The 72089-nt window shown below is 42.2% G+C and overlaps 2 protein-coding genes across 3 annotated transcripts; one reads left to right on the forward strand and one right to left on the reverse strand.

Moving 5' to 3' along the window:
* The first annotated feature begins 27835 nt into the window (after positions 1-27835).
* LOC100500458 (yippee family putative zinc-binding protein) lies at positions 27836-32926 on the forward strand. Of its 2 annotated transcripts, none has more exons than XM_041008740.1 (3): positions 27836-27889; positions 28269-28399; positions 32362-32831. In XM_041008740.1, the coding sequence occupies exons 2-3, from the start codon at positions 28307-28309 to the stop codon at positions 32587-32589; spliced, it is 321 nt and encodes a 106-aa protein (XP_040864674.1). In that variant the 5' UTR covers positions 27836-27889; positions 28269-28306; the 3' UTR covers positions 32590-32831. The 2 variants fall into 2 exon arrangements, with proteins under 2 accessions (XP_040864674.1, NP_001238416.1); NM_001251487.2 differs by lacking the exon at positions 27836-27889 and adding an exon at positions 27960-28122 and having other exon boundaries at positions 32362-32926.
* Positions 32927-33276: 350 nt separating this feature from the next.
* LOC106795994 (pentatricopeptide repeat-containing protein At2g13600) lies at positions 33277-35957 on the reverse strand. The gene has a single exon (XM_014766995.3). It carries the CDS (start codon positions 35822-35824, stop codon positions 33287-33289), a length of 2538 nt encoding a protein of 845 aa, XP_014622481.1. The 5' UTR covers positions 35825-35957; the 3' UTR covers positions 33277-33286.
* Positions 35958-72089: the final 36132 nt, after the last annotated feature.

A 72089-nucleotide genomic window follows, 5' to 3' on the forward strand; every position in this document is an offset into this window, starting at 1 on the left:
TAGTGTCTTATCTTTACTTCCCTTTTATCTCCAATAAAAGACAAGTAAAGAGGGGCAATTGTCATACCCTAATTTCGTCCAGGGACCATCCGTTTGTTGGGATGCGACCCTCGTTTGACCACTTCGAAGTACTTGGCACCCATCGTTAGGCAATTCGTGAAGTTCCGTGACATGCCGGAAGTCAAAAGAAAGCATTGTTGCACAATCCGTGAAGTTCCGTGACATGCCGAAAGTCAAAAGGAAGTGTTAATGCGCAATCCGTAAAGTTCTGTAACATCCCAGAAGCCAAAGAAGGGATGATTACGTAATCTGTAAGGTTTCATGACATTACGGAAAGAAAACAAGTATCGTTACGTAATTCTTAAAGTTCCATAACGTTACGGAAAAAGAATCAACAAAAAAGACAAGGGGGTGTATTTAGTAAACAGGGGGTGCAAATAGCAACCAGACCCACTTGGGCCTTCCAAGAAGTTCTCCAGAAGGCGGTGCCTTCTAGAGGAAGCAACCTAGCTCACCTAGGCGATCTGGGTGGCAAGGTCCTCCCTCATTTTCCTATAAATAGGGGAAGGAGGGAAGAACAAAAATGTTTAACCCTCCTGGTATCTAAGAATCACTTAAAATTAGTGAGAAAAATTGCTTCCGTGAAGAAAATCCAAGCCGAGGCGCTTCCGTAACGCTTCCAAGACGTTTCCGTGGGTGATTTCGCGAAGATTTTCCGTCGTTCTTCGTCGCTCTTCGTTCGTTCTTCGTTGTTCTTCGGTCTTTAACCGGTAAGTTCCCGAAATCAAACTTTTCAATTCATTCTATGTACCCTTGGTGGTCCCCACTTGTTTCGCGAGCTTTTATTTTCATTCCATTTACTTTCAATACCCCCTTTTGACGTGCTTTAGTCATTTATTTAAGTCATTTTTTCGCCTAATAAAAAATAAAATAAATTTCCACCGATCATTCGTATTGTTACATCTTTTAATTTCTGTTAAAATGAAATCCGACCGTTTGGTCATGCTGTAACCACGTTTAAAAACCAAAAAAGAGGTAAAATAATAATATAATAAAAAAATATCTTTTAGTAAAATAATCAAAAAAAATCAATCAGACGTTTTTTTTTTGGGATTTTCCTTTCTTAATCAAATTGACTAATAACCAAAGTGAAACTAAGGCTAAAATCAAATTCATAAATCAAGCTTTGTCATCACCTAAAAAAGCCATTCTTAAGGTCCAACGCCTTAAAATGGTCTTTTCCGCTTTCATTGGTTAAACGTCGATTTCTAAAAAAGCCTAAAATCAACACGTAGCTTTATTACCCCTTTTCAAAAATAACAAGAGATCATTAATGGTCCAATGCCTTAATGTTTTCTCTCCTTTCAAAAAGAATTGAAAGATTGTTTAATGGTCCAACTCCTTAAATGACCTTTCATTCAATAAAAACATATTTTGCAAAAAAAGGATAAAAATAAATTAACCACCGTTTGGTTCACAAAGAACTACGTAGGTCTGATTTTCTTATCACAATTGAGGAATACGTAGGAGCAAGGGAAACACCCTCGTCGACCACAAAAAGATAAAAAATATAAAAGGCATAAAAAGACATAAGAACGTAAAAAAGGGGAAGATAACACAAATTGAAGTCATGTTTTCACATTTGATTAAAGGTTGTCGTCCCTTGTGATGGACGTGTGGGGTGCTAATACCTTCCCCATACGTAAATACAACTCCCGAACCTTTCACTTAAAATTCGTAGACCACGTCTTTTCCGGTTTTTCCGACGTTTTCCTCAAATAAACGTTGGTGACGACTCCGCGCGTATTCCTTTCTTGGAAGACGCACCCGCGAGTCACGCGTCGCCCTCCCACCGAAGGGTAGGTTGCGACAATCCCTTTTGATATTATATATGTATTAATCTTTTGTACTCATTATTGGTAATTTCGTTCTACTCTTAATGTTTGATTTTATTTGACCACTAGTGCCATGAAATTGGATTTTAAGTGAGACTGGAAAGTAATCTTAGAATTTGAACCAAATGATTTTACTCGCTACGTTACGTTGCAAGCAATAGAGCATAACATTTTGATTGCAAAAAGCACGAGAATATAATTGTAATGCTAGGATATTTACTGTATATGCGAGAGATCGATATTTAGTAAATGTTCTTAGGTTCCAAGTGCGAGGAATCGACTTGGGATAATTATGTGTGCATCAGTAATGTTAGAAAATGATTTATACATGTTAATCTTATTAAGATACTAAGGGTATGAACGATGAAATCCAATCCTATGTCTTCTAAAGTTAATTCAAGTCGTTATTATTATTTCCGTAATTTATGTATTTCTGACGCACTAAATTCCGTATTTTCTTCTACTTAAAAGATACAACTCACTTTCAAGAAAAGATTTTCATAACCAAATGATGAAATCCAATCCTATGTCTTCTTAAGTTATTTCCGTATATCCGTTATTTTTACTTTTCTTTTACTTTAAGTTGTCTTTAGTTAATCAAACCAAAACCAATGACATTCAATTAAATTTGTACATAACTATTAAACTGATAACCTTTATTCGAATGAATTAAGTAAACTCAAGTTCTTGTGGAGACGAACACTTTTATAAATGTGAAACCTACAACGACAATTGGTACGCTTGACAAAAGTCCTAACAGTAATCGATTACAATAAACTGTTTGAAGCTTAAAGAGTTAAGTCTCGTATAGATTTAATTGATTATAGTAGTGTTTTAATCGATTACACTGTTGTTTGAGACAATGATTGATTTAGTCAGGTGTCTTTGCTTTAATTGATTACCAACTAGACTAATCGATAACTTCTCTCTCGTTCAAGTATTCAGAGGTGAACAAGAACACTTTAATCGATTACTTAGGTCATCTAATTGATTACATTGTTCTTGAGTTGTTTTCCAGATGATGGATGAACATTTTAATCGATTACTTAGATAATCTAATCGATTACTTTGCTAAAATAATCGATTACCTTATAGATTTAATCGATTACAAATGACTATAATTGTTTTCTCTATAAATAACTAGCTTTTGTGCACATCTATATGTCATGAGATCATTAGAGAATACTCAATAAATCTCAAAAATAACATCTTAGCCTTAGATGAGCAAGATTTCGTGCTTTTATTAGTGAATAAGTGAAGAGAAGAAAAGTGCTTTATAGTAACTCACAACTTCTTAATCGTTTGGTTATGAAGATCTTTTCTTGAAAGTGAGTTGTGTCTTTTGAGTAGAAGAAGATCATTGTCTCAATCCAGCAAGGTTTTTGTGGAAAGATTGGTTAGGTTGTATCTCTCCTACTTGGTTTTTCTTTGTATGGTTTTTACACGGTCTTTGTTTTTATGCGTGAATTGCTTACAACATGCTAGAATAGGTTTTCTAGTTTGGGCTAAGATAGGTTCTCTTAGGCTTTATTCACAAAGGACCCTAGTGTTGGTGCCTTAGTCTCTTTTTTCCGGGTGGAATTGTAGATTGGTTGTGATTGCTTGTAAGATTCTTATGCATAGTGAAAATCTAATTCAGGTTGTGGATTAGATAACTGGATTAGCTTCTCTAGAAATAGATGATGAACCAGTATAAAAGATCATGTCATTCTTCTCTTATTCTAATCCTTTTCTCTGATTCAAGGTTTAATCAACTCATTCAGGTTTTAATCAAGTCTTTGAGTATTAAACAAGTTTTTCACAAATATTCAAGTTTTATGATTGTAAAAGAAAAGATGTTAATGAAGGATCATGTTTAAGAAAGGATTGATTAAGTATTGATTACGTTCGATTTATATCTATTTTATGATACGATCCACGCAAAAAGTTTTTTTATAACTCTTTTTTAAAGTATATTTTGTTTTGAAAACCAATTCACCCCCCCCTCCTCATGGTTTATTGAGTTCCATCATCTTTTTCATGAGATACCTACAAGATCTAATGACTAATGCATGTTCTAAAATTGTGATGATTCTCAGCTGATGAAATTACTGAAATGTGTGTCTGTATTTTATTATTATGATTATTGAATGATAAGATTGGCGAAGTGTGAACTCCAACAATTATATATGTGGCATGCAAATTTATTATCAATTATATATACATATATTTGCATATTTTCATTTTTTTTGTCCACACTGTGGTTTGGGTCTAGGGGTGTTCAACCTGTAACAAATTTTTTGTTATGTTTACTTAGATGGCTATAATTACAACCATTATGTTGTCCGTTTGTTTGTGTGACAAGAGGTTTCTAGTGCTTAAGGGATCTCGACTGGTTCCCTTAGAGTAGTACGTAGGCGTGAGCCTTGTCTCTTTTTCTTGTTTGCTTGTTTGTATGCATTTGTTGATGTATGTGTGTCGCAACCTACCCTTCGGCGGGAGGGCGACGCGTGACTCGCGGGATGCGTGTTCCACGAAAGGAATACGCGCGGAGTCGCCACCAACGTTTATTTGAGGAAAACGTCGGAAAAACCGGAAAAGACGTGATCTACGAATTTTAAGTGAAAGGTTCGGGAGTTGTATTTACGCACGGGGAAGGTATTAGCACCCCACACGTCCGTCCAAGGGACGGCAGCCTTTAATCGAATGTGCAAACATGACTTTGATTTTTACGTTCCCTTTTATGTCTTTATATCCTTTTTATATTTTTCTTTTTTGTGGTCGACAAGGGTGTTTCCCTTTGCTCCTACGTATTCCTCAATTTGGATGAGAAATCAGACCTACGTAGTTCTTTCTTATCAAGTGATTCTTTTTACTTTAAGTGGTGATCATTTTAAGGCGTTGGACCTTAAAAATGATCCATTTTACTTAGTAAGAAATTGAAATGACAAACTTCAAAACCTATTTTTGTGGACGAGCTTGACTAGGCGAGTTGATTTTAGCCTTAGTTTCACTTTAGTTATTATCAATTCGATTAAGAATGAGAAATCCCAAAGAGAAAACGTCCGATTGATTTTTCGCTTTATTTTACTAAAAGATTTTTTTATTATTATATTATTTTTTACCTCTTTTTGATTTCCAACGTGGTTACGGCACGACCGAACGGTCGGAATTCATTTTAACCGAAGTTAATGGATAATACAATTCAAACGTTCGGTGGAAATTTATTTTATTTTTAAGTTAAGCGAGAAATGACTTAAGTAAAATGGCTTAAGCACGTCAAAGGGGGTATAAAAAGTAAACAAAACGAGAATAAAAATGCACGAAACACAATGTGGACCACTACGGGTACATAGAATGAATCGAAAAGCTTGGTTCGAGGTACTTACCCGTTGAAGATCGAAGAACGATGAAGAACGAATGAAGAACGTCGAAGAACGGTGAAACCTTGCGAAATTCTTCACGGAAAACGTTACGGAAACGTTTCGGAAGCGCCTCGGCTTAGATTTTCTTCACGGAAACAATTTTTCCAAGCAAATTCGAAAGAGAGAGAAGTGCCTAAGGGGCTGAACCCTTTTCTTCTTCACTTCCTCCCCTATTTATAGCAAAATAGGGGAGGTGGTTGCCGCCCAGCTCGCCCAGGCGAGCCAGGTTGCTTCCTCCAGAAGCAACAGCCTTCTGGAGGAATATTCTGGAGGGCCCAAGTGGGCCTGGGTGCTATTTGCACCCCCATTTTTACTAAGTACACCCCCTCTGCTGTTTTTTGGTGATTCTTTTTTCGTAAAGTTACGGAAACTTACGAATTTCGTAACGATACTTGTTTTCTTTCCGTAATGTTACGGAACCTTGCGGATTACATAATCATCCCCTTTTTGACTTACGGAATGTTACGGAACCTCACTTAATTATGCAACGATGCTTCCATTTGATTTCCGGTGTGTCATGGAAACTTACGGATTGTGCATCAATATTTTTTGGTTTTTCGGCATGTCCTGGAATTTCACAAATTGCCTAATGATGGGTGCCAAGCACCTCACAAGGACCAAAGAAAGTCGCATGTCATCAAGCAAAGGTCCCCGGACGAAATTAGGGTATGACAGTTGCCCCTCTTTACTTGTCTTTTATTGGAGATAAAAGGAAGTAAAGATAAGACACTAATTTCGTTCCTCTCGATTTGACGAGAGTCGCGGGTGACCATAAAATCTCCACATGCAAATGACTTGTTGTTCCCAGAATTTCACAAATTGCCTAATGATGGGTGCCAAGCACCTCACAAGGACCAAAGAAAGGTCGCATGTCATCAAGCAAAGGTCCCGGACGAAATTAGGGTATGACACTAATTTCGCTCCTCTCGGTTGACGAGAGTCGCGGGTGACCATGACTTGTCGTTCCTAGAATTTCACAAATTGCCTAATGATGGGTGCCAAGCACCTCACAAGGACCAAAGAAAGGTCGCATGTCATCAAGCAAAGGTCCCGGACGAAAATAGGTATGACACTAATTTCGCTCCTCTCGGTTGACGAGAGTCGCGGGTGACCATGAAATTTCCGCATGTAAATGACTTGTTGTTCCCGGAGGAACAAAAGGTGCAGAAGACTATGTCAGCCTCTGCATGCTATCAAGCTTCTGTCTTACAGATAGCAAAAGAATGTTATACGGATAACACTCGGTATTCCGCGTTCATCGGGCCGCCGCCTCTGATGACAAAGGGTGCGGATAACCGTAAGGTATTCCGCGTATCATCGGGCCCGCCGCCTCTGGATGAACAAGGGTGCAGAATGACCAAATTTGGTCTCTGCTTGTCATCGGGCCCGCCGCCTCTGGATGACAAAAGGGTGCGGATAACCTAAGGTATCTCCGCGTATCATCGGGCCCGCCGCCTCTGGATGAACAAGGGTGCGATAACCGAATTTTCCGCGTGTCATCGGGCCCGCCGCCTCTGGATGATACAAGGGTGCAGAATGACCAAATTTGGTCTCTGCTTGTCATCGGGCCCGCCGCCTCTGGATGACAAAAGGGTGCGGATAACCGTAAGGTATCTCCGCGTATCATCGGGCCCGCCGCCTCTGGATGATACAAGGGTGCAGAATGACCAAACTTGGTCTCTGCTTGTCATCGGGCCCGCGCCTCTGGATGACAAAAGGGTGCGGATAACCGTAAGGTATCTCCGCGTTCATCGGCCCGCGCCTCTGGATGATACAAGGGTGCAGAATGACCAAACTTGGTCTCTGCTTGTCATCGGGCCCGCTGCCTCTGGATGACAAAAGGGTGCGGATAACCGTAAGGTATCTCCGCGTATCATCGGGCCCGCCGCCTCTGGATGATACAAGGGTGCACGTCACATGACCTCAGGGTCAGTATGACAAGATTATGGGGCGGCCGACAAAAGCAAGGCTCTTGCTCCTACGTATCCTCCAATGAGGAACTCAGACCTACGTAGTTCTGGATAACTTGTGAGACTTGAAAAAGTCTCGGTGTTTTCTTCACTAAAAATGCAAACATGCTTTAGTAAAGAGACAAATATTCCAACTGATTAGAGCACATATGCTTTTTTGAGTGAAAAACAATGCGTCTACCGGGAAGGAGAGTCTGTGATGAAATCCCCATAACCATAAATGAGATTTGGATGTTAGCATTTCGTTTCTAAATGACCATTTAGAGGAAACACTGGGTCACAAAAATAGAAGAAAATCACTCAAAGTGTATCAATCTCGCACAGGTAAGTGTTTCATCCTAATTCCGAACCATAGATATGTCATGACTTGACTTTGCAAATTATTTCCTATCAAATCAAAAATTACATGCGTGATCATGGATCAATAGGACTTCCCTTGGGAATGGGTTCTTTTGGTGGTTTTTTCGGCTTTTGTGTGTTTTTGGCTTTTGATTTTTTGGCTTTTTCTTTTTCTGTTTTTTGTTTAGTGCGGGGCGGAAAAAGTCGCTAGCGCACGGATTTGGTTGGTAATCAAAGGGAGAAGACCATTTTAGGTCGTGGTTTCCTTTCCTTCTTTTTGTTCATTTGGTGACAATTCTGTATTGTTCAGATATTGTCCGGTCCAAAGACCTCTCTGCACATTTCTTCTGTTTTCTTTGACCAGGAGCTTTCTTCTTTCTTTTCTTTTTACTTTCTCCCATTCTTTGATTGGGAATTTCTTTCTTTTCTTTTTCTTTCTCCCCTCTTTGATTGGGAATTTTCTTCTTTTTTTTTTTTTCTCTTTATTGGAATTTCCTTCTTCCTTTTTTTCTCTTTGATTGGAAATTTCCTTCTTTTTTCTTTGATTGGAAATTTCCCTTCTTTCTTTTTGCTTCCGAGGGTAAGGATTGACATTCTCACCCTGGGTCAAGGTTTATGGTGAGTTAGGATTTTGGCTCAAGGCTTGTAGAATGGCTAGACATGATACATGTCAGGGTTTGGTTTGGTTCAAGGATAAAAGGGATGCCCACATTATTTCCATGACACAAATGCAAAATGATGATTGGAAATTTTATGCAAAACTGGTCATGCATGCACCTATGTGGACACTCAAGTGTCAAATTTTTATGGTCATGTGATGCTAGGGCTCAGGATTCATTTCCTCTATTTTAGTCAACCCAATGTTTCCAAAATATGTTCTTTTATCAATTTGTGCATTCATCCGAGTCCATTTGGGCGTCCGGGAAAATTTCACAGCATTCACCCTTCAGGTGTATACACATTTTTTTCAAAAACTGGTTATGATCAGTGAATTTTTTCAAAGAAAAGTTGGAAATCATCTCTTTTCAAAAGCATGTGGTTTTTAGCTAGACAACTTATTTTCTCTTTTTCCACCTTTTTCCTTACTTGCTTTCTTCTTTTCCTTTTTGTTCTCTTTTCCATTTCATTCATTTCATTTTTTCTTTTCTATTTTTATTTTTATCATGATTTTTTTTTGTTTATTTTACACATATATTTTTTGGACCGATGTTCCTAAACGAAGAACTCTACACGGTTCCAGAATTTCAAACATCATCAATAGTAATGATATATAAACACTAACGCAACAATCTAAACAAAAATGTATGCGTTGTACAAATGACAATCGAAACAACAAAAACAAACATTAGTCTCTCAAGTCAAAACAATAACATAGAATAAAAGAAATATGAAAGAAAACATGAATCTGGGGATCTCCCAGTCACGTATCTCCACTCCCTCCCAAGAAGTCAAGCAAATCGGCCATCTCCTCATCCTCGTGGGCCTCTTCTCCATCGCCGGGAGCTTCTGGGGGTGCCTCTCCTGCTTGGGCCTCGGGCCAATCTCCGGGCCATGCAACCTCTGCCCTGAACTGGTCTGGAGTAGGGCATGAAAAAGAAGCGAAGCCCTGGCTCTGCATGCTAAGGCTCATCTGGTATAGACAATCATGGGTCCGTACATGTGCTCGGTGGTTGGCCGCCTGCTGGCGAACCAAATGCCGTAAATACTGCTCCATGTCAAATGCCCCAGCCTGGCCAGCCTGATGAGGTGGTGGTGGCGCGCCTGCGGCCTGTGGAGCATCACCTTGAGCCTGTCTCTGGGTACAGTACTTCTCAATAAAAGCCTGGGTGATGGGCGGCCGAATCACCTTGGTAGGTGCAACGGGGACTCCGAACGACTGGCAGAGTCCTGTGATCAGTGCGGGGAATCCCAGGGCCCTGTTGGACTTATCTGGGTCCAAAGGGTGCCTAGTGGGCGCCATACCTGCAAAAATATAGATGGCATCAGCGATCAACTGAGCCACATGGATGCTCATCCGTGTCAGGATGGCGTACACCAGCTGACACTTCGGCATGGGAAGGTCGGAATTATGATCGGTGGGCAGGACGTTGCTGAGGAGCAACGTCATCCATATCTGGGTCAGGGTGGTCATGTTGGTGCGCATGATTCGCACTCGCCTCCCTGCAGCAGTCCGGGCAAAATCCTGCCCCGGTATACATAGCAGCTGGGCGATGGCCTCCTCATCGAACCCATCAGACCGGTTCCTCCTCTGGCCATACTCACATTCCTGGCCCTCTTCCAACACCAACGGATATCCTAGGAGTTGGCTGATAGCGTCGGCATCAAACGGGATCCATTGACCCCTTACCCAGGATCTCATGTCACGCACACCCTCCTCAGTTGGCCAAGCATTGGCATAAAACTCAAGGACTATTTCTGGATCAAACTTGGCCATGGGAGTAACCAGTGATGCCCACCGCCGGCGCCCTATTTCCTCCCTGGAAATCAGTATATTCGTCGTCCCCTGAGCTGGGACGCGTCGCTCCCCGGAGAAACGACCCATCCCTTGATGACCTCGAAGCGCTGCTGGTGTACCAGCGCTCCTAAAGCGGTGACTGTCATACTCCGGAGCGGAACTAGTTCCTTCGGCTGCCTTGTCCTTCCTGGACCTCTTTGAGGCAAGCTTCCTTGGGGCCATTTCCTGCGAAGGCAAACATTTGGAAAGTTAGTTTTACCAGTGGGACACTACTCTTAAAACAAAAATGGCATACAACCTCTTCCCATAAACATCAATGTAAATTTAGAGCAAGGTTATGCGCATATTTCCTTACGAACGTTCGCTTGCACAAGACATTCTTTTAACTAAGAAAAATGCACCCATATACAATCAAGGCAGCTTCGTTACCTAGATTATTTACATGTACTTCCAAGGTGTATTTGTTACTTACATCACACACATCTCCTTGGCTAAATTTACATACATGCATACTCAAAGCATTTTGGGGTACCAAAAATTGCACATGTGCACATCTTGGTATTTCTAATACCTATACATACACAAACTTCATGATGAATATTGACTATCTACACAATAAAGTGCTACATTTCATGCTCTTTTCAAGTTTTTGCTACCTAAAGCCGCATGCAAATTCAAGTATATTTTCCTTTGCTGACTAAAATTGTATTAAAAGGTATATATTCTTTTTGTAATGTATTTTCTTTACATAACATGCAACATATTTATATATATTTTTTTGTGAGACATTTTGACTACCAAAAATTATATGTACATACATCCAAGTATTTTGCTATCATACCCAAAGTGTAAATTGCCAAAGGTATTTTGCTACCTATTCTAAACCAACACATTCATGACGAGCAAAATTCCTAAACATCTAGGCGTAGGGAAATTATTGTAGCATGGCCCATAGCTGATTGCTGGCCAAAAAGGGTAACTTTACCCAATATGCACCTCCTCTTGTGTTCTTTTTGCATAAAATTTTAGTTCCTAGGCCTAGGATATATGCGGGGCAATTACTCTAGCCTTTTTCAGGAATGAATACATATTCAAAAAAAAAGAAAATGTGTACAAACCAAAATGCCCCATGGGTTGTTTCCTTACAAAAGTCACTCGCTAATGCCATTGAGGCATTTCACCGAACACTTGGTGGGCGCGCGTTTAGGCGTCAATAGCAAGAGAACGGGGACAATGTGGCATGTCCCATTGTTCCAAAATGCATTATAGGCCTAGGGCCATCCCATACACACCCCTAATTCAACCTAATCAAGCAAGAAAACAAACCAAAATTGCCCTATATATTTGAGCATACTCCCACAATTTAGAGCACCAAAAGGAGATCAAAATACACCAATGAAAAGCTAGAAAGCTTAGGGATGGAACACTTACTTGTTCGTACTTTCCCATCTTTTTTAGGAATCAAAAAATGCGGAAAAGGATTCTGGATACCGAGCGACGGCCAGAAATCCAGCGTCAAATTGCTTCTTCACTTCTTCTTTTATCTTCAAGGATGTTTCGGGCTTCATCCTCCTCAGTTTCTGTTTTACCGGGGAACACTCGGGATTTAGAGGTAATCGGTGCTGTACAATGTCAGAACTCAAACCGGGCATATCTTGGTATGACCAAGAAAAGATGTCTTGGTAGTCTTTTAGCAGGATTATTAATTCTTCACGGATAGGTGCGGTAATACATGTACCTATCTTTACTTCCCTCTTTCCACTGCCAATTCCTAAGTCTACTAGCTCTGTTTCTTCTTGATGAGGCCCCGTTTCTTGGTCCTCATGGGCGACCATTCTTTCTAGTTCTGGGGGAAGTCCCACATCCTCATTTCCTTCATCTTTCGTTTGATTCATTTCTCGCTCGAAGTCGATAGGCGGGTCCCAGGTATTAGTACCTTCGGGGGACTCGTCATCGGATCTGCCGTTTCAGAAAAAGAAGTAAACATGCAAATGAATGAGAATGGGTAGAGACCAAGAACAGATGAAGAAAGATCCTTGTATTATAAATTCATAAACTAAAGACACAAAAGCCTTAACAAAAGGAAAAACTCTAAAGCCTAGGCCCAACTATAGAGCTTTTAAAACCGTAAAGGTTTACATTATGCTCGTTGCGTAAATGCCGGGGCGTTCCTCCACTCGCCAATTTCCCAGCTGGAAATCAGGAGGGCATGGTCGTACCAAATCCAAAGTACTCGGAATATCATCCTCGCATATCGCGAACGCTTGACCTTTGTCTCCCAGACCCGCGCTTATAAAGCTTCTACTTATGTGGCAGGGTGGGCTTCCTTCACTTTCTTGTCTCCAACGCGAGCTTTGACCACTGTTCTTCCTCCCCGCGATGCTTCTTTTCATGTCCGCCTGAGTGGGCTTATAGCCTAAACCATACTTCCCACGATTTCCTTGGGTATTTATCAGGCTAGTTATGCTGCCGTTGTTTTTGCCTAAACCCATCCCGGGTTCATAACCGTTCCCCAACACAACTCGGGCCATCATTACCGCTGCATCGGACAGACAAGGCTACCCAAAGAGGGAGTCCACGGAGGAAATGCTGACCACCTCAAAAGACTGGAAAGCAGTTTCTAACGATTCTTCTGCGGCTTCCACATAAGGCATGGAGGATGGGCAGCTTACCAAGATATCTTCCTCGCCTGACACGATGACCAAGTGCCCCTCCACTACGAATTTCAGCTTTTGGTGGAGTGTAGAAGGCACAACTCCCACTGAGTGGATCCACGGGCGCCCCAACAGGCAGCTGTAGGGGGGGTTAATATCCATTATTTGGAAGGTGACTTGACAGGTGTGAGGGCCTATTTGTACTGGGAGATCGATCTCTCCCCTAACCTCTCGGCGAGTGCCGTCGAAGGCCCGAACCACCATTGAACTTGGTTTTAAATGGGAAGCATTGAATGGTAACTTCTCCAAAGTGCTCTTAGGCATCACGTTTAAACTGGAACCATTATCGATGAGCACCTTGGCTACGATACGGTCCATACACTTGACTGATACGTGTAAAGCCTTATTATGCCCTCTCCCCTCGGCGGGGATTTCTTCTTCGGCGAAGGCAAGATAGTTGTTGGCAGTGATATTGTTGACCAGCCCTCCGAAACCTTCTACCGAGATATCTTGGGCCACGTGAGCCTCGTTCAGCACTTTTACTAGCAGAGCCCGATGAGGCTCGGAGCTCATAAGTAACTCCAACAGCGAGACCCTAGCCAGGGTTTTGTTGAGCTGTTCGATAACCTTGAATTCGCTCTGCTGAATTATCCGAAGGAACTCGCTGGCTTCCTCTAGCGACACCTCCTTTCTACCATCCTTTTTCTCCGGGGGCCCCTTTGCTGGAATATCTTTATTCGAAGCGTGGGGTGCTTCGCCATCTTGTTCCTCCACCACTTTTCCTTTTCCCTTGACGTCGGCGGGTTGGACTGGTAGGTCCGGAGGTGCGAACACACGACCACTACGGGTCACACCACTCAGTCCCGTGATATTTGTTACTTTAGCTGACAGCGAGCTGACGTCAGTGACTTCTTCTTCCTTCTTCCCCGGAGGTGTATATCTCCACGGGACCGCGTGACTATTTTGGTACGGGAAAGGAACAGGTTTGGCTATTAAGGGGTGTCCGGGCTTTTGCGAAGCTGCGCTTTTAGTGAAGTATATCACCAAGGGTTTGGGCTTCGCAACACCGCTCCCCTCCGTAGATTGCATGCATATATGCTGCTCTTCTTTTCCTTCAATGCCGACTTCCAGTCGACCTTGATCTATCATCCGCTGTAACAATTCCTCTACTTCCAAACACGTCTCCATGTCATGCATCTCGCCGGAATGTAGCAGACAGGAATCCTCCTTACACCCACTATGGGGAATCACACCTCCTTTTTGTAGGGCCTCAAAGATAAACCTCCTAGGGGTTGCCACATCCCTTAAAGGTTTAGACCTGTGCGGCCTATCGGATTCAACTGCATTAACTGCTCCCCCTCCATGATTGGCGAGCGGGTTGGTTCTCACATTGGGCCGATCCTCTTGGAAAGTCAGCCATCCAGCATCCATTAAATGTTGGACCTTGTATTTAAGGGCCAAGCATTTTTCGACGGAATGCCCCGGGACACCCCCATGGTACTTGCAAGTTGCGTTAAGGTCATACCACTTCGGGAAAGGGGGTTCGAGGACCCTTCCGGGAGTTACCACGACCAAATGATTGGCGATGAGGGATGGCAGAAGATCTTCGTACGTCATTGGGAGTGGGGTGAATTCCGGAAATGGCCTCGGAGGGAAGTTCCTTGTCGTGTTGGAATTACCGGCCGGTCGAGTCGTGTTCGGAGTTGGAACTTGGGGAGCTTCCCTCTGGGTGGGTGCCTTAGGTTGCACGGGTGTTGAACTAGAGGTATTCCCAGTATGAGCCGAGAAGCTTGGGTGATGTTGCGCGTACTGATGGGTACCATGAGGTGTTTGCTGGGTTTTGACCCACGCGGGTGTTGAAGAGACGGCATGGGCATCTCCCTCCTTCCTTTTTGCCCCTGTTGCCCCGATTCTTTTGGCATTCGCGTTTGTGGAGGAAACGTAATCAAACTTTCCTCTTTTCAATCCAACCTCGATTCTTTCCCCGGCAAACACCAGATCCGCAAAGCTGGACGACATGTAACCTACTAGCTTCTCATAGTAGAACACTGGCAGAGTGTCTACCATCATGGTGATCATCTCTCTCTCAACCATGGGAGGAGCTACTTGTGCCGCCAAATCCCTCCATCGCTGCGCATATTCTTTAAAGGTTTCACCCTCTTTCTTGAACATATTCTGCAGTTGAGTACGGTCAGGAGCCATATCAGAATTGTACTGATACTGCCTTAGGAAGGCGGTAATCAGATCCTTCCAAGTACGGATACGGGAAGCTTCCAAATTAGTGTACCACACTACCGCAGCTCCGGCCAAGCTATCCTGAAAGAAGTGTATCAACAGCTTTTCATCTTTAGAGTGGGCGCCCATCTTACGGCAGTACATTTTGAGATGGTTTTTGGGACAAGTCGTCCCTTTATACTTGTCGAAGTCCGGCACTTTGAACTTCGGGGGAATAACAACATCGGGTACTAAGCAAAGATCCGTCATGTCTGCGAACGGATAGTCCCCAAATCCTTCCACAGCCCTCAATCTTTCCTCAAGGAGATCGAGCTTCCTCCTTTCTTCAGTTGCTGGGGGCGGCCCTTCCGTGGACAAAACTATTGGTGATGCTGCGATGTTGGGTTGAGGCAACGTGCCTGGTGCCGGCCCTTCGGGGATCGGGGGATAGAACTCGACATCCCTTCGAGCATAATCTTGAGGGTCTTTGTGGACTTCGTCGGGCTGCTGAGGAGGCTCTCTTTCATGGACGGGAGAAGCAATGTGGCCCGCATCTTCTTGCAAGACGGGTGGTGAATAGTTGGGCGATAATCCATAAGGGTAAGCCGCTCGGTTGTATCCCAGGTGAGGGCTGCCATCGTGCCCCAGTGTGTCCCTTCCCCGTCCTACTATGTTTGAGGGAGGATGGTGCGTAGTTGCCAAGAGAGTCGGGTCTGCTTCGGCAGCCGAACTGACAGCGGCGGCGGTGGCCGCGTTCTTCTCTATGAGCTGCTTCATACTTAACATGGCCTCCATCATGGAGGCCATTTGTTCTTTCAGAGCCGACATGTCGGCTTTCATCTGTTCCTGCGTCTCCTCTTGATCACCCATCGTTTTAGATTTGGATCTGGTGCGATAGGGATCCCTTGCGGCGCGTTTAGTTATGGTGTTTTTCCCCAAAAAACCAAACGTGAGGAGTGGGTAAAGAAAGAAAATGCATGCTAGAGATGAAACGTAGGAGTGATTTGATTTGCACAAGTTTTTTGGAGTAGAAACATGGGACCAACTCATTTTATTTCAAAAAGGAAGTCATATCTAGTCAAGGTCTGAGAGACCATACAAGTTTCCTAACGATTTCTAATTATGTGGGCCATTAAGTCTATCATATGCTGACAATAGCCGAGAAGCCCGTGAATCTCTTCGGGATGCAAACCGATCCATCCACATGGTTGCCTCTTGGTGTAAAGAGTCGATCACCCTTCCTCTAGCCTCTTTTTCCGCGTATACTTGGGCATATTCGTCCGCAATCCTATGCTCGTGGGCCGCGGCTAGACCTAACTCTTCTTGGTACTTGGCGATGATAGCTAGCATGTTGGTCTCCGTCTCGCATAAACGCTGAGACAAGCTTCTTTTGGACCTTGAACAGGCAACTAACTCCTCTTTCAAAACCATGCTATGTGCTCGCGACTGGTCCCTTTCTTCCCTTCGCAACTTGAGTTCACTATTGCTACCCCATAGAGCTCCGCGAAATTTGTTCCGGCCATACTCTTCCTTGCGAGCCCTCTTGGTCTCTTGTTCAAGGGCTCTTGCGGTAATTGCATTCTCTTCCCGTAACCCGGCACACTCCTTCCGAACGTGTGTAGCGGCCAACTTGAACTTCTCTTTGGCAAGTTTTTCCTTTCCTAACTCGCTTTTGAGAGCTTGGACTTCTTCGTCCTCTTCCGGTGCTTCAAAATTCTCTTCGCTGACAACTTTTAACTTGGCGAGCCAATCTAAACCTCGTATATGAACTTTCAGCCATTCGTGGTACCCACCAATGATGCCATTACGAATGCCTCTAAGCTCTTGATCTTTCCTTAACGGGGTTTCCCATGCCTTATGGATTCTTTGTATAGTCTTGGAATTTTGTGCGCCGAGATCCCTCACAAGGAAAGGAGACATGCTTTCTTCCGTCGGTGCTCCCCTCATGGGGTACCCTAGTTGTCTTATAGCGAGCGCGGGATTGTAGTTAATACAACCCCTCGTTCCTACCAGCGAAATGTTTGGGTATCTTCCACATGAGAAAAGGACTCCTTCTTTTCCTTCCTTCCATCGGGGGAACCAACTGATTGTTCTACCTCCTATCCCGGCCAAAAGCTGGTCCCAATCTATTCTCCCCTTTTCAGTACACGAGCGATGGCTCAGGAGCGGACATGGATGTCTTGTGTCTTGTTGGAACAGGTGCGAAACCAACCAAACACAGAGGGCGGGTAAGCAACAGATGATCCGTGCGCTACTCTTTTCGCACCTTCGGTCAAATGTGTCAAATAGATCTGCCAAGACAGCTACCACCGGACTTTCCTTGCTATGGTGGTAGGCAAGGAAAGCGTCGATTGCTGCTAGGTCTACCAAACCATCCACGTTTGGAAAGAGGACGACCCCAAAAATTAGCAAAGCTAACACATCCATAAACGGGACCCAGTCTCCTTGATTGGCCATACCCCTTGCCTTGTCTTCTAGGTACTTCTGTGGTAGGCCCGCTATGCCGTTCCGAGTCTGTTTTATGCGGTCCAAACCTCTTGCTGAATCCTTGACCACAGTTGCAATTCTGCTCAAAGAGGGGAGACACCCGGAGGAAAGATATGGTTTTCTTCCCCCGAGAGGACATCCTAGAATTTCCTCAAATTCTTCAATGGTTGGTACTAATTGGAAGTCTCCGAATGTGAAGCACCTCAAAGGCCGGTCGTAGTATTGGGTAAGTGATACAATGGCTTCTATGGACACCTCTGCTATGGTCAACTCTAAGATCTTTCCGTAAGTCTTGCGGAAGGTTTGCATTTGGAGGGGTTCCATCAACCGCCCTAATTCCTTGATGCTGGTGGTATCTAGGCTTTTGACCTTGACTTGGTAGAACCTCTTGCTGGTTTGATTTGTTCCCATGCTTACTAAAGTGAGATAAAAGCTGGTGCAAATCAAAACTCCGGTATCTCATGGGTGGGATGGATGAATGCATGATGGAATGCATATGACACAGATGCAATCTAGGAAAGGGGGGGTCCGGGGAATTTGTCCCCTTCTTAGATATGACGTCTAGGGGTAGCGAAATGCCCCAACGCATATTTTTAAGAAGGCGACACGGACCCTCCGTTGGTTTGTTTACAGTAGGGATCAAGACAGAACCCATATGCAATGCCTATGCAAAAGACACAATGCGGGAATGTGCACAGTATGACAATACTTATCGAACATAAGCAAAAGGGTATATGATACTCATGCATGGCAGTGTGAAAAATGGCACGCAGCGTGTTTGCTTCGTGCCCCTACTTAAGGGACCTATAAGGGAGAGAACTAACTAGGCTTTTAGCAATAATCCCCAAGGTAGTTATATCTCTCTTGATGGTTTCTAGAGGTATCATCCCCTTTTGAAGAACATATTGTAGCAGTAGGGACTACTAGCAACAATAGGTTTTCAAAGAGAAAAGCTCTAGATGAGGGTTCACTGTAATCAAGCAAGTCGGAGACCTAGCATGATCACAGATTCACCTCCACTCCTTATGCTCCCATGAACCCGGGTATAGGGCCCTTTTTTCACTCACAATGTGTGCAAATAGTGTTGGTGTTTGTGTGCATCAAATGAATAAATATTTACTTCATGCATACATTTAAAACGCACTAAAAGCAACAAAGAGTTTATATACACAAGAACATAATGAAAGGAAACCAACAAAGGGGTAAGTCACGGTAAAACATTGCACAAAATTAAATGGCCTAACTCTCTAAAAACAGTCCCCAGCGGAGTCGCCAACTGTCGCAACCTACCCTTCGGTGGGAGGGCGACGCGTGACTCGCGGGATGCGTGTTCCACGAAAGGAATACGCGCGGAGTCGCCACCAACGTTTATTTGAGGAAAACGTCGGAAAAACCGGAAAAGACGTGATCTACGAATTTTTTAAGTGAAAGGTTCGGGAGTTGTATTTACGCACGGGGAAGGTATTAGCACCCCACACGTCCGTCCCAAGGGACGGCAGCCTTTAATCGAATGTGCAAACGTGACTTTGATTTTTACGTTCCCTTTTATGTCCTTATATCCTTTTTATATTTTTCCTTTTTTGTGGCCGACAAGGGTTTTCCCTTTGCTCCTACGTATTCCTCAATTTGAGATGAGAAAATCAGACCTACGTAGTTCTTTCTCATCAAGTGATTCTTTTTACTTTAGTGGTGATCATTTTAAGGCGTTGGACCTTAAAAATGATCCATTTTACTTAGTAAGAAATTGAAATGAAAAACTTCAAAAACCTATTTTTGTGGACGAGCTTGACTAGGCGAGTTGATTTTAGCCTTAGTTTCACTTTAGTTATTAGTCAATTCGATTAAGAATGAGAAATCCCAAAGAGAAAACGTCCAATTGATTTTTCGCTTTATTTTATTAAAAGGTATTTTTTTTATTATTATATTATTTTTTTTACCTCTTTTGGATTTCCAACGTGGTTACGGCACGACCGAACGGTCGCAATTCATTTTAACCGAAGTTAATGGATAATACAATTCAAACGTTCGGTGGAAATTTATTTTATTTTTAAGTTAAGCGAGAAATGACTTAAGTAAAATGGCTTAAGCACGTCAACAGGGGGTATAAAAAGTAAACAAAACGAGAATAAAAATACGCGAAACACAATGTGGACCACTACGGGTACATAGAATGAATCGAAAAGCTTGGTTCGAGGTACTTACCCGTTGAAGATCGAAGAACGATGAAGAACGAATGAAGAACGTCGAAGAACGGTTGAAACCTTTGCGAATTTCTTCACGGAAAACGCTACGGAAACGTTTCGGAAGCGCCTCGGCTTAGTTTTTCTTCACGGAAACGATTTTTCCAAGCAAATTCGAAAGAGAGAGAAGTGCTAAAGGGGCTGAACCCTTTTCTTCTTCACTTCCTCCCCTATTTATAGCAAAATAGGGGAGGTGGTTGCCGCAGGGGAGGTGGTTGCCGCCCAGCTCGCCCAGGCGAGCCAGGTTGCTTCCTCCAGAAGCAACAACCTTCTGGAGGAATATTCTGGAGGGCCCAAGTGGGCCTGGGTGCTATTTGCACCCCCATTTTTACTAAGTACACCCCCCTCTGCTGTTTTTTTGGTGATTCTTTTTTCGTAAAGTTATGGAAACTTACGAATTTCGTAACGATACTTGTTTTCTTTCCGTAATGTTACGAAACCTTGCGGATTACATAATCATCCCCCTTTTGACTTACGGAATGTTACGGAACCTCACTTAATTATGCAACGATGCTTCCATTTGATTTCCGGTGTGTCACGGAAACTTACGGATTGTGCATCAATATTTTTTTGGTTTTTCGGCATGTCCTGGAATTTCACAAATTGCCTAATGATGGATGCCAAGCACCTCACAAGGACCAAAGAAAGGTCGCATGTCATCAAGCAAAGGTCCCCGGACGAAATTAGGGTATGACAATGTGGTATGAGGGTTGCACATGCGATGTGGTGGCAAGATTCAAGAGGATTGGACAAAGAGTAAAATAACCAATAGTTCTATTTCCTTCTGTGAGAAGGTGAGGTTGCGTTGAGGAAGTGAATGATGGATAGAGATACACTGGGGTGTAGTGGGGGGAGAGTTTTGAAGAACCTAGGGGAATTAGCGAGTGGTGACTACTTGGCATTTGTTGCATTCATTTGGCGCAGGTAACTCACAGGCCTCACTTTGCTACTCCTGACGGGCTCTAAGACTATGCTTTTTGAGTCAGGAGATAAGGGATCATTGTATGATGTATTCGTATGTAACGATGACTCCCGATTGTCATCCACATAATTTTTGTAAGACCATCAAGACCTGGGAGGATTGGTGGTGGTGATTGGGCCCTATTGTGAATTAAGTGTAATAATTACGTTCTTAATACGCAAAAGTGTTGTTTGTTTATATAAACACGCGCAGTGGTTATGTAGATTGTATGTTTTAATTTTGTTTTACTATTTCCTATTGTTTGTGGCATTCAAGGAGAAGAGGACTTACCCCTACAACCAACAACATTTAGGTAGTGACGAAGTCGAGTACATCGAGGCATCTGCGGGCTCAATGTAACTCGCAAAGAGAGTGGATATGCACCATAACACGGACTACACGTTACACCTACCATACCCGAGTCCACGTAGTGCCAGCTAATAGACCAGATACATCATGCATCAAGTACCCCCAATGGAGGTTACAAAGGACCGAGGTGACCATTTGGACATATCGTCCTAGGAGATGGAGGAGTACTAGGAACTACTGAGGCAGTTGGAACTGACGTATGAGGAGGAGAGTGACAATTCTTTCGAGGACACGTCTTAGTTAGTTTTGTACTTCTAGTGTGATAAGTGGTTTGCTCTAGTCTTAGTTTCTTTACTGTTTTGATATATTTTGAGAGATATTTTCTCCACATGCATGTATTTTGTTATAGTAGGGATGAAAAATGTATTTTGTTTATTATCACATTATTATGGGTTGTATCCGTATATTTCTTTGTGACACTACAAGTTTTATTTTATTTATGTATGGAAACTGAATTACTCTACATTTGCATTTATTTTAATTCGATGCAACTATTTACCATTTTATAACTACCGCGTTTTGATTTTTAAAAAATAGCATAGGAAGATGTTTTTAATATTTATATGTAGCGGTAAAAAAATGATGTGTATTTCTAAAATAAATTAAATTAAAAGTGTTTTCAAACAATATTTTCAGTTTGAAATTTGAGGTGTCACAAAGTAGGTGGACTTGATAGATGTCATGAGTTGACAACTTTCAGAACCATTCTGAGGTTTCCAGTTTGAGGAACCTTTCTGGTGAGCATTATGTAGTAATATTAGAATAGTCATTCTGATGTTTACTAAGAAAGAATCCATACTTGATAGATTTTGTTGATGAAGTTTAAACTAATATACCTTTCTAACATAGCACAGCTTCATCAAACTTTACACTTCACAACTCCAAGCTATTTGAATTCTAAGGTTTCCAGTCTGAGGAACCTTTCTTATGAGCATTATGTAGTATTATTAGAATAGCCATTCTGATGTTTACTAAGAAAGAATCCATACTTGATAGATTTTGTTTATGAAATTTAAACTAATGTACCTTTCTAACATAGCACAACTTCATCAAGCTTAACACTTCACAGCTCTAAGCAATCTGAAGTAGATTGCTTCATATACACCAAGTGAAGGTTCAATTCCTAGTGTGTCCAAGGTCAGACCGTGTAGTATCTTCAGTCTTCTATTCTGATGCTTCTCATCAAAGCTTTTCATGGATAGATTTAGTTTTCATCAAGTTTGGATCTTCTAATGTAGTTAGCATTCACTTTTTGATGTTTCCTCAGTATGTGTGGTAGTGTGTGGAAAGTGAAGTGTTGTCCACCTCAGTCTTTTGATGTGCCCTCAGTATTTATGGCATCATATAGAAGACTTGTGTTGCCCCTTGAAAACCATCCTGAGGTGGCATTCTAAAATCAATTCTGAAGTTCAGTCTCTAGAGGCATGTTCTTCATCATTCTAATGTAGAATTTGTGATAGCTTCATTTTGATGTTTGATGCTCTCTATGTAATCTTCTTATTTCAAGACCTGGTTGTTCAGTACATTGTCATGAACGAGTACTCAAAGATAAACTTTCTTCATCATGCTGATGGGATTTAAGAAATCTTTTGAGTTCATTACTCACTAATAAATGTTCTAAGCAAACCTTTCTGAGTACCTCAAAATGCACACATTTGTTCCTTAATAATTATGTCACTAAAACACTTGAACAAGATGTTAGTAATCATATATGCCCATCATCCTATCAATTTGCTATGTAATGATTTGTCAAAATTAAAATCGGAGATGTGGATTCAACAATGTCATGGAAACTTAGTTTCTTAGGGAAATGATGACCAAAGAATATTGATGGGTTGAAGTGTCTTGGATTAGCTTAAGCACGGGGGGGGGGGGGGGCATATAGCAGTGTTATCCTATCATTGTGAGTTTACTTTCTGCAAACCTAGTAAATTTGAAGTTGGAGGGGTATATAACAATGTTATTAAAGCATTATAAGTCCACTTTCTCCAAACCTAGTCAATTGAAGTTAGGGAGCATATAGCCATGTTATTAAAGCATTATAATTCTACTTTTTTTTTTTTTGCAAACCTAGTAGTTCTAGAAGATCTAAGTTTCTACATGAAACAAAACCATGTTAGCTGAGAATCATAGGCACTAGTAGCAAGAAGAATGGTGGTAGCATGATTCGACTAACACAATGCATCTTTTAGCTTCCTCTTTATGTCATTAGCTAAAAGATGTAGAAGGACATTTGTTAACACCCAAATTTTTCTACAAGTGATGAAATTTAGCTATTGAGGATTCAACATAATTGATGTCAAGAAGGACATTTGTTAACACCCAAATTTTTCTACAAGTGATGAAATTTAGCTATTGAGGATTCAACATAATTGATGTCAAGTTCAATTCAACATTTGTTAAGATTACTAATGGAATAATTTGACTAATTTTAATGTTAGCTAAATGAGTAGAAGGAAAATTCAATTGAATGAACAATTGACTAATTTTCAATAATAGTTGGATAGGAAGGTTAGTTGAATGTGTGATACTAATCAACTTAGGAATGTCTTGAAATCATGCAAACAAAACAAGAGAAACTTGACCCTAACCATGACCTACTGATAGAACCAAAGCTATCAAGTGTAACTATATCCACAACCTATCAATAGAACCAACACTATAAAGTTCTTAACCAAAGAATAAAGGAAAATTTCTCACAAAGGAGAAACACTCATGCTAATAAACTTGACCATTAATATTCAAATTATTCTTGTTGTTTTCCATTACCTGGTTTCCTATTTATAGGGAAGTAAAAAAACAAGTAATAGAAACAAATCCTAATCTTGAAGATTAAAAAAATTCTAATAGAGAAAACAAATCTTAATAAGATATGATTCTTGTCCTAACAAAGGAAATAAATCCAAAGATAAGATAAAATCTTAATAGAGGAAACAAATCTTAACAAGATAAGATCCTCATCCTAATAAAGGGAACAAATCCAAATATAAGATAAAACATATCCAAACCATATTAATTTTAAATAATAAATGATAAATATTTGTTGATATCTTCAAATATATTATGATATTTTCAAATATCTCCAGATATACTCAAATATCTTCTAATATCTTCAAGGATAATAAAATGCTAAAATCTTGAAATATCTTCAAATATGATGCTTACTAGATCTCTATCAATGTTGAAAGGTTAATACAACTAACTACAATGTTAGATGAATGACAAAATTCGACTAATTTAAGAGTTAATTGAATGATGCTAAGGTCAATTAAACTATATTTGGTATTAGCCGAATAGGCAGCTGAATGGAAGAATTCGGGTGATTGACTACATTAGAAAATTAGTTGAATTAAGTTAGATTTAATTTAATAAAGATAAGATAATATTTACCATGATTTTATTATATTCAAATGGCTTGTAATGGTTAAAATTGATCAATGATAGTGCCCCCTAAAAGATAGGAAAGGGTTGCCATCTTTTCAAAAATTTGAAATAACAAATCAGTTGGCTAGTGGAAATAGAAGAAAGTGTCTAGATTTTAGGAGCAGTTACCAATAGTTACCATAAGGTGAATCAATCTCAATTAACAAAATGCACATTAGTTAGCCAAGTTGCTAGCCTAATTCAACTACTACTAGTCAAATTCAATTACCAAAATTAGCTTAGTTAGTGTAAAACCAGCCGAATGACTCCCAAGCCTAGTTGAATGACTCCCAAATCACATTCTAGGAATTTGTCAAGTAGAAAAACATGGTTTAGTAAAGGATTTGAGTTTCTAGCCTAAAATAGGCCTTGTACTTAATTTCAAAAGGACAATCAATTTGAAATCAAAGCCTATTTTACTCAATATTTTATCTTTAATGCCTTATGCCTATTATTGCTTTAAATTGTTGCTTTCCTTTGGTGTTTTCATTTACAATCCTTCGTTTATAGCTTTCAACCTTTATTTTCATGCAAATCATCCTTTTCTTTCTTCTTCTTTTTTCACCAACATTAAACGCTTTCTAGAGTAACTTAGGAATCCATAGTCAAGAAACAAATTCCCCTTCTTGGCACAAATCATCATCATTATTTTGATATATTGTTGATGCAAAGCTAACCGGAATGAACTTAAAATTTTCACACGATAACATTTTTCATATCATAAAGTTGCTGGATTTATGTGAATGCATATACTTTTAAATTAGAATATATGAAAAAGACACATGTCTGAATTTGTTAGAAGAGGAAGTGTAATTTTTAATATAAAAGGAAAGAATAATGTAACATTTTAATTTCTCATAGAAGAAAAGCATAATTTATTCTAGGACAAAATATGTTTTTGGCCCTTTATCTTTTGATGATTTTTGTCTTTTAGTCTCTAAACAAAATTTTGATTGGTCCTATTCCTTATACTTTTCTTTGTTTATGTTTTTAGTCTTTGCTGTTAAATTTTATTGTTAAATAATGATGTGACAACCACATGGGTAATCAGATGGCCACATGGCCTACTAATCTGATGCGACATTCACATGTGGCCTACAAATACTATTTTGTTTTTGACGTTCACAATTTCCTTCTAAATACTAACAACTTTGTGTGCATTCTTGCATATTCCTACTTTATGTCTTTTGTTTTCTGTCTTCTTGCCTTCCATCACCATCTTCAAGCCTTCCATCTCCATGATAAACTTATCAAACTCATCTTCCATGCCTTACAATTAACTCATCTTCCATATTTAATAAGCGATTTGGATAGGTGTTGGTTCCGCTACATTTAATTTCCATTAGAGATCAACATAGACAATATTTTTTTTGGTGTTTGACCCTAATTGCACTCCAACTAACACTGGCAGAAGATTCAACCCTTAATTGAGACATTTTTCCAAACACCTTCAAAGCAACAAACAATAGTAAAAGTCTCTTCATAAAAAAAGTACACTTCTTCAATTGGGAAAGATAGCACAACATCACAACCCAACAACACCTAGTAAACCTAACAACACCACATGGAAAAAATTAACTCAACAAAGAAACACACATGAAGACATAATAAACGCACAACATGAAAAATAATTAAATGCACATGAAAAAAATAATTAAAAACACAACATTAAAAATTAACTCACATGGAGATGCTTATCCACGATGGAGATGCTTGCACATGAGCTTCAACTTGAAATGCTTACTCACAAGCCACAACCGATCTGCCTTTAGCGTCTTCAACTTTTTGACTTTTAAGAGATGGTGTGAGAAAGAAAAGAACAAAATTATCCTTAAATTACATTAAAGCAACATGTGCAATGCATATGATGAATTTTCATTAACAAAACCCAAACTATGATGGAAAAGGAAGTGCCCTTGTAACGAAGTTTCAAAAGTTATGGGATTTACTATAGGGGTAATTTTAAAGGGGGGCCCCGTGTAATAAGTAGTAAATGGTGGGGGTGAGTATAGTTTGCTCAAACAAAAATTACTCAAATTGAGAGAGAAAATGTTGGGAATAATTGTGTATGGCTTAGATCCAATACATCATGTAATCAATTTTAATTCCAATAATAAAGTATTGTTATTTCTTTATCATGTTTACAATCTTTAGTAAAAATAGTTGACTGGATAAGGTCCTTGATTAAAATTAAAGATTTGTTACCGCAATAGAGATTATGAAAATGAGAAACAAATCTCTTATAATTTTAATTTAAATTTTTCTTGATCATAGGATTATTATGAATATTAATATATCTCATTTGTTAATTTACATATATAGGTGATGTGCATAGGGATGTGATCATTGAACTGACTCAATTGAAATTTCTTAATGGATAATGTTACCGTAAATTGTCAATAAGAAATTCTCGTGAAGAAGCATAAAATTATTTTCTTTGACCTAAGATAATTAACATGTCGTTTGTTATATTTTGATTTCGGACAGCTAATGCTTTAGAGCACTAGTTGAATAAACATCGGATATAACTAAATGTTTGTAGAGTTAATGACTAATCAAGGTGGAATTCATCAACTCTCAGTCATGAGTTTTGAATTCTATAATAAAATTAAGACCTTAATCAAGGCAATTGAATGAATAAAGAAATGAGTTTTCTTATGTCATTCCCTAAATACATTTATTAACTTATTTGAATTTGACATAAATATCATACTCTAGAGTTAATTCAGAGTTTCAAATGATGAAAGAAAATATTATATTATTTTTTTCTATTTAGTTTTTGTAAGTAATAAATATTACTTCATATTATTTGAACGTTGGAAAGTGTTACTAGAATGTTTTAACATCTGTTTAAAAAATTAATTTGATATTTGATGATTAATTAAATTAAAGAATTTATTATGATCAACTGATTAATTGATTTTTTAAGTGAAATATTATTATGTTTTTTGATAGCACTGAAAATGTATATAATATAAATATAATTGAAATGTTTTGATAAGGAACAAAAATGGATCTGTGGTGATCATTTCATTAGCAAGTTGTTGAGAAATGTGGAGGACTTCACAATTACGTTTGGTGTCAAATTTTACTTCAATTTTTAAATATGCCTAGCAAATAAAAAAAATTATTTTAAAATTTTAAATAACTATTAGATAAGAACAAGACTGAGTTCTTCTTAGATAAAGAGGGCTCCCACGTGTGTGGTATGGACCTTAGACTACACATTGGGATATACACGTTTATTTCTCTTTTTACCGGTTTGTCTAGCACCAAAATATTTTAAGTTTTTATAATCTTTGTTCCACTTGTCAAAAAAATTAATAACAAAGGTTAGTATTTAATTATCTTATCTATTTTAACATAATTTAAATATAAAATAAATCTTTTATATTCGGTTACATGTATAATGAAGATTCATATTTTCTTTAAGAAAAAGCATATTGTACCGTCTAATTTGCGTTCAGTTGATTGGCAAGTACGGCTAAACAGTTTCATTCTTGTTTTTTTTTTACCTATTTGATTTCACCCCGTCAAATCGATGCGACAGTGAACTTGATGAATGAAATTGGTTTTGTATTTTTATTTTATTCTTCTTTATTCAGAATATTATTATATTATGCATACACTTGTGCGCCGAACATTTCTTTTTCTTTTACCTTAATTTATTGTTGCGAATCTTTGTTTTGGGTCATCGTTTGTTGGTTGCAGGTAAAGAAATCTCGTTGCTTTCCCACTAACGCCCCACTTTGTTTCTTTTAGTGTTGCAGATCTAAACCTCTTGTGTGCTGTTCGCACTCTAGACTAACTGAGATTTTAGCTTTTTATTGTTTTTTTTTTTTCCTTTTTCATTTCAGAGCAGCGAGGTGTTTAGTGTGCAATTGTTGACAAATTAATGGCGGAAATTGTAGGGCCTCGCTTGTACTGCTGTTGTAATTGTAGAAACCAAGTCTCCCTTCACGATGATATAATTGCTAAAACCTTTCAGGTCGGTATCTTTTTTTTTTTCTTAAAAAAATGTATTTTGGGTTTATAAGTTTGCGGACATTTTATGAGAATGTTACTTATTCTTGTGTATCATATTTAGAAGATATGAATATTACGGATGTTTTCTCTTCTGGGTAGTTTGCTATCAGTGCTAATAAAACGGTACTTGAAAAATCTCCTCTTGTATTGTGCTTTGTTTTATTTTGCTTTTCATTTAAAGGAGGTAAACTGGTGGCTGGATTTGATGCTACACATGTAAGATCATGATCATAGTGTCTTTCTTTAGATTTCTCTTAATCAGTCACCCTAACACAATTGTAAAGTTTTAAGTCAAAAGATAAGATGCATGCATATTAATAATTAATTTTTTATTACTAAGATTTAAGTAACTAAAATGGAAAGTAAAAGATTGTATTTTACAAGATGAATCTTAGTTGAATGAATGCATTGGAAGATATTTTAGTTTCAACTTTCAAAAAAACTTATTTATTATAATATGTGACTTATTTATTATAGTATATGACAATCTTCACTGTAAATAGAGAAAAAAATTAATGGAGAAATACAACACACATGAAGATAGAGTGGTGAGAAAAGAGATTCTGAAACAAAGTCACTTTGTTGACAGAAAAGTGTATTTGTATGAAAGTGTTATCATTCCTTGTAATCGTTGGATGGGGTACTCGGGTTTATAGAGTGATACACTATTTGGGGTGAGTTACAATCTTGTAATCATTTTTATGACAGTGAAATACTTTTTGAGACGGTTTTGTGGACGTATGCAAGAGGTGCCGAACCATATTTATTATTTTTCATGTGGTGCAATCTTTATGTGTGTTCTCACAATCCTTGGTGGGTGTGGATAATTTTGTTTGTGGAAGCGTTGATTATCCAACAGTGATATCAAAGCTATGGATGGGAGCACACAAAGGTTCGAGATACCGTTGTTTGACGAAAAAATAAATTTTATGATTTGACAGAATACTATTCAAGACCTTTTGGTGCCGCAAGGTCTTGATCAAGCGTTAGAAGATGAAAGGCCGGCTTCTATAAATGAAACTGAGTGGACTAAGAGCCAAAGGAGAGCTGTGAACACAATTCGGTTAGCCCTTTCTCCCGAGATAAAACATAACGTGTTGAAGGAGACAACACCAAAAGCCTTGTGGGAGAAGCTTGAAAATATTTATGTGTCAAAGTCGCTAACCAATCGCCTATGTTTGAAGATGGAGTTGTATCAATTCAAAATGGAGATGAGAGGAGATCTACATGACCACATTAACAAGTTCAATCAACTAGTAAGTCAACTATTGAATGCAGATGATAAACTCTTTGATGAGAGCAGGCGCTGTTATTGTTGGTCTCACTATCAAGGTCATTCAAAGCTTTGGTTCAAACGTTGCTTGTGGGAAGATCAACTTTGAATTTGGATGATGTGACTGTCGCTCTTAAAGAAAATGAGTGAATGATGAGAACTGAAAATGTTGATGATGAACACAATGCAATAGCTGTGGTGGAGTCTGAGCGAGGGAGGAATCATTCAAGGAGACATGATGATCCAAGAGGAAGATCAAAATCGCAATTGCATCCACAACGAGATATGAGTAACATTCAATGTTATTATTGTGGTGAGAATGATCATGTGCAAGTGAGGTGTAAACAAATGAAGGAGGATTTGAAAAAATTAAGAGATATGAACAAAGATGACGCCAACTCCCAAACTAATGTAGTAAAAAGTGTGGAAGATGAAGATGATGTGTTTTTGGCAACAAATGATGAGGTTGCTAAAACAAAATGGATGATGGATTCTGCTGTCTCAAAGCACATTTGCAGAGATCGAGATATGTTTGATACTTTGAAAATCGATGGGGAATTCAGTCATTTCAAGTTAGGACACTTGGAATTACGATGACAGAAAAATAAAGGTAACCTTTACTATTTGAATGGTCAAGCCTTGAAGAGAAACCATGATAGCAAAGTGAAGAAGAAATTGAAGTTTTCTAATCTTGTGAAAGTGTTGGGAGATACTTCCATTGGAGGGAGAGTTTGTTCACTTTCAAATTGAATGAAGGATATTTCTCTTTTTCCTTAAGGGGAAGAATTGTAGAGTTTCAAGTCAAAAGATAAGGTGCATGCATATTGAGAATTGATTTTTTATCATTAAGGTTTAGGTGACTTAAATGCAAAGTGGAAGATTGTATTTTACTAGATGAACTTTAATTAAATGGATGTGTGGGTAATTTTATTTGTTGGAGCGTTGATTACCCAACAAACACAAGGTGGATTGAGGCGAAAAGAAGAGAAAAAGTAAGGTGCGGTGTTATCAATGGCAGAAGGTCAAAATTCTGCTCTATTAGCACACCATTGCGACTATAGCAGGCCTCCCTTCACATTGCCTATGGAAGTTGGCAAAAAATCTGCCATGCCATTCTGCTATGGTGGACATGGTTCTGCCATTTAACTACAATGGTAGGGAGACAAAGTGATTGATGTGAATAAGTGATATGATAGAAAAGCAATAAAAAGATGAGAATAAAATATGGCAGAAATGAGATAGAAGAGACAGTTGATAGACGATTATAATTTTTCTTTATGTTAAGAAGGCTTGGATGAAAATTCTAGGAGTTTTCTTTTCTTGTTTTGTTTTAAATGGGATCGGGGGATAGTGTTGAAGTTCTGACTGTTCTGTAAATGAAGGAATGCAGGGTAAGTTCGTTTTTTAAGTCATGAATTTGACTGGATCCAAAAGCCCAAGCATGTACATTTCTCAGAGGTTTTTGGAAGAATTTATAGGGAGCTTATCTCTGTTTATGAAGACTCTTATTAGTTATTTTTAAACTTATTTTAACAAGTTTGGCGAAATTTAAAAAATAAGCTCTTTTTAGCTTATAAGAATAAGTTTTCTGGTTAACTTTACAGTATAATCTATCATGTACTAAGAACTTATAGAACGAGTGCTTAATTAAGGAATGCAGATCACGTGTTCAAATTTGTGAAATAAACAACTCTTTGGTTTTGATCTTATGGTTGAAAATTGGACTTCTCTTTTTTTTTTCTTTATATTAGTTCGATACTATATAACAGTATTGATGAATTTATTATGTATCCAACTTTAATGTAATGATTGCTTGGAATAATAGATGAAATTGCCTAGTTCTAGCAAGTAGTGAATTTCATTGATACTGGATTGTTTATGTTGCTAGTGTGAGTGAAACTAGTGGTGGTTGTGGCAATTCAGATTGTGGATACTGAAGTCATGTATTTACCATCAATTTTCAGCATAAAAATGGTGGACACAGTCACGGTTATTATGTTGCGATGATGGAATTAGGTCAAGTAATTTAAGATTTTGGTGGGAAAACATTTTCTTTGAAAAGTGTTTTGGTATTTAGACTTTATAGTTTATTATATGTAAGCATGCACACTTCTAAATAGTGATCGTGCTGTATTACAAACATGTCAAATGTATCAATGTCAGATACTACATGGATACTTTTTCTGTGTATAATGATCTTACAGAGGTTAGAACCTATGTTCTCATACATATTATTCCGACTCCTTTCTTACTAGGCCAACCTCAGTGGTTCTGCATGGATGTTTTAAACACTTTATAATTACTGGTTAGAATACCACAATAATTAGATAATTTTTATGTATTTTATTTTGTTTATAACGACTTATAATATTTTTAAAACATGAATTCTCGTGATTTAAAATTTTTATTTTACATTAGCTTTAGATTAATTTTATATTATACTAAAACTTTGATGTGTCCTACAATTTGTAAAATTTGTTGTATTCCTGTGCATGCCTTATCGTATCTGTATCTCGTAGCATACCCGTGATTCCTGGCTTTTTGTATACTTTGACAATGGGATTTTGGTTGATGAAACTTGTGTTTAATTCTATTATAAGTTTTCCCAGATCCTCGTCTGGCATTCTTTTCATACTAATTTTTATGAACAGGGAAGATATGGCCGAGGTTTTCTGTTCTCCCATGCAATGAATATTGTGGTAGGGCCAAAAGAAGACAGGCACCTCATGACTGGCCTCCACACCGTTGCTGATGTTTATTGTGGTGACTGCCGTGAAGTGTTGGGTTGGAAATATGAAAGAGCTTATGAAGCATCACAGAAGTACAAGGAAGGAAAATTCATACTTGAAAAATCAAAAATTGTAAAGGAGAACTGGTAGCATTCATTTAGGATTCTCCTTAATCCATTCGTTCCAGTCATGTGTTTGCTCAGTTCTTTCATGCTTTTAAGACGTACAGGATGGTCTTAATGTCGTATCTTTACCTATCTAAAATTTGTCATTGTTTTTTTAATTTCATTATTACCTGGTGGTGTGAGTAGAAGTGATGTAAGATTTGTCGTACAGGATGGTCTTAATGTCGTATCTTTATTCCTTGTCTATAAAATTGTATATTTATTCAACTTGTAACCTATTTTTAAAATTTGGAACTTTGTGAAGATCGTAACTCTTTATATGATGAATTTTATAAATTAATGTTATTATGTCTGTATAAAAAGCCACTAAAGTTCCTATAGTTGATTAGGTGAATACATTGCTATAATTTAAAACTATATATTTTTTCGATAAAAATTAAAAAAGATATTAAATTTCAAGTATGTTGGATGCCCGAATTAGTGGATCAGCAGAACATCAAGAGTTTGTTTGTCAACATACTCGGTGTACTATAAACCGTCTTGCAAGAGCAGAATATACAAACATGCTTCCATTTATTATTGCGTCATAGTCATACCCAAGAAGTGAGTTTTCTTGACAGATAGGTCAAAGCTGTCTTCTTTGGAAGTTGAGGTATGATAAATATCTTCTGAAATACGTATATGCATATTCTTAATCAATATTGAACAACTATTTGCTGAAGTTATAAATGATTCATATGCTTTATTCTAATTAAATTAGTTAAATTGTTCAGAATAGAATATATATCATCTATTCTTTTGTGAGTCTTGTCACTAGCAACGAACACATGAATTCCATCTCTATCTTCTATCCAACTGCACCCTGGACGCTTCTGCATTCCCATATCTTTCATTAATTGTCTAGTTTGAGTAAGATAATGCCACTTCCCAGCAGAAGCATACAAGTTTGCTAGCATAACATAGTTTCCAGGATTATTTGGCTCCAATTCAATGAGTTTTTCTGCTGCTATTTCTCCCAAGTCAACTTCATTGTGAATAAAGCAACCACCAAGCAGAGCATTCCAGGTCACTGCATCAGCTTCCGTTGGAAGGTTCTTGATAAGTTCATATGCTTCGTAGAGCTGGCCTGCACGACTTAAGAGGTCGACCATACATGTATAATGCTTCAATGAGGGCATCACATTGTAAGCTACCATCAAAGCAAGGCATTCATGACCAATCTCCAATGATCCAGCGTGTACACATGAAGAAAGAACAGCTAGAAAAGTCACATGGTCTGGTCTTACTTTGCTGGCCAACATTCTGCGGAAAAGAGCAATTCCTTCTTCCCCATGCCCATGCATGGCATATGCAGTGAGCATAGCATTGTGGGACACCAAATTAGGGTTTGATATCATGTTATACACGCGATAACAATGCTTAACATCCCCACATTTTGCATACATGTCCACTAGGGCAGCTCCAATGTGAACATCTGAGTCGTGCCCAGCTCTTATGGAATATGCATGGACCTGCTTTCCTCGTTGAATTGTAGCCAACCTAGAGCATGCGGCTAAAATTATTCCAACTGTGTATATGTCAGGCCTCAAATTTGCAATCTGCATTTCAGTGAACAATTGCATTGCTGAATCATACTGTTTATTTTCCACATAGCCAGCTATAATACCATTCCATGTATACACATTTGGTTCAAAACCATCCCTTCTCATTTTCTGGTGAAGTTCTCTAATCTTTTCAGCTTGATTACAGCGGGCATAGCCCGATATCAAAGCATTCCAAGTTGGAAGATCTCTTTCACTTACTCCATCAAATGCCATTTGAGCAGCCACTATGTCCTGGCATTTAGAATACATTTCTACCAAAGCTCCACCCACAATACTGTTGGACTGCAGACCTCTGACAATGGCAAGGGAATGTGCCTCTTTCCCACGTCGAATAGAAGCCATATCAGCACAGCCAGCAAGGACACTTCCAAGAGTAAAAGAATCAGGTTCAATTCCTTCCTTCAGCAAATCTCTAAATAAGCTATAAGCTTCATCAAACAGAGAACCGTCCACATACCCTGATATCATAGAATTCCATGATATTCTGTCCTTCTGAACACCTTCTTGCTCCATCCGATCAAACAACTCCTTGGCCTTAAACAAATTGCCATTTTCCCAATAACCAGCTATCATTGCATTGTAAGATGCTGCAGATTTCCTTGAAAACCTGGAAAACATTTCGAAGGCACTTTTCATATCACCACTCCTTCTATACATATCCACTAACCCATTCACAACAAAAACATTAGAGAAGAACTCTTGTCTAACAACATAGCCATGCAGTTCCTTCCCAAGGTGTAGCCATTGCATTCTCGCACAAGCCAGAAGAACACTCACCAGTGTTTGAGCATTCGGTCTCATCCCTGCTTCTACCACCATTCTTGCAAGCAGTTTAACCGACTCAACATAGTAACCGTTTTGTGTGAATCCGCCAATCACCACAGTCCAGGAAACAAGATTGGGTGCTAAACCACACTCACCCGCAGACATATTTTGCAAGAGACCCAATGCCTCGTATACAGACCCATTAGCAACACAAGCAGTGATCAAAGAATTCCAAGAGACACAATCCTTTTGGGGCATTCCTTCTAGAACTTTCTTGGCCTCATCTAAGCTCCCACATTTACCATACATATCTATCAAAGCATTGCCCACGTAAACATTCTTGACAAACTCATGTTTCAACGCCATCCCATGCATTTGCCTACCCAGTTCCACAGCACATAGCCCACAACAAATCTTCAGCACCACCGGGAATACGAAAAAATCCAATCTTACCCGCACCCCTTCGTATAACAACTGCTCGAAAAGAAAAAACGCTTCCTCAAAGAACCCCATTTCAATGTAAACGCGCAGGAGTGCGGTCCAAGAGTGTAAGTTTCGAAGAGGCATTGTGTCGAACACGTGACATGCGTTCTCGAAAGAGCAGTTTCTAGCATACATTTGGAGCAACTTGGTTGTAACAAACTCGTGGGCATTAAACCCTGATTTTATAGAGTGGGCGTGAAGCTGTTTTCCCAAAATGGGGGACCCACAAGAGTCCAAAATGGAAGCATAGGTGGTGGAACTCGGTGGCTCGTGGTAAAGGAGGGTCAAGTGAGGGTTTAGGTTTGAGGGAAGAAGGGAGAGGCTTGCTCGGTTGGAGGAAGAGCGAGTTCGGGGTGGGTGAGAGAGGAGTGGGGGGTGAGTAAGGGCTTCTGAAAGCAAAGTGTGCATGTTAAGAAGATAGAAAATTAGAATCAATGGAACAAGAACAGTGTACGAGACACTGAATTCAGCGAAAGCAAAAGTAGGAAAATACTACTAGTAGTATTCCTTAGACACAGGCTTGGTATGAACATAGACATACTAATAAAGGATCAATGGGATAATAGAGGCATCGATTAAAGACAGGACTAAAAACAAAAATGATATAATTTATTGGAACTATAAAAAAATAAAAAATGACATATTTACATGAATAAAAAATTTGTTTAAATCTTACTTGTTTGAAAGTTTAGTTAGCCTAAAAGCTTACTTGCGTGCTTTGTTCTATTTATAGGTCCAAAGCCCTAATAGAGTGTCTAATTAAACTAAGTTAGGTTTGAAAATAATTGAATCAAACCTAAAAAGTAGTCCATATCATATAATAGATAGTCTTTGATTTTAAATATTTTAGACAAAATTACACTTTTGGTCTCCCACTTTTGCTCCAATTTCGCATTTGGTCCTCCAATAATTTAATTTACAAATTTGGTCCCCCATTTTTATAAATTCCTTCAATGTTGGTCTGAGACGTCTCAATTGGATGTTGATCGTTATCCTCAGACGTTGACTGTCACGTGTCAACGTCTGATAAGCACGTGAAATAGTTTGCGATTTTTAACCTCAGTGGTAATTTTTTTTTTACTCTCGGAACTCCAGCTCTCTCTCTCTTTCTCGCTCTGGAACTTCCCTCTCCTCCACCCTGGTTCCAAAGAAAATGCCATTTTTTTCCTTCTAGCACCCAACAACAACAGCACCCCTTTTGTTTCCTTCCACCAAGAACCGATTTTGCCACCGACCCATTCCTCGAAATGCTTCTCCTCCGCCAAAGCGCCGTCGTTTCCTCCCTCATTCTCTGCTTCTTCTTCCCAACATTGCTCTGCCTCGGAATCCACTTTTTCCCGACCACCGCAGACGACAGCGCATTCTTCCACTACGCCGAGGCGTCAGCGTACCGAAACGGGGCGGGTTGCCCGTTTTGTCAACCTCCGCGGCTCCATGGCCGCAGTGCACTTCGTCCTCCGCCACTCCTCGTGCCTGGAAAACGTGTTCTTCCACTTCATCGCCACCGAGTTCGACTCGACAAGCCCACGGGTCTTAACTCGACTCGTCCGCGACAACGCATACTCAGCTGCCAGATGAAGCAACAAGCAACCAACATGTGCAAGATCTAATTTTTTTTGTTCAGATCTAAACATTTTTTTTTCAGATTTCAGTTTCTTTGTTTCAAATCTGAGCTTTTCTCCCACGCACATTCTCATTTGAACTTCAACCATTCATGGTTTTTGCAACCTTCGTGACTCTGTTTTGTGTTCGTTGTTGTTCTTGTGTTCATAGTTGTTGGTGGGTATAAGGGTTAGGGTCGCGAGCGGTGATCGAGGTCGTATCCGAATCAAATAAACATTAAAAATGAAGTATCTAGGAAGTGATCCTAGGTCATTTCTCAGTGAGCAATGATCAACCAAACATTCATAACATATGTTAATCAAATAGTAACGGAGTGGGGGGGGGGGGGTTGTTTTTTTTTTTTTTAATTTAAACAACAATCAAACTTGAATAAGAAAATAACAGAATTAAAACATGTTGTTTCCCCTTGATTCAAAAGCAAGTCTCTTATCCTAGGTTACGAGAATTTATCCCTAATCAGTTCAACCACTTAATCCAACCCGAAATTAATTGACTAAGCAAAAATTAACATAAGACTGTCATTATGTGATTAAGCAATAAATACACCAATTAATCCCTCTCACATGTCCATTAAGCATGAACGAAACTGATCATTAAGCATGAATGTAAATTACGCACAAAGACAATTAATCAAGCATTAAGCATGCATGGATTAATAGCAACAAATACAGAGCAATTGGTGAAGGGGAAAAACTGATCAGAATTCAATAGTAATAACAAAACCTCAAAGAGAGTTGTGCTTGATCCTCAAGAGAAAACAATACTGGAGACTCAGCCTTCCATTAATCAACAGAAACGAAAATGAATTCAAGGGCAGAAGCAGAAAATGAAATTGCAAATTGAAGTAGAAAGCAAATTTTGATTGCTACGTGAACAGTGCGCGTGTGTCATACCATAATTTCGTTCGGGGATTATTACTTGATGACATGCAACCTTTGATTGGCCATTTCAAGATACTTGGCACCCTTTGTTGCACAATATGTAAGTCCCGAGACGCACCGGAAATCAAAAGGAGGTGTTTTTGCGCAATCCGTGAGTTTCCATAACTCCTTCGAAAGCTAAAAAAGAGTAAATAAATGATCCGTGAGGATTCGTAACCTTACGGAAAGAAAATAGGTGTCGTTACGAAATTCGTAAAGTTTCGTAACGTTACGGAAAAAGAATCACCAAAAAACAGTAAAGGGGAGTGTATTTAGTAAAATGGGGGTGCAAATAGTAATGCTCGAATCTGGGCCCTTCTAGGGGTTTCTGGGCAATTTCTTGCTTAAAGTGGAAGCAATCTAGCTCGCCTGGGCGAGCTAGGTGGCAACCACCTCTCCCGTTTTGTTAAAAGATGGGATTCTGGGGCTTCCGGGACACCCGTAATGCTTCTGTAAAATTCCCATAACTCTAAATAAGCATATTTCACTTAATACGGGTAAGAGGGAAGAGAAAAAAAAGAAGAAAATCAAGTCCTATATGCTTCCGTAACTTTTCCGTAAATTACGAAAGAAGAGGGTGAACTTATCAAAATTGGGTGGTGCTAATAGCAATTTCGAAATTTTGAATTGGGCAACCTCCTCCCCCTTTTTCCTATAAATAGGCTGAAGGGGGCTGTTCTAAGGATCCCGGATCCCCCTGGTGATGTATTTCAACTGTTTTGGGTGAAAAAAATTGTTTCCGTGAAGAAAATCCAAGCCGAGGTGCTTCCGTAACGCTTCCTAGATGTTTCCGTAAGCAAATCCGTGATGGTTTACCTCCGTTATTCACCGTTCTTCATTCGTTCTTCGTTCTTCAACGGGTAAGTTTCCAAACTGAGCTTTTCAATTCATTCTATGTACCCGTTGTGGTCCCCATTTATTTCATGCACTTTTATTCTCATTTTCGTTTACTTTCTGTACCCCCTTTTGACGTACTTCAGTCATTTATTTAAGTAATCTCTCGCCTAATCAAAAAATAAAATAAATTTTCACCGATCATTTGATTTGTAATATCCGTTAATTTCTGTTAAAATGAATTCCGACCGTTCGGTCGTGCCGTAACCACGTTGGAAATAAAAAAAGAGGTAAAATAATAATATAATAAAAAAAAAAATACCTTTTAGCAAAATGAAGCGAAAAAATCAATCGGACGTTTTCTCTTTGGGATTTCTCATTCTTAATTGAATTGACTAATAACTAAAGTGAAACTAAGGCTAAAATCAACCCGCCAAGTCAAGCTCGTCCACAAAAAATCACTAAAAAAGGATTTGAAAGTTTATTATCTCAGTTTTTCTTACCAAGTAAAAAAGGATCATTTTTAAGGTCCAACGCCTTAAAATGATCACCTTCCAAGTAAAAAGAATCGCTTGATTCATTCTCAAGAAAGAATTACGTAGGTCTGATTTCCTCTTCGATGGAGGGTACGTAGGAGCAAAAGCTCCGCTTTTGTCGACCTCAAAAAATAAAAAGAAATAAAAGGTAAGATAACACAAATTCATAATTCTAAAAAATAGGTTGTTGTCCTTTGAGACAAACGTGAGAGGTGCTAATACCTTCCTCAAACGTAAATACAACTCCCGAACTTAGAATTTTCGTTTTGACCGGTTTCCTTCGGGTTTTCCGACGTTTTCCACAAATAAAAGTTGGTGGCGACTCCGCGCATCTTTCCTCCTTTGGAAAGCGCACCCGTGAGCCTCGCCTCGCTCGCCCGCAAAAGGGCATGTTGCGACAGTTGGCCACTCCACTGGGGACTTTTTGTGAGTTAGGCCTATTTTAAAGAATTGTGGAATTGTGAAACTTTGTGTGTGCATTTTGTTGAACTGTGTAAAATGTAAATAACTGTTGTCTATTTCGCATTCTTTACACTGTATTCTAAGCACCCACGGGTTTGAGTAAAAAAGGGGCCCTATACCCGGGTTCATGGGAATTTAAGGAGTGAAGGTGAATCTATCATCATGCTAGGTCTCCGACTTGCTTGATAATAGTGAAATTTCCAGGATGTCACATAATTCCCCATGGAAGGCATGAAGAGGATTCCTGTTTGTTGCATCCCGGCGAGCTACATAACATGGAAACATGTTTAGCAGTGGAGGACCTTTTGCAACAGATGATAGATCAAGGCCGACTGGAAGTCGGCGATGGGGGGAGTGAAGAGCAACATATATTTATGCAGTCCACAAATGAGAGAAGTTTTGGAAGGCCTAAGCCTTTGGTGGTATATTTCACCAAAGACATAGCTCCCCAAAAGCCCCGATACCCCTCGATAGTTAAACTTGTTCCGTTCCCATACCGAAACAGCCACGCAGTCCCGTGGAGGTATGCACCTCAAAGTGAAAGGAAGGAAGAGGCCACCGACATCAGCTCGTTGTCAGCCAAGGTGACCAATATCACAGGGCTGAGCGGCGTGACCCGCAGCGGTTGCGTGTTTGCACCCCCCAACCTACCGACACAACCCGCAAACGTTAAAGGGAAGGCAAAGATAGTGGAAGAACAAAATGACAAAACGAACCTCACTCCGAACAAGGATATTCTAGTGACAGGTCTTCCGGAGAAAAGGGATGGTTGTGGCAATAAGGAAGTATCGCTAGAGGAAGCATGCGAGTTCCTCCGCATTATTCAGCAAAGCAAGTTCAAGGTCATTGAGCAGCTCAACAAAACCCCGGCCAGGGTCTCTCTTTTGGAATTACTCATGAGCTCTGAGCCTCATCGAGCTTTGCTAGTAAAGGTCTTGAATGAAGCTCATGTGGCCCAAGATATCTTTGTAGAAGGCTTTGGAGGACTCGTCAATAATATCACTGCCAACAACTATCTCGCCTTCACCGAAGAAGAGATCCCTGTCGAGGGGAAAGGGCATAACAGGGCTTTGCATGTATCAGTCAAATGCATGGACCACGTCGTGGCTAAGGTGCTCATCGATAACGGTTCTAGTTTAAACGTAATGCCCAAAAGCACATTGGAGAAATTACCATTTAATGCTTCCCATCTAAAGCCAAGTTCCATGGTGGTCCGTGCCTTCGACGACTCCCACCGAGAGGTTAGGGGGGAGATCGACCTCCCTGTACAGATAGGCCCCCATACCTGTCAGGTTACCTTTCAAATAATGGATATTAACCCGGCTTACAGCTGTCTTTTGGGATGCCCGTGGATCCACTCAGTGGGAGTCATTCCCTCTACACTCCACCAAAAATTGAAATTCGTAGTAGAAGGGCATTTGGTTATCGTGTCGAGCAAGGAAGACATCTTGGTGAGTTGCTCGTCCTTTATGCCATATGTGGAAGTCGTAGAGGAGTCATTAGAAACTACCTTCCAGTCTTTTGAGGTAGTAAGCATTGCCTCCGTAGATTCCTTCTCTAGGCAACCTTGCCTGTCCGATACGGCAGTAATGGTGGCCTGGGTAATGTTGGGGAATGGTTACGAGCCCAGAATGGGTTTAGGCAAGAACAACGACGACAGAACCAGCTTGATAAGCGCCAGAGGAAACCGTGGGAAGTTTGGGTTAGGCTATAAACCCACACAAGCGAACATAAAGAAAAGTGTTGCGAGAAGAAAGAGCGAAAGTCAAGGCTCGCAATTGGGATGAAAAGTCGAAGGGGGCCCGCCCTGCCACATCAGTAGGAGCTTTATAAGTGCGGGTTTAGGACACGAAGGCCAAGTCGTTGCAATATGTGAAGATGATTCTCGGAGTGGGTCGGATTTGGTACGACCATGCCCTCCTGGTTTCCGACTAGGAAATTGGTGAGTGGAGGAGCGCCCGGGCTTTTAAACTCTTTGTAACCCTTTGTGGCTTTTAAACTCTACGATTGGGCCTAGGCTTTAGAGTTTCCTTTTGTTAAGGCATTATGTCTTTTGTTCCTGAATTTATAATATAAAGATCTTTCTTCATCTGTTCCTACGTCTCTACCCATTCTTATTCATTTGCATGTTTATTTCTTTACATTTAAAATGCCAGATTCGACGACGAGTCCCTCGAAGGTACTAATATCTGGGACCCGACCATCGATTTCGACCAAGAAACGGATCAGACAGAGGATGAAGAGGACGAAGATGTGGGACTTCCCCCGGAGTTGGAGAAGATAGTCGCTCATGAGGACCAAGAAATGGGGCCTCATCAAGAAGAGACGGAACTAGTGGACTTAGGAACCGGCAGTGGGAAAAAAAAAGTAAAGATAGGCACGGGTATGACCGCACCCATCCATGAAGAATTGACAACCCTGCTAAAAGACTACCAAGACATCTTTGCTTGGTCGTACCAACATATGCCCGGTTTGAGTTCTGACATCATACAACACAGATTACCTCTAAATCCTGAGTGTTCCCCGGTGAAACAAAAACTGAGGAGGATGAAGCCCGAGACATCCTTGAAAATAAAAGAAGAGGTAAAGAAACAATTTGACGCTGGTTTTTTGGCTGTCGCTCGGTACCCAGAATGGGTTGCCAACATTGTACCAGTCCCTAAGAAGGATGGGAAGGTGCGAATGTGTGTGGATTATCGGGACCTGAATCGAGCCAGTCCCAAAGACAATTTTCCTCTACCGCACATCAATATCCTCGTGGATAATACGACCAATTTCACTTTGTTTTCCTTCATGGATGGGTTCTCCGGTTACAATCAAATAAAAATGGTGTCGGAGGATATGGAGAAGATTACCTTCGTCACCCTTTGGGGGATGTTCTATTATAAGGTGATGTCCTTTGGACTCAAGAACGCCGGGGCAACTTATCAACGGGCTATGGTGGCTTTGTTCCACGATATGATGCACCGAGAAATTGAGGTCTATGTAGACGACATAATTGCCAAGTCTAAGACCGAGGAGGAACACCTTGTCAACCTGCGGAAGTTGTTCGAAAGGCTTAGGAAATATCAATTGAGGTTAAACCCCGCTAAGTGCACCTTCGGGGTCAAATCAGGGAAATTGCTAGATTTCATCGTGAGCCAGAAAGGGATAGAGGTGGACCCCGAAAAAGTGAAAGCCATCCTTGAGATGCTGGAACTCCGTACCGAGAGGCAGGTCCGAGGTTTCCTGGGACGTTTGAATTATATTGCCAGATTCATATCACAGTTCACCGCTATCTGTGAGCCGTTGTGCAAACTCTTACGCAAAAACCAATTCGTCCGCTGGAATGAGGATTGTCAAGAGGCATTTGGAAGGATCAAAAAGTGTCTCACAAACCCTCCCGTGCTTATGCCGCTGGTACCCGGAAGGCCTCTCATCTTGTATATGACGATTTTTGGACGAGTCGATGGGATGTATGCTGGGGCAACATGACGAGTCCGGGAAGAGAGAGCGTGTTGTCTACTACTTGAGTAAGAAGTTCACGACCTGTGTGATGAATTACTCCCTACTCGAAAAAAATGTGTTGTGCTTTAGTCTGGGCGTCCCACCGTCTAAGACAATACATGCTGAGCCATAACACCTGGTTGATATCCAAGATGGACCCGGTTAAGTACATCTTTGAGAAGCCTGCTCTCACAGGACGGATCGCCCGGTGGCAAGTTTTGCTATCCGAGTTTGATACAATCTATATCACCCAAAAAGCGATAAAAGGAAGTGTCTTGGCAGATTATTTGGCTCAGTAGCCTCTCAATGACTATCAGCCCATGCATCCCAAATTCCCGGATGAGGACATCATGGCCTTGTTTGAGGAAAAGCTAGACGAGGACCGGGACAAGTGGACTGTGTGGTTTGATGGAGCGTCAAACGTTCTAGGCCATGGCATTGGAGCAGTATTGGTCTCTCTAGACAATCAATGTATACCTTTCACAGCTAGGCTGGGGTTTGATTGCACCAACAATATGGCTGAGTATGAAGCGTGTGCCCTGGCCGTCCAGGCGACGATTGACTCCAATGTCAAGCTACTCAAGGTGTACGGGGACTCAGCACTGGTGATCCACCAGCTGAAAGGGGAATAGGAAACTTGAGACCCCAAGTTGATACCTTACCAAGCCTATATCAAGGAGTTGGCTGGTTCCATTGATGAGATCTCCTTCCATCATGTTCCCCGAGAGGAAAACCAGATGGCGGATGCGCTTGCCACTTTGGCGTCCATGTTCCAGCTAACACCGCATGGGGACCTACCGTACATTGAGTTCTGGTGTCGTGGCAGACCCGCGCATTGTTGTCAGGTAGAAGAAGAGCGGGACGGTAAGCCTTGGTATTTCGATATCAAGCGATATGTTGAAAGCAAAGAGTACCCATCGAAGGCTTCCGACAACGACAAAAGGACATTGAGGAGATTGGCGTCCAATTTCTTTATGAGCGGAAGCATACTATACAAGAGAAATCATGACATGAATCTCCTGCAATGCGTGGATGCCAAAGAGGCGAATCACATGATTGAGGAAGTCCACGAGGGTTCGTTTGGAACCCACGCCAATGAGCATGCTATGGCCAGGAAGATCCTTAGAGCACGTTATTACTGGCTCACCATGGAAAGCGATTGCTGCACCCATGCAAGGAAATGCCATAAATGTCAAGCGTTCGCGGACAATGTCAATGTTCCGCCACATCCTCTAAATGTCATGTCCGCCCCTTGGCCTTTTTCCATGTGGGGGATAGACGTCATAGGGGCCATCGAACCCAAGGCTTCGAACGGTCATCGCTTCATTCTCGTGGCGATAGATTATTTCACCAAATGGGTCAAAGCGGCTTCCTACACCAATGTCACGAGGAGTGTGGTGGTCAGATTCATAAAGAGGGAGCTGATTTATCGGTACGGACTCCCTAGGAAGATCATTACTGACAATGGCACCAATCTGAATAACAAAATGATGCAGGAAATGTGCGTGGATTTCAAAATCCAGCATCACAATTCCACGCCCTACTGACCAAAGATGAACGGAGCCGTGGAAGTAGCCAATAAGAATATTAAGAAAATTATTCAGAAGATGACAGTGTCGTACAAAGATTGGCATGAGATGTTGCCTTTTGCCCTGCATGGATACCGAACTTCGGTACAAACTTCTACTGGGGCAACACCGTACTCCTTGGTTTATGGAATGGAAGCGGTACTCCAGTTTGAGGTAAAGGTCCCTTCCCAGAGGATACTAGCGGAATCAGGCCTAGAAGAATCAGAGTAGGCTCAAACACGTTATGACCAACTCAACCTTATTGAAGGTAAGCGCTTGACGGCCATGAGCCATGGCGCCTGTATCAACAAAGAATGAAGAACACGTTCGACAAGAAGGTGCGCTCGCGCAAGTTCCTTGAGGGGGACCTTGTGCTGAAAAAGATGTCCCACGCTGTTAAAGATAATCGAGGGAAGTGGGCCCCGAACTACAAAGGGCCTTTCGTTGTAAAAAGGGCTTTTTCTGGAGGGGCCTTGGTGCTTACCAACATGGATGGCGAGAAGCTACCTTCACCCGTGAACTCTGATGTTGTCAATTTTGGATCGAGTGGCCTCAGAATAATTAAGAAGGGGGGGTTGAATTAATTATTCCTAAACCTTTACTAATTAAAAAATTACTCTTCTAAGGCTTTTACTAAGTTGTTAAGAGAATAAGGAGTAGAAGAGAAACTTAACAGAAAGTAAAAGTGGAAATTAAAATGCACAGCGGAAAGTAAAAGAGTAGGGAAGAAGAAGACAAACACACAAGAGTTTTTATACTGGTTCGGCAACAACCTGTGCCTACATCCAGTCCCCAAGCGACCTGCGGTCCTTGAGATTTCTTTCAACCTTGTAAAAATCCTTTTACAAGCAAAGATCCACAAGGGATGTACCCTCCCTTGTTCTCTTTGAACCTAGTGGATGTACCATCCACTAGAACTGATCCAAAAGAGATGTACCCTCTCTTGTTCTCAGTCAAACCCAAGTAGATGTACCCTCTACTTGTACCACAAAGGATGTACCCTCCAATGTGTTAAGACAAAGATCTCAGGCTGTTAAACCTTTGATACTTTGTGAATGGAGATACAAAAGAATTCTCAGGCGGTTAGTCCTTGAACACTTTTGTATAAGAGAATCGGAAGAATTAAAAGAATTCTCAGATTGTGTCGTTTTGAATTCTTTGACAAGGGAGAAGGGAGACACAAAAGAATTCAGGCGGTTAGTCCTTTGTTCTTTTGGAAAAGGGAGAAGAGAGACACAAAAAGAATTCAGGCGGTTAGTCCTTGGCGAATTCTTTTTGGCAAAGGGAGAAGAGAATGAAAAGATGGATAGCACAAGTTTTCAAGGTTTGGAAAACCAGAAAACTTCATAAAGCTTTTGGTACAAAGAAGAAGAAGAAGTTCAAAGAGATTCAGGGCTTGTAAAATATTGATTGAATAAGTGTATTCAAGATTGAAAGAATGAATTTATTTTCAAAACAAAGCCTTGCTTTTATAGACTCTTCGTGTCTGGTCAAGAAGACCATTTAGAAGAGTTATAACTTTTAGAAAAACTTAAAACCAATTTGAAAAAGTTAAAACCTTTTTGAAGAGTTACATCTTTTGATTTATTCAAAAACAGTCATTGGTAATCGATTACAAAATAAGTGTAATCGATTACACAAAGCTTTTATGTGAAAGGATGTGACTCTTCACATTTGAATTTGAATTTCAACGTTCAAAGGCACTGGTAATCGATTACAGATTTTTGAAATTAATTGGAACGTTGTAAATTCAATTTGAAAACTTTTTCAAAACAATTTTGCTACTAGTAATCGATTACAACAATCTGGTAATCGATTACCAGAGAGTAAAAACTCTTTGGTAAACATGTTTTGAGAAAAATCATGTGCTACTCAATTTTTGAGAAAAACTTTTCATACTTATCTTGATTAAGCCTTCTCTTGATTCTTGAATCTTGAGTCTTGAATCTTGATCTTGATTCTTGAGATCTTGAACCTTGAATCTTGATTCTTGACTCTAAGCTTTCTTCTTGAGTCTTGAATTTTTCTTGATTCTTATCTTGAACTCTTGAATTGTTATTGATTCACTTGAGTTGTTCTTTGATTGATCTTTGATTCACTTAAGTTGTTCTTTGATTGATCTTTGAGCTTTTTGTCATCACCTTTGTCATCATCTTTTGTTATCACCATTGTTATCATCAAAACACCTTTGAATCACCTTTGATTCACCATGAAGCTTTACTTCTACAGTCAAGCGATACTATGCTTAGGATCTGGGGCAATTGAGGAAGTTGCTGCATGTTCTTTTATTTTTGTGTGTTCTTCTTGGTTTCCCCCAGGGATTCCTGTGCGCTGTAATTTTCTCGTCACAGTCTTTTAAAAGGAGAAAATATGCGATTGAGGCTTCAGTCCTCACTTTGTGCTTTAAACCATGTACAATTTTTGATAACATTGAGCCTTTTCGTTCAATCCATGGGATGCCCCAAGCACTTAATTAAAACTGAACCTGATCAGCTTTCACTAAAAGGATTATTGCATTTGAAAATGCTCATGCATACGCATACGCATGCATATTTTGTTATCTTATGACAGAAGCAGAATCGTCTTAGGTAGTGGTCAAATGCTAGGAAGGGGCTAAAAGCAGAAACCCATCAAGGTAAAACGGTAACGCGGCCACGGTTTGCTGCGCAATGTCATTTCCTACTTTCAGGTACTTAGGGACGGACGCAAGTAGAGGCTAGGATCACGATCAATAGATCGTCACCACATGCCCAGCACTGGACAAGCGGGAAGTGCAGCTGAGGGATAGCCGAGTATCCTTTAAACTCCCATTAATTATTGTTAAGGTGTCTTTAAGGTAAGTATCGGATGTCTCATCTACCCTTAAAGGGGTTCGAGTAAGCGAACGCCGACCCGTAGAGAGCCATACTTATGTCATCCCTAAAAAGAAAATGCAGGTTAGCTCACCTGGGCGAGCACCCCCTGCACGAAAATGGTTAAAAAAAGGGGAGGGGGAAGTTTTCTTCACCCAAACACCTTCCCCCTCATTTTCAAAAACACAAAGCTCACGGGAACTACGAAAACAGCAGCCCCCAAGCTTCCATTGTTGAGTTTTTTGCTTCCCTTTTCACGCTTTGTTTCATTCCCAACAGGTAAGTACGTCATTCTTTAGTCCTCTAGCTTTCCATTGATGTATTTTGATGCTTCAAATTGTATGTATTTGCTTGAATCTGAAAACCAATTCATCCTTGAATTTGTGCTTGTTTCATGGGATTGAGGGGTTGTAAGGGATGGCCCTAGGCCTATGGTGCATTCTGAAGCAATTGGGCGTGACACTTTGCCCCCATTCCCCAAATTATCATGGCTAAACATGCGCCCACCAAGTGCTCGGTGAAATGCCTCAATGGCATTTGCGCATGGGTTTGTGAATTTTTGCTTAGGATTTGACTTGTGCATATGTGGCTGCCATTTTTTTGAGTGTTCGGACGACTTGTAGGAGCTAGAATATGTGCCCGAATGTGACTTAGACCTAGGAACCCAAGCTCTTGATTTCAATACAAATGGGCATGAGAGCATGTTGGTGAGGACTTCCCTTTAGGCTAGCTTTTGGTTTGGGCTGCACCTTGATGTTTTCTTTGCGCCTAGATGGTGTGAAGATGTTATTCACCATGTACATGTATATATAGAATAGGTAGCAAGAGACAAATACCCTTCAAATAAAACTTGTATATGTTGAATAGGTGGCCAAGGGCTTTATAAATGTACACGTGTTTGAATGTGGCACGATAATGCTTCCCAAAATGAACATATGATGTGGAATTGCCTTTCAAAGTGTAGATAGATGGCATGAAAATTCCTTTTCAAATAAATGCAGGTGTGTGCATAACATGAAATTGGCTCTCAAATGTGCATATATATATATATATATATATATATATATATAAATGAGAATGAAACAACAAAAAAACCTGTATTAATTTGTATGTTAATTTATGTTAATAAAATACTTCGAATGTGCGTATGTAATTTTTGGTAGCAAAATACTTTGAATACGGACATATGTAATTTTGGCACAATACCTTGAGCATGCATATATGAATTCTTTTCAAAAGAATATGTGTGGGATATAAGTAGCTAGGATATTTTGAATATCCTTGTATATTGATATAGATAGCAGGATATTTTGTGCGTATGCACGTTCATAAATGTTCTTCTTCAGGGAAATGTGTGCACAAGTTTGTTCTAAGTCGAAAAGATTAGTGTGTCGTTTTTGCTTTAAAATAGCATTTCCTTGTAAATTAACTTTCCAAATGCTTGTCCTCGCAGGAAATGGCAACGAAAAAGCTTTCCGCGAAGAGGTCTAGGAGAGACGCCGCGGCTGAAGGGACCAGTGCCGCCCCCGAGTTTGATAGCCACCATTTCTGGAGCGCCGAGCACCAGCAACGCTTCGAGGCCATCAAAGGATGGTCGTTCCACAGAGAGAGGCGCGTCCAGCTCAGGGAGGATGAGTACACAGATTTTTAGGAGGAGATAGCTCGCCGACATTGGACGTCGCTGGTGACTCCCATGGCTAAGTTTGACCCTGAGGTAGTACTGGAGTTTTATGCTAATGCTTGGCCCACAGAGGAGGGAGTGTGAGACATGCGTTCATGGGTGAGGGGTCAATGGATTCCTTTTGACGCAGATGCCCTCAGCCAGTTCCTAGGTGACCCGCTAGTGTTGGAGGAAGGCCAGGAGTGCGAGTTCAGTCAGAGGAGGAACAGGGCCGACGGGTTCGACGAGGAGGCCATTGCCCAGCTGTTATGCACACCGGGGTAGGATTTCGCCCGGACCGCTGCAGGGAGGCGAGTGCGGATCATGCGCACCAGCATGACCACCTTGACCCAGACGTGGATGACATTGCTGCTCAACAATGTCTTGCCTAGCAATCATAACTCCAATCTCCCTCTTCCAAAGTGTCAGTTGGTGTATGCCATCCTGACATGGATGAGCGTCCACGTGGCTTAGGTGATCGCTGACGCCATCTATTTGTTTGCAGGTGCCACCCACCAGGCACCCTCTAGACCCGGATAAGTCTAACAAGGCCCTGGGGTTTCCGGCATTAATCACGGGCCTCTGCCAGTCATTCGGGGTTCCCGTCACCCCTAGTAAGGTGATCCGACCGCCGATCACCCAGGCCTTCATCGAGAAGTATTGCACGCCTAGGCAGGCGCAGGGTGATGCACCTCAGGCCGCAGACGCACCGCCACCACCTTATCAGGCCGATCCCGCTAGATCACTAGGCATGGAGTGTTATCTACAGCACTTGGTTCGCCAGCAGGCGGCCAACCACCGGGGGCAGGTACAGATACATGAGTGTCTCTACTGGTTCAGCCTCAGTCAACAGGGGCAAGGTTTTGCTCCTTTTGCATGCCCTACTCCAGAGCAGTTTAGGGCTGAGGTCGCATGGCCCGGAGATTGGCCCGAGGCCCAGGCAGGGGAGGAGCCTACTGGATCTCCCGGCGATGCAGAGGAGGCCCGTATGGATGAGGAGATAACGGACTTGCTCGGTTTCTTGGGAGGAAGCGGAGCCATGTGACTGAGGTCACCACACCTTTTTATTGACATTTTTCTGTTAGTTTGCTATTGACGTTTTCTGTTATTGTCTATATTGCTGTTGACATTACTATTTTCTGTTTTTGTCCATATGGTTACTAACATTACTATTATTATTTTTCGTTTCTGTTAGAAATTTTTGGCGTTATGGCTCTCAGTTATTTCGTCACTGTTTTTGCGACTTACCATTTCGTGCGTTTACCTTGTGGTTAGACGTAAGTTGGTAGTGTGCGCCCCCGTCCGCACGATCTTTTTTAGAGAGAAAAAGAAAAAAGGGAGAGAAAATGAATAAATGATAATAACCTAAAAAAGAAAAAGGAAAGAAAAAAAAAGAGCAAGCAAGAAAAGAAAAAGAAGGAAGAAAAAATGAAAATAAAAAGTTGTCTAGCCAAAGAACAACATGCTTATGAAAGAAGATAACTTCCAACTTTTCTTTGAAAAATTCACTGATCATAACCAGTTTTTGAAAAAAATGTGTATACACCTAAAGGGTGAATGCTGTGAAAATTTTCTCGAACGCCCAAAAATAGACTCGGATGAATGCACAAGTTGATAAAAGAACATATTTTGGAAACACTGGGTTGACTAAAGTAGAGAAAATGAATCCTGAGCCCTAGTATCACATGACCATAAAAGTTTGATGCTTGAGTGTCCACGTAGGTTCATGCATGACTAGTTTTGCATAAAATTTCCTAATCATCATTGTTGCATTTGTGTCATGGAAATAATGTGAGACATCCCCTTCATCCCTGAACCAAACCAAACCTTGACATATGTCATGTCCAGCCGTTCTACAAGCCTTGAGCCGAAATCCCAACTTACCATAAACCTTGACCGAGGGTGAGAATGTCAATCCTTGCTCTCGGAAGAAAACAAAGAGAAAATTTCCAATCAAAAATTGGAAGAAAGCAAAAGAAAGAAAATTCCCGATCAAGGATCGGAAGAAAACAGAAGAAATATGCAGAAAGGTCTTTGGACCAGACAATATTTGAACAATACAAAATTGTCAACAAGAAAAGAAAGGAAACCACGACCTAAAGTGGTCCTCTTCCTTTGATTGCCAACCAAAATTCTGTGCGTCGGTGACTTGTTCGCCTCACACTAAACAAAAACAGAAAAGGAAAAGGCCAAAAACAATCAAAGCCAAATTTCCTACCAAGAAAACAAACCATTCCCAAGAAAAAGTCCTATTGATCCTTGATCACGCATGTAATCTTTGATTTGATAGGAAATGATTTGCAAAATCAAGTCATGACATATCTATGGTTCGGAATTAGGATGAAACACTTACCCGTGTGAGATTGATACACTTTGAGTGATTTTCTTCTATTTTTGTTGAACCCAGTGTTTCCTCTAAATGGTCATTTAGAGGCGAAATGCTAACGTCCAAAATCTCATTTATGGTTACGAGAAAATTTCATCAGCATAGTCTCCTTCCCCGGTAGACACATTGTTTTTCATCCAAAAAAAAACATGTTGCTCTAATAAGTTGGAAGTTTTGTCTCTTTACTAAATTATGTTCGCATTTTAGTAAAGAAAACACCGAGGCTATTTTAGTCTCACAAGTTATCCAGAACTACGTGGGTCTGAGTTCCTCATTGAGGATACGTAGGAGCAAGAGTCTCGCTTTTGTCGGCCGCCCCACAATCTCTGTCATACTGACCCTGGGGTCATGTGACATGCGGAGACAAATTATGGTCATTCCGCTCACCTTTTCGCCATTCAGACACAATCGTGTCTGATGGCACGCAGAGACAAATTATGGTCATTCTGTGCCCTTTTGTCATCCAGAGGCGGCGGGCCCGATGACATGCAGAGACAAATTATGGTCATTCCGCTCACCTTTTCACCATCCAGACACAGTTGTGTCCGATGGCACGCAGAGACAAATTATGGTCATTCTGCGCCCTTTTGTCATCCAGAGGCGGCGGGCCCGATGGCACGCGGAGACAAATTATGGTCATCCGCATGCTTTTGCTATCTGTAAGACTCGACGAGTGATAAACGCACAGAGACAAATTCTGGTCATTTTGCACCCTTTGTCATTCAGGAGCAGCGAGTCGAGTGATAAACACGCAGAGACAAATTATGTTCATTCTACGCCCTTTGTCATTTAAAAGCAGCGAGTCGAGTCATAAACACGCAGAGACAAATTATGGTCATTCTGCGCCCTTTGTCTTTCAGAAGTAGCGATTCGAGTGATAAATGCGCAGAGACAAATTATGGTCATTCAGCGCCCTTTGTCATTCAAGAGTAGTGAGTCGAGTGGTGGGCGGAGACAAATTATGGTCATTCTGCACACCTTTTCGCCATCCAGAGGCGATCGTGTCTGATGGCACACAGAGACAAATTATGGTCATTCTGCGCCTTTCCATCCAGGCCCGATCGTGTCTGATGGCGCACAGAGACAAATTATGGTCATTCTGCGCCTTGTGTCAACCAGGAGGAACGAATTCGGCAGTATTAGGATGATGTTGGTCGTTCGGTACTGATCATTTTCAAAATTTTTGCAGGTTCCGCTGGCGGGGAGTTTGACCGGCCAAATGGTGTTTCGCGCGAACGAAATTAGTGTCTTATCTTTACTTCCCTTTTATCTCCAATAAAAGACAAGTAAAGAGGGGCAACAGTCATACCCTAATTTCGTCCAGGGACCATCTGTTTGTTGGGATGCGACCCTCGTTTGACCACTTTGAGGTACTTGACACCCATCGTTAGGCAATCCGTAAAGTTCTGTGACATGCCGGAAGTCAAAAGGAAGCATTGTTGCATAATCCGTAAAGTTTCGTGACATGCTGGAAGTCAAAAGGAAGCATTGTTGCACAATCCGTGAAGTTCCGTAACATTCCAGAAGCCAAAAAAAGGATGATTACGTAATCCGTAAGGTTTCGTGACATTACGGAAAGAAAACAAGTATCGTTATGTAATTCATAAAGTTTCGTAACGTTACGAAAATGAATCAGCAAAAAAGGAAGGGGTGTATTTAGTAAACTGGGGGTACAAATAGTAATCAGGCCCACTTGGGCCTTCCAAGAAGTTCCACCAGAAGGCGGTGCCTTCTGGAGGAAGCAACCTAGCTTGCTTGGGCGAGCTGGGTGGCAAGCTCCTCCCTCTTTTCCCTTATAAATAGGGGGAGGAGGGCAGAACAAAAATGTTCAACCCTCCTGGTATCTGAGAATCACTTAAAATTAGTGAGAAAAATTGTTTCCTTGAAGACAATCCAAGCCGAGACGCTTCCGTAACGCTTCCGAGACGTTTCCGTGGGTGATTTCGCGAAGATTTTCCACCGTTCTTCATCGTTCTACGTTCGTTCTTCGTCGTTCTTCGGTCTTCAACTGGTAAGTTCCCGAAATCGAACTTTTCAATTCATTCTATGTACCCTTAGTGGTCCCCACTTGTTTCGCGTGCTTTTATTTTCATTTCATTTACTTTCCGTACCCCTTTTTGACGTGCTTTAGTCATTTATTTAAGTCATTTTCTCGCCTAATCAAAAATAAAATAAATTTCCACCGATCATTCGTATTGTAACATCTTTTAATTTCTGTTAAAATGAAATCCAACCATTCGGTCATGCCGTAACCACATTTAAAACCAAAAAAAGAGGCAAAATAATAATATAATAATCAAAAAAATATCTTTTAGTAAAATAATCAAAAAATCAATCGGATGTTTTCCTTTGGGATTTTCCTTTCTTAATCGAATTGACTAATAACCAAAGTGAAACTAAGGCTAAAATCAATTAATATCAAACTTTTGTCATCACCTAAAAAGCCATTTTTAAGGTCCAATGCCTTGAAATGGTCTTTTCCGCTTTTATTGGTTAAACGTGGATTTCTAAAAGCCTAAAATCAACACGTAGCTTTGTTACCTCTTTCAAAAATAACAAGAGATCATTAATGGTCCAATGCCTTAATGTTTTCTCTCCTTTAAAAAAGAATCGAAAGATCGTTTAATGGTCCAACACCTTAAATGACCTTTCATTCAATAAAAATATATCTTGCAAAAAAGGATAAAAACAATTTAACCAACGTTTAGTTCTCAAAGAACTACGTAGGTCTGATTTCCTTATAACAATTGAGGAATACGTAGGAGCAAGGGAAACACCCTTGTCGACCACAAAAAGATAAAAATATAGAAAGGCATAAAAAGACATAAGAACGTAAAAAAAGGGAAGATAACACAAATTGAAGTTATATTCGCACATTTGATTAATGGTTGCCGTCCATTGTGACGGATGCGTGGGGTGCCAATACCTTCCCCGTGCATAAATACAACTCCCGAACCTTTCACTTAAAGTTGATAGACCACGTCTTTTCCGGTTTTTCCGACGTTTTCCTCAAATAAACGTTGGTGGCGACTCCACGAGTATTCCTTTCATGGAAGATGCACCCGTGAGTCTCGCGTCGCCCTCCCATCGAAGGGTAGGTTGCGACAGGCGCGTACCTCCTTGGAACTGTGTGGTTGTTTTTGTATGGAAATGGAATAGGTCTAACTACCGAGGGGTGTCGGGATGTTTGGGGAGCTGCGTCCCTGGTGAAATGTATCACCAAAGGTTTTGGCCTTCTAAGACCTTCCTCGTCTGTGGATTGCATGCATATATGTTGTTCTTCACCCCCCCTCATCGCCGACTTCCAGCCAGCCTTGGTCTATCATTTGTTGCAACAGGTCTCCTACTGATAAACATGCTTCCATGCTATGTGGCACGCCGGGATGCATCAAACAGGAATCCTTCTTGTGCCCACCGCGGGGAATCACGCCCCCTTTTTGTAGGGCCTCATAGATAAACCTTTTGGGGGTCGTCACATCCTTCAAAGGTTTGGACCTGCGCGGCCTACCCGACTCAACAACATTAACAGCTCCCCCTCCATGATTGGCAAGCGGGTTTGTCTTTATGTTGGGTCGGTCCTCTTGAAACGTCAGCCATTTGGCTTCTATCAAACTTTGGACCTTGCGTTTGAAGGCCATGCACTGTTCGGTTGAGTGGCCTGGGGTTCTTCCATGGTATGCGCAGGTTGCGTTTGGGTTATACCACTTTGGGAAAGGAGGCTGGTGGATCCTTCCGGGAGATATCACAGCCATCTGGTTGGCGACGAGGGATGGCAAGAGGTCTTCATACGTCATTGGGATCGGGGTGAATTCTTGAGTTGGCCTCGGGGGAAAGTTCCTTATCATGTTGGAACCGACGCCAAAGTGGGCATTGCCGCCCGAGCGAGTCGGGGTTGGAGCCGGAGCTTGGGGGGCCTCCCTCTGGATGGGTGTGGGCGCCCTAGGTTGTATGGGCGCTGAGTTGGAGGAGTCCCCGGCGCGAGCTGAGAAGCTCGGGTGATGTTGCGCATATTGGTGGGTACCGCGAGAGATCTGCGGCGGCTTGACCCATGCAGGCGTTGAAGTGACGGCATGGGTATCTCCTTCCTTCCTCTTTGCCCCAGTTGCTCCGATCCTCCTAGCGTTAGTACCTGTGTAGGAGACGTAATCGAACTTCCCTCTCTTCAAGCCCACCTCGATCCTTTCCCCGGCGAATACCAAGTCTGCGAAGCTGGAGGGCATGTAGCCCACTAATTTCTCATAGTAAAACACATGCAAGGTATCTACCATCATGGTAAGCATTTCCCTTTCGACCATGGGAGGGGCTACATGCGCTTCCAGGTCCTCCAACGCTGAGCGTACTCTTTAAAGGACTTGATTTCCCTTTTAACCATGTTCTGCAGATGAGTCCGATCGGGAGCCATATCAGAGTTGTATTGATACTGCCTAAGGAAGGCGGTAATCAGATCCTTCCAAGTGCGGATGTGGGAAGCTTATAGATTAGTGTACCAGATGACAGCTGCCCCAGCCAAACTATCTTGGAAGAAGTGCATCAGCAACTTCTCATCCCTGGAATACGCCCCCATCTTGTGACAATACATTTTGAGATGGTTCTTAGGACAAGTCGTCCCTTTGTACCTATCAAAATCAAGTACCTTGAATTTCGGGGGGATGACGACATCCGACACTAAGCAAAGGTCAGTCATGTCCGCAAACGGATAGTCGCCAAAGCCTTCAACAACCCTCAATCTCTCTTCAATGAGATCGAGTTTCCTCTTTTCTTCTGCTGCCGGGGGTGGCCCTCCTGCGGACAAAAATATTGGCTGTGTTGGGTGGTTTTGAGGTTCTACCGTGAGGTTGGGCTGAGGTAGTGCGTTGGGTGCTGGCCCCTCGGCGGGGAACGGGGAGTAGGAATCGATGTCTCCTTGGGCATGCTCTCGACGATCCTCGTGGACCTCGTCCAACTGTCGAGGAGGCTCTCCTTCAAGGATGGGGGCAGGGACATGACCCGCGTCATCACGTATGACTGGTGGTGTGTAATTAGGTGGTAATCCATAGGGGTAAGCCACTCGGTTGTATCCCGGATGGGGGTTGTTGATGTGCCTCAGTGTGCTTCTTTCTTGTCCTACCACGTTTGGGATAGGGTGGTGCACGGTAGCTGAGAGAGTTGGGTCTGCTTTGGCAGCCGAACTAACAGTGGCGGCGGTGGCCGCGTTATTCTCCATTAGCTGTCTCATTCCTAGCATGGCATCCATCATGGAAGCCATTTGCTCTTTCAAAGCCGACATGTTGGCTTTCATCTGTTCCTGTACTTCCTCTTGGTCACCCATCATCCTAGATTTGGATCTGGTGCGATAGGGATGTGTCGCAACGTGCCCTTCGTGGGCGAGCGAGAGGCGAGGCTCACGGGTGCGCTTCCCAAAGGAGGAAAGATGCGCGGAGTCGCCACCAACGTTTATTCGTGGAAAACGTCGGGAAAACCGAAGAAAACCGGTCAAAATGAAAATTCTAAGTTCGGTTGTTGTATTTACGCTTGAGGAAGGTATTACCACCTCTTACGTTTGTCTCGAAAGACAACAGCCTTATTTCTAGAATTGTGGAATTGTGTTACCTTAACTTTTATTTCTTTTTATTTTTTGAGGTCGACAAAAGCGGGGCTTTTGCTCCTACGTACCCTCCTTTGGAGAGGAAATCAGACCTACGTAGTTCTTCCTTACGCGTGAATCAAGTGACTCTTTGAAAAGTGATCATTTTAAGGCGTTTGGACCTTAAAAATGATCCATTTTACTTGGTAAGAAAACTGAAATGATAAACTTTCGAAACCCTATTTTTGTGGACGAGCTTGACTAGGCGAGTTAATTTTAGCCTTAGTTTCACTTTAGTTATTAGTCAATTCACATAAGAATGAGAAATCCCAAAGAGAAAACGTCCGATTGATATTTCGCTTCATTTTACTAAAAGACATTTTTTGATTATTATATTATTATTTTACCTCTTTTTTGATTTCCAACGTGGTTACGGCACGACCGAACGGTCGGAATTCATTTTAACCAAAATTAACGGATGATACGATTCAAACGTTCGGTGAAAATTTATTTTATTTTTAGATTAGATGAGAAACGACTTAAATAAAATGGCTTAAGCACGTCAAGAGGGGGTATAAAAAGTAAATGAAATGAGAATAAAAATACACGAAACACAATGTGGACCACCACGGGTACATAGAATGAATCGAAAAGCTTGGTTCGAGGTACTTACCCGTTGAAGATCAAAGAACGATGAAGACGAATGAAGAACGTCGAAGAGCTGTCAAAACCTTTGCGAGATTCCTCACGGAAAGCGTTACGGAAACGTTTCGGAAGCGCCTCGGCTTAGATTTTCTTCACGGAAACAATTTTTCCAAGCAAATTCGAAAGAGAGAGAAGTGCCTAAGGGGCTGAACCCTTTTCTTCTTCACTTCCTCCCCTATTTATAGCAAAATAGGGGAGGTGCTTGCCGCCCAGCTCGCCCAGGCAAGCCAGGTTGCTTCCTCCAGAAGCAACAGCCTTCTGGAGGAAGCTTCTGGAAGGCCCAAGTGGGCCTGATTGCTATTTACACCCCCTTTTTACTAAATGCACCCCCTTTCTATTTTTTTGTAATTATTTTCCCGTAACGTTACGAAACTTTACGAATTTCGTAACGATACTTATTTTCCTTCCGCAAGGTTACGAATACTTACGGATTATGTATTTACTCCTTTTTTACCTTTCGAAGAAGTCACAGAAACTTACGGATTGCGCAAAAACACCTCTTTTCGACTTCCGCCACATTACGGAATTTCACGGATTGCACAAGCCTGCTTCCTTTTGATTTCTGAGACGTCTCGGAACTTCATTTATTGCATGTCATCAAGTAATAATCCCCGGACGAAATTAGGGTATGACAGTTGCCCCTCTTTACTTACCTCTCATCGGAGATAAGAGGAAAGCAAAGATAGGACACTGATTTTGTCCATCCTGCCCTTTTCGCGATGACGACTCTCATCTCTACTTCTTCTTTTTTTCTTCTGCACAAAACAACATACAAACAACAACCAGAACAATGAATATAATACAGATATACACACATATATACATACTTGGCGAAGAAACCGATCTGGAAAACAACAGAATAACGTGCTTCCCAGTCACCAGAAGCTTCGCACCTGATAAGGGAGAACACATGAACAGCGCTAGGCAATGACATTCATGGTGCTCCGAACAAAGGTGGAGTATGGAGGATTGCCTTGAGGGTCCGCACTTAGGCAATCATGAAACTGAGCTCCAAACTCGAAAGTGGAGGACACATGAACAGCCCTAAACAAGAACATTCATGTGGCTCTGGAAAAGGATGAAAATGGAGGATTGCCTTGAGGTTCCTCTCTTAGGCAATCATGGAATACAGCTCCAATACTCGAAAATGGAGAACACATGAACAGCCCTAAGCAATAACATTCATGTGGCTCCGGAAAAGGACGAGAATGGAGGATTGCCTTGAGGTTCCTCTCTTAGGCAATCATGGAATACAGCTCCAATACTCAAAAATGGAGAACACATGAACAGCCCTAAGCAATAACATTCATGTGGCTCCGTAAAAGGACGAGAATGGAGGATTGCCTTGAGGTTCCTCTCTTAGGCAATCATGGAATACAGCTCCAGACTCGAAAATGGAGGACACTTGAATGACAATGCAATTCACTCACGCGGCTCCGGAAAAGGACGAGAATGGAGGATTGCCTTGAGGGTCCTCTCTTAGGCAATCATGGAACACAGCTCCAAACTCGAAAATGGAGAACACATGAACAGCCCTAAGCAATAACATTCATGTGGCTCCGGAAAAGAACGAGAATGGAGGATTGCCTTGAGGTTCCTCTCTTAGGCAATCATGGAATACAACTCCAGACTCGAAAAGGGAGGACACATGAATGACAACGCAATTCACTCACGCGGCTCCGGAAAAGGACGAGAATGGAGGATTGCCTTGAGGTTCCTCTCTTAGGCAATCATGGAATACAGCTCCAGACTCGAAAGTGGAGGACACGTGAATGACAACGCAATTCACTCACGCGGCTCCGGAAAAGGACGAGAATGGAGGATTGCCTTGAGGTTCCTCTCTTAGGCAATCATGGAACACAGCTCCAAACTCGAAAATGGAGAACACATGAACAGCCCTAAGCAATAACATTCATGTGGCTCCGGAAAAGGACAAGAATGGAGGATTGCCTTGAGGTTCCTCTCTTAGGCAATCATGGAATACAGCTCCAGACTCGAAAATGGAGAACACATGAACAGCCCTAAGCAAAAACATTCATGTGGTTCCAGAAAAGGACGAGAATGGAGGATTGCCTTGAGGTTCCTCTCTTAAGCAATCATGGAATACAGCTCCAGACGCGAAAATGGAGGACACGTGAATGACAACGCAATTCACTCACGCGGCTCCGGAAAAGGATGTTGGCGGGACCGAACGGTCCACCGGGTCTTTCCACTTAAAAGGATGACATGCTTTTTGCAAAGAAAAATAAATCATTCGCGAGAACACCACGTCTTAGAGAAACAATATACTTGCGCCAAGGGTAATCTTCCTTGTAACCGAGAATGAAGGGTAGGATGTCAACTTCTAGCTTTCAAACAAACACGCAGGGGAAACATGGGGCTAATCTGAAAATAAATCACTCATGGTGTATAAAACTCACAAGGCAAGTGTCTTATCCTATTCCCACACCAATAACTGCACCATGACCCTATTTTGCATGCGACTTCCTATCGAATCATAGATCAAACGTACGATCACGTACCAATAGGATTTTCTCGAGGTCAGCGTTTTTGGAGAGGAAGCTGGGTGTTTCGGTTTTTTCCTCTTTGTTCATGTGGGGTGGAATATTGCCAGTCAAGAATGATTCTGAGTGGCAATCTGGATTTGGAGACTTTCTATTCTCTTCCTTTCGTTGATCGAGAGTTGCTTCTTTTCCCCTTTTCACTTCCTTTCGATCTTTGATCGGGAATCCTTCTTTCCTTTCTTTTGTTCTTTTCTTGATCTTCATTTTTCTCTTTTTCTTTCTTTCTTTCCATTTCTTCCTTCTCTTTCTTTTCACTTTTCCTTCCCCATCCCTTTCTTTGGGAAATCGGGTTTAGCATTCTATTTGCTCTCCCTTGAGGAGATTTCACTGTCCTTTGCTTCGGGGAAAGGAAGAGGTTTCTTTTGATAGGCCAAGGTTCAAAGAGGTCTAAGGTTGTGTCTCAGCAGGATCTTTTATCGTGGGAACCCCAATCCTGATATCTGGGGCGAGGCAAATTTGGGGAACAAGGTGTCGCTCTCGGCCCGAACTTCCGTATTATTCCATAAGGCACGCGTGACAATGATGATTTGAAAACCACGTGCAAAATCAGTCATGGCTACAGCCAAGTGGGCACTCAAGCATCCTGTTTATGGCATTGTGATTCTAGGGTTGGGAATTTACACAGACAAACCCAACGTTTGCAAATTATGTTCTTTCATCAGCTCAATGCATTCATCCATCTTTATCTCGATTCATTCCGGAAAATAAACTCTTGGCATCAGTCCCTTGTTTCCAGAAGATGCGTTTGCTCTTTACGAATGATTTATACTTCTCAACTATGACATGTCGACCTTCGCGGTCTTTCTTTCTTTTTTCTTTTTGTTTTATATGTTCATTAACACTATACACTTGTGGTTCTTTATGAGGAAAACTTTTCTTTGTACATCTATACGACAAACTATTTCTGTACACACATTAGAACTCTTCTTTTTACGTCACATGGTCTATATACAATCCCTATTTACATTCAAAGATTTTTCATTTCCCACAACACACACTTATACACAAAAGTACACTCGTTGCTCACACGCACAAGAATTCCTTTCCGCGCATCATTTACACACAGGAATCCTTCTGTACACATTTTCCTTCTACCTACATGTATAGATAAAAAACCTTTTTCTTTTCTTCATGAACGTGGATTTTATTCACAATGCTTCTTTTTTTTTTTTTTTTCTTTTTGGTTCATTTTATTCTTTAGGACGACATTCCTAAAAATGAAAAATTCTACGCGATTCCGGAATTTTAACAAACATTATTGGCAACAACGAAACAAGTACTAACGTAACAGTTCAAATGATATGTATGTGCAAAACAAAAGTCAACACATGAAACAAACGTTAGTCCCTTAGTCAAACAAAAACAAGATGATATATACCAAGAAAAAATGGAAACAAAAAGAAATATGGACCAAAGAATCTCCCAATCACGCGGCTCCGCTGCCTCCTAAGAAATCAAGTAAGTCTGTCATCTCTTCGTCCTCGCGGGCCTCATCCACCTCATCGGGAGCCTCTGCTGGTGCCCCTGCTGGTGCCTCTGCTGGAGCCCCTGCTGCCTGGGCCTCAGGCCAATCCCCAGGCCACGCGACCTCTGCCCTAAACTGGTCCGGGGTAGGGCACGGGAAAGGAGTAAAGCCCTGACTCTGCAGGCTGAGACTCATCTGATACAGACAATCATGAGTCTGTACATGTGCCCGGTGGTTGGTCGCCTGCTGGCGAACCAAATGCCGCAAATACTGCTCTGTATCAAACAATCCGGCTGGGCCAGCCTGATGAGGTGGCGGCACGTCCGCGGCCTGTGGTACATCACCCTGGACCTGTCTCTGCGTGTAGTACTTCTCGATAAAAGCTCGGGTGATGGGCGGCCAAATTACCTTGCTAGGCGTGACGGGGACGCCGAACGACTGGCAGAGTCCCGTGATCAAGGCGGGAAATCCCAGGGCCCTGTTGGACTTATCTGGGTCCAGAGGGTGCCTGGTAGGCGCCATACCTGCAAAAATATAGATGGCATCAGCGATTAACTGAGCCACATGGATGCTCATCCGCGTCAGGATGGCGTACACCAGCTGACACTTCGGCAGGGGGAGGTCAGAATTATGATCGGTGGGCAGGATGTTGCTGAGCAGCAAAGTCATCCATATCTGAGTCAGGGTGGTCATGTTGGTGCGCATGATCCGCACCCATCTCCCAGCAGCAGTCCGGGCAAAATCTTGCCCCGGTATACATAGTAACTGGGCGATGGCCTCCTCGTCGAACCCATCAGACCGGTTCCTCCTCTGGCCATACTCGCACTCCTGACCCTCTTCCAGCACTAAAGGGTATCCCAGGAGCTGGCTGATAGCATCCGCATCAAACGGGATCCACTGACCCCTTACCCAGGACCTCATGTCACGCACGCCCTCCTCTGTTGGCCAAGCATTGGCATAAAATTCGAGGACTATTTCTGGATCGAACTTGGCCATGGGGGTAACTAGTGATGTCCACCGCCGGCGACCTATTTCCTCCTGGAAATCAACATACTCGTCGTCCCTGAGCTGGACGCGTCGCTCTCGGAGAAATGACCATCCCTTGATGGCCTCGAAGCGCTGCTGGTGTACAGCGCTCCTAAAGCGGTGACTGTCATACTCAGGAGCGGAACTAGTTCCTTCGGCCGCCTTATCCTTCCTGGATCTTTTCGAGGCAAGCTTCCTCGGGGCCATTTAGGGCTGCCTTGCAGCGACGTTCTCTGCTCGTTTAGCGCCGGGAAAAGGGAAACAATTGGTTGGTCATGACCCCATCCCCACTTGCATCCGTTCCTATGTACCTGCAAATAGGAAACAAAAACACGCGGCCAATCGTGTTCGGTCATCGTCTTACCTTGGTTGATTTCTGCCATTGATTTGTCTTGACTTTGGACCGTGGCCTGAGACGATTCTACTCTTTGCTATCACAAGATATGCATGTGCATGTATGAATGTTTCTGATGCGATCATTTTATTTTAGTGGAGGCTGGTTAGGTCCAATTTTAAAATAAACGTTTGGGGGCACCCCCATACACTGAGCGAAGAGGGCTCATGCTTATGAAAAAACTAAAACACAAAGTTTGAAACATCAAAGGGGGGACTAAAACCCCGCCCATCTTTTCTTTTCAATGAAACGAGACAAATATAGTGAATGGGAATCCCTAGAGGAAACCAAGAGGAACACGAAAAACTTAAAAATAAAAACGTGCAACGGTCCTCAGATTGCCCCAGACTTCAAGCGTAATATCGTTTAACTACATCGGAGTTCACGGGCGAAGGCAATTCCTCGCCATCCATGTGGGTGAGTATCAGAGCACCCCCAGAAAAGGCTCTTTTCACCACGAAAGGTCCTTCATAATTCGGGGCCCATTTGCCTCGGTTATCTTTAACAGCGTGGGACATCTTCTTCAACACGAGGTCCCCCTCGTTGAACTTGCGCGGGCGTACCTTCTTGTCGAATGCGTTCTTTATCCTTCGTTGATACAAACGCCCATGGCTCATGGCGACCAAACGCTTACCTTCAATAAGGTTAAGTTGGTCGTAGCGTGCTTGAGCCCACTTTGACTCTTCTAGGCCTGACTCCGTCATTATCCTCTGAGAAGGAACCTCTACCTCAAATGGGAGTACTGCCTCCATCCCATAAACCAAAGAATACGGCGTTGCCCCAGTAGAAGTTCGCACCGAGGTTCTGTATCCGTGTAGGGCGAAAGGCAACATCTCATGCCAATCCTTGTATGACACCGTCATCTTTTGAACAATCTTGTTAATATTCTTATTCGCAGCCTCTACAGCCCCATTCATCTTTGGCCGATAAGGGGTAGAGTTATGATGCTGGATCTTGAAGTCTTCGCACATCTCCTGCATCATCTTATTGTTCTGATTGGTGCCATTGTCAGTAATGATCTTCCTGGGGAGTCCGTATCGACAAATCAACTCCTTCTTTATGAATCTAACTACCACATTCCTTGTGACGTTAGTATAGGAGGCTGCTTCGACCCATTTGGTGAAGTAATCTATCGCCACAAGAATGAATCGGTGACCATTTGACGCTTTTGGTTCTATGGCCCCAATGACATCTATTCCCCACATAGAAAAAGGCCAAGGGGCGGACATAACATTCAGAGGATGTGGCGGAACATTGACGTTGTCCGCGTATGCCTGACATTTATGACACTTCCTTACATGAGCGCAGCAATCACTTTCCATGGTGAGCCAATAATAACCGGCCCTAAGGATTTTTCTGGCCATAGCATGCCCATTGGCATGTGTCCCAAAGGAACCCTCGTGGATCTCCTCAATCATGAAGTTCGCCTCCTTGGCATCTACGCATTGTAGGAGGGTCATGTCGTGGTTTCATTTGTACAGGATGGTACCACTTACAAAGAAACCAGTAGCCAATCTCCTCAACGTCCTTTTGTCATTGTCAGAAATCCCTGGTGGGTATTCCTTGTTCTCGACATACTGCTTGATGTCGAAATACCACGGTTTCCCATCCCGCTCTTCCTCTATTGCATAACAATATGACGACATGCCTTGAGATTTGAATTCGATGTATGGCAGATCCCCGTGTGGGGCAAGCTGAAACATGGATGCCAGGGTGGCTAGCGCGTCAGCCATCTAATTCTCTTCCCGAGGTATGTGGTGGAAGGAAATGTCGTCAAAGTACTTGGCTAACCTCAAGATGTGAGTTTGATAGGGTATCAACTTCGAATCCCTAGTTTCCCATTCTCCGTTCAACTGGCGTATGACCAAAGCTGAGTCTCCATACACCTTGAGTAGTTTTACATCAAAATCAATGGCCACCTGAACCCCGAGGGCGCATGTCTCGTACTTGGCCATATTGTTGGTACAATCAAAACCTAGCCTAGCCGTGAAAGGAACACACTGATCATCCGGGGATACAAGGACTGCCCCTACTCCGTGGCCCAAAGCATTTGATGCCCCATCGAAGCAAACAATCCATTTGTCTAGGTCCTCAGGCGTCCGCTTCTCTTCAAACAGGGCCATGATATCTTCATCTGGGAACTCGGGGTGCATCGGCCGATAATCCTGGAGGGGTTGCTGGGCCAAATAATCCGCTAAGGCACTTCCCTTTACCGCCTTTTGGGTGACGTAAACGATATCGAATTCAGACAATAGTACCTGCCACCTGGCGATTCGTCCCGTGAGGGCTGGTTTTTCAAAGATGTATTTTACGGGATCCATTTTGGAAATAAGCCACGTGGTATGGCTGAGCATGTACTGCCTAAGCCGATGTGATGCCCATACCAGAGCACAACACGTCCTTTCCAACATTGAGTAGTTCATCTCACATGCAGTAAACTTCTTGCTCAGATAGTAGATGACTTGCTCCTTCTTCCCAGAATCATCATGCTGACCCAACACGCACCCCATAGATTCGTCCAACACGGTCATGTACAGGAAAAGAGGCCTTCCTGTTACAGGTGGCATGAGCACCGGGGGATTTGCGAGACTCTGTTTGATCTTCTCGAAAGCCTCTTGGCAGTCACTGTTCCATAGGACCGCTTGGTTCTTACGTAATAGCTTAAACATGGGCTCACAAGTAGGGGTGAGCTGCGAGATAAATCTTGCGATATAATTCAACCTGCCTAAAAATCCCCGAACCTGCTTCTCCGTGCGTGGTTCCGGCATTTCAAGGATAGCCTTTACTTTCTCGGGATCTATCTCTATCCCTTTCTGACTTACGATAAATCCTAGCAGCTTGCCTGACTTCACCCCAAAGGTGCACTTGGTTGGGTTTAGTTTTAATTGGTATTTCCGCAACCTTCCAAATAGCTTACGCAGATTGACAAGGTGTTCGTCCTCAGTCCGAGACTTAGCAATCATGTCATCCACGTAGACCTCTATTTCCTTATGCATCATGTCATGGAACAACGCCACCATGGCACGCTGATAGGTTGCCCCAGCATATTTCAGTCCGAAGGCCATCACTTTATAGCAGAATATTCCCCATAGGGTGACGAAAGTGGTCTTCTCTACATCTTCGGGTGCCATCTTTATTTGATTATATCCCGAGAACCCATCCATAAACGAGAAAAGGGCGAACTTGGCTGTATTATCTACCAATATGTCAATGTGTGGCAGGGGAAAGTTGTCTTTAGGACTGGTTCGGTTCAAGTCCCGGTAGTCTACACACATTCGAACCTTGCCGTCCTTTTTCGGGACTGGGACAATGTTGGCCACCCACTCTGGGTACCGTGCCACAGCTAAGAAACCCGCGTCAAACTGCTTCCTTACTTCTTCTTTAATTTTTAAGGACATCTCGGGTCTCATTCTTCATAGCTTTTGCTTAACCGGAGAAGACCCAGGATTCAAAGGCAACTTATGTTGCACAATGTCGGAATCCAGACCGGGCATGTCTTGATGTGACCATGCAAAGACATCTTGATACTCTTCAAGAAGGGTTATCAAGCCTTGGCGGATAAGCGCGGTCATGCCGGTTCCTACCTTTACTTCCTTCTTTTCCTCTGTGGACCCCAAGTTTACCAATTCGGTTTCTTCTTGGTGGGGCTTCATTTCACGTTCTTCCTGAGCGACCAACCTCTCCAATTCCGGCGACAGGACGTCCTCTTCCTCTTCCTCATTTATCGTTTGGCTTATATCTCGATCGAAATCGATTGTCAAACCCTCGTTGTCAGGATCCTCAAAGAAACGACCCTCATATCTATACCAAACAAGACAAAAGAAACAAAAACATGCAAAATGATATGAGAAAGGGTGGTACTGCAAGAACAGATGAAACAAGATCTCTTTGTTTATTTAATAAGGTAGGTTTCACAAAACGAAAGAGAAAGGAAATCTATAGGCTCTAATTACATTGAATCAGCGGTATAGACTTCTGACTGGCTTATCACGCGCCAGTTCCCCACTTGGGAATCGGGGTGGCATGGTTGCACAAAACTTGGTGAGTTTTGAGGGAACTCCTCTTCTATTGCGGCCACCTCCTCCTCAGACACCATTCCAGCGCTGGTGAAACACTGGCTAATACGACCGGGCCATACCCTATCTGCCCGAAATCTTGAGGGCACGTTCCTCCTTCCCGGCATCCCGGGCTCGTACCCTAATCCATACTTGTATGGATTTCCTTTGATATCGACCACGTCGGGATCCCCAAGGCAGTCTTTGCCTAGACCCATTCCGGGCTCAAATCTGTTCCTGAGCATAACACGTGCCACCATTATGGCCGCGTTGGAGAGAGAAGGTAGCGACGAACTTGGTTCCACAGAGGCGCAGCTCACAACCTCAAAGGATTGGAAAGCCGTTTCCAATGATTCTTCCGCCGCTTCGACGTACAGTGCGGAGGAAGGGCAGCTCACTAACATATCCTCTTCACCCGAAACTATCACTAAAAGTCCATCCACTGCAAACTTCAATTTCTGGTGAAGTGTTGATGGGACTACTCCCAGGGCATGAATCCAAGGTCTTCCCAAGAGGCAGCTATAGGCAGGATTTATATCCATCACTTGAAACACCACATTGCAAGTGTGGGGGCCTATCTAAATGGGAATGTCGATTTCCCCCATTACTTCCCGCCGAGTGCCATCAAAGGCTCGCACCACCATCGAGCTCGGCTTTAAATGTGACGCACTAAAAGGAAGCTTTTCCAAAGTGGACCTCGGCATCACATTTAAACTAGATCCATTGTCGATAAGTACCTTTGCGACAACGTGGTCCATACATCTCACTGACACATGTAGAGCCTTGTTGTGTCCTCTCCCCTCAATGGGAATTTCTTCTTCCGCAAACGCGATGTAGTTGTTGGTGGTTATATGATTAACGATGCCTTCGAAACCCTCTACTGAGATATCATGTGCCACATGGGCATCGTTAAGGACCTTCATCAACAGCACACGATGAGGCTCAGAGTTTATGAGTAGTTCAAGCAAGGAGATCCTTGCTGGAGTTTTATTTAGTTGCTCGACTACCTTAAACTCGCTTTGTTGGATGAGGCGGAGGAACTCATGGGCCTCTTCCAAAGTCACTGTTTTTCCTTGGAGTCCCTCTTTCTTTTCGGCTCCCCTTGTCACAGGAGGATCTACTTCTTTCGAGGGGGTGGCTATGTCTGTGGGCTCTTGGACCATGGGCGCCTTCCCTTTAGAGGGCAATTCCGCCGGGTGAGGGGAAGCGAACACTCGACCACTGTGGGTCACACCACTGAGGCCGGTGATGTTGGTTACCTTAGCTGATAGGGAGCCAACTTCGGTTACAACTTTTTCGCTGGACGTGGGAGGGGTATACTTCCACGGAACGGCCTTATTACTTTGATATGCAAATGGCGTTGGCTTGGGTGCCGCCCGCGGGTATATGGGTGTGGAGCCGGTCCCTTTCCTAGTAAAACATATCACTAGGGCCTTGGGGGTTAAAGGAACCCTCTTCTCTTCCGATTGCATGCAGATTTGTGGTTCCTCCTTCCCTCCTGTGAACACTTCAAGCTGCCCGCAATCCATGAGCCGCTGAAGGAATTCTTCCACCATGGGACAGGTTTCCATGTCATGCGACTCCCCGAGGTGAAACAAACACTCATCCCTTTCATCCCCACCTTGGGGGACCATGCACGCCGCTTGCAGTGATTGATAGATGAAGCGTCTAGAAGTAGCCACGTCTCCTAACCTCTTTGTCCGTGATGGCCCATCCTCTTTGACGGCATTCACGCTAGCCCCTCCATGACTAGCTAGCGGATTGGTTTTGACATTCGGGCCTTCCTCTTGAAACGCTAGCCAGCCGGCACTAAGCAGGTGCTGCACCTTATATTTGAACGGGATGCAGGAGTCAATATTGTGTCCGGGAACTCCACTATGATAGACACACTTGGCACCCGGATCATACCACTTGGGGTAGGGTGGCTGGAGAACTTTCCCGGGTATGGCCACCACCAAGTGATTCTCCAATAGTGAAGGCCATAACTCGGAGTATGCCATGGGAATAGGAGGGAAGTTGTCTTTCGAGTGCTGTGCATACTTATAGGTCGCGCCGGGGGCTGCATTATTAACTGGCCGGGGTGCGACTGGAGCTGTGCGTTGGGCCGACACTCTTTCTACCGCGGGTGGCCCTTTTACTTGAGTCGGGAGGGAATTCCCGGCTCGGATAAAAAAATTTGGGGGATTGGGCTGGTACGAGCTTTGGATATTTTGGGGTGCTTTCATCCATGTTGGGGCGGTGGTGACTGCGTGGGCGTCTCCTTCCTTTTTCCTTACGCCCACTGCTGGGGCTCTTCTGTTGTTGTTGGGGGCCATATTGGCAGCATATTCAAACTCGCCTTTTCGTATCCCGGTTTCAATCCTTTCTCCGGCGAAGACGAGGTCCGCGAAGTTAGCTGGCATGTAGCCTATCAGCTTTTCATAGTATAACGTGGGTAACGTATCTACCATAATTGTGATCATCTCCCTTTCCGTCAAGGGCGGCACGACTTGGGCTGCGAGATCTCTCCATCTTTGGGCATACTCCTTAATGGACTCATGCTCTCGTTTAGTCATACCCTGAAGCTGGTTTCGATCGGGAGCCATGTCCGTATTGTACTGGTACTGCCTAATGAAGGCAGTTGCCAAGTCCTTCCATGATCGGATCTGAGAAGCTTCCAGATTGGTATACCATGCTACAGCTGCCCTGGCCAAGCTGTCTTGAAAGAAATGGACCAACAACTTTTCGTCCGCAGAATACGCCCCCATCTTCCGGCAATACATCCGGAGATGCCCTTTTGGACATGTTGTCCCTTTGTATTTATCAAAGTCTGGTACCTTGAATTTGGGAGGGATGATGATGTTGGGTACAAGACATAAATCTGCCAAATCCGAGAATGGGTAATTGCCGAGGCCCTCGACTGCCCTCAACCTTTCTTCAAGCGCCTCAATCTTTCCCTTACCTTCCGCAAAGGGAACAGATTCTTTCACGGGCGTGGGTGAGGCCGGGATATGGCGGACTATGTTCGGCTGGGGTAGTTCATGCGGGGATGGATCTTTGAGGTGGAGGAGGGGGCCAAGATGGGTATCTCCTTCCCCATCGTCTTGCCCGGGATAGTCTTCATAAGGTGGGAGTTGCCCCTCAAAAGTAGGGGCTTGGCTTAAATCTTCTGGGGTGGCACGAAGGGTGAAGTCCGGAGGCAGGCCATAAGGATAAGCTTGCGGACTATACCTTCGACCGAACACGGCCGTGCTTCTATCTAGGCCCGGATTCAAGGCGGGTTGCATCACCGGCTCCGCTTCCCTAACTGTACTGGAGGCGGTTGCGGTGGCTTTATCCTCTATGGTTTTCTGGAGTTTTAACATGACCTCCGAGATGGAAGCCATTTGATCTTTCAAGGCCGATAGATCGGCCTTCATCTGTTCCTGCACGCCCTCTTCATTATCCATTTTTCTGGATCGAGTGTTATAGGGGTGCCTTGGTGTTTTCTTAGTTATGATGAAATTCCTAAAGAAATAAACAACGGTGAGTATGCCACCAAAACATGAGTATGCAAATGGATGATCGGAGCACTTGGATCCACCCCAAGATTTTTAGATACCGTAATGAGTCCAAAACTTTCTCATTTTATAAAAAGAACAAAGCTTTCATCTAGCCAAGATTATACAAGGGTGTTACAAAAGAAACTAACGATTCCTAATTATATGGGCCATCAAATCTATCATGTGCTGACAGTAATTGATTAGCCCATGAATCTCCTCGGGGGTAGTACACACTTCGGCCATAGCTTTTGCTTTGGCTAACAGACGCGGGAGGTCTTGACTCCCATTCAAGGTGAAGGCGAACCTATTCATCCACATAGTCGCTTCTTGATGCAGCGCATCAATCACCCTCCCTCTTGCCTCCTTTCCGGCATACACTTGTGCATAGTCCTCCACTAACTTTTGTTCATGGGCCGTGGACTGGTTCAATTCTTCCTTGTATTGCCCTATGATGGCTAGCATGCTTTGCTCGGTGGCTTCCAAGTGTTGAGCCAAATTCCTTTTGGACCTTGCGCAAGCAACTAACTCTTCTTCTAAGATCATGCCATGCACCCGTGACCGATCTCTCTCTTCTCTTCGGAGCTTGAGCTCATTGTTGCTACCCCACAATGCTCCTCGGAATTTCTTCCGGCCATATTCCTCCTGGCGGGCCCTTTTGGTTTCTTGTTCAAGGGCTTTTGCAGTGGCCGCGTTTTCCTCTTGTAACTCGGTGCACTCCTTCCGGATGTGTGTAGCAGCTGACTTGAATTTTTCCTTGGCGAGTCTCGCTTTCCCTAGCTCCAACTTTAGAGCTCGGACTTCTTCATCTTCCTCCGGAGCTTCGAAGTTCTCCTCATCGATAACTTTCAATTTGGAGAGCCAATCTAAGCCCCGCGTGTGAATTCTTAGCCATCCATGATAACCTCCGATGACGCCGTTTCGGATGCCTCTAAGCTCCTTGTCTTTCCTCAACGGACTCCTCCACGCCTTGTGGATTCTTTGTATAACCTTGAGACTTTGGGCGCCTAAATCCCTCACAAGGAAAGGCGTGAGACTTTCTTCGGTTGGCGCTCC

The sequence above is a fragment of the Glycine max genome, chromosome 14 (genome assembly GCF_000004515.6).
Source record: "Glycine max cultivar Williams 82 chromosome 14, Glycine_max_v4.0, whole genome shotgun sequence".
NCBI classification, from domain to species: Eukaryota; Viridiplantae; Streptophyta; class Magnoliopsida; order Fabales; family Fabaceae; genus Glycine; species Glycine max.

What these genes read in the sequence shown, in the direction of transcription:
- LOC100500458 (XM_041008740.1), top strand. Translation starts at nt 28,307, where the DNA reads ATGGCGGAAATTGTAGGGCCTCGCTTGTACTGCTGTTGTAATTGTAGA. An exon ending in TAATTGCTAAAACCTTTCAG is followed by an intron (nt 28,400 to 32,361) that starts GTCGGTATCTTT and finishes TTTTATGAACAG; the next exon opens with GGAAGATATGGCCGAGGTTT.
- LOC106795994 (XM_014766995.3), bottom strand. Translation starts at nt 35,824, where the DNA reads ATGCACACTTTGCTTTCAGAAGCCCTTACTCACCCCCCACTCCTCTCT.